The sequence below is a fragment of the Triticum urartu genome, chromosome 7, assembly GCF_003073215.2.
Source record: "Triticum urartu cultivar G1812 chromosome 7, Tu2.1, whole genome shotgun sequence".
NCBI classification, from domain to species: domain Eukaryota; kingdom Viridiplantae; phylum Streptophyta; class Magnoliopsida; order Poales; family Poaceae; genus Triticum; species Triticum urartu.
In genome coordinates, this window is record NC_053028.1 from 608,754,127 (window position 1) to 608,826,215 (window position 72,089).

General features: G+C 46.2%; 1 protein-coding gene, 1 long non-coding RNA gene, 1 other non-coding gene and 2 pseudogenes across 3 annotated transcripts; 2 read left to right on the forward strand and 3 right to left on the reverse strand.

The window, feature by feature from the left end:
- Positions 1-12,791: 12,791 nt before the first annotated feature.
- LOC125519159 lies at positions 12,792-15,818 on the reverse strand (annotated as a pseudogene).
- A 19,048-nt stretch (positions 15,819-34,866) lies between these two features.
- On the forward strand, positions 34,867-35,442 carry LOC125519160 (probable kinase CHARK). Its single transcript, XM_048684042.1, has one exon. It carries the CDS (start codon positions 34,867-34,869, stop codon positions 35,440-35,442), a length of 576 nt encoding a protein of 191 aa, XP_048539999.1.
- A 7,821-nt stretch (positions 35,443-43,263) lies between these two features.
- LOC125521073 lies at positions 43,264-45,175 on the reverse strand. Its single transcript, XR_007289000.1, has 4 exons — positions 44,771-45,175; positions 44,428-44,689; positions 44,262-44,346; positions 43,264-43,528 (listed from the first exon to the last, which is right to left on the reverse strand). It is a non-coding gene; the product is annotated as an uncharacterized LOC125521073 (long non-coding RNA).
- A 142-nt stretch (positions 45,176-45,317) lies between these two features.
- LOC125521072 lies at positions 45,318-48,604 on the reverse strand (annotated as a pseudogene).
- A 1,488-nt stretch (positions 48,605-50,092) lies between these two features.
- Positions 50,093-50,166, forward strand: TRNAD-GUC. Its single transcript has one exon. It is a non-coding gene; the product is annotated as a tRNA-Asp (tRNA).
- The last annotated feature ends 21,923 nt before the right edge of the window (positions 50,167-72,089 follow it).

The window sequence follows — 72,089 nt, forward strand, 5'->3', positions numbered from 1 at the left end:
AGGCTAGCTTCTAGGGTTTAGCCTCTCTGATCTCGTGGTAGATCTACTCTTGTACTACCCATGTCATCAATATTAATCAAGTAGGACTAGGGTTTTACCTCCATCGAGAGGGCCCGAACCTGGGTAAAAACATCGTGTCCCTTGTCTCCTGTTACCATCCGCCTAGACGCACAGTTCGGGACCCCCTACCCGAGATCCACCGGTTTTGACACCGACATTGGTGCTAGTGGGTAGTTGTGGATTGTAGAAATACTTGTGTTGAAGTTTGTGATTCCCGTAGCATGCACGTATGGTGAACCATTATGTGATGAAGTCGGAGCATGATTTATTTATTGATTGTCTTCCTTATGAGTGGTGGTCGGGGACGAGCGATGGTATTTCCCTACCAATCTATCCCCCTAGGAGCATGCGCGTAGTACTTTGTTTCGATGACTAATAGATTTTTGCAATAAATATGTGAGTTCTTTATGACTAATGTTGAGTCCATGGATTATACGCACTCTCATCCTTCCATCATTTCTAGCCTCTATGGTACCGTGCATTGCCCTTTCTCACCTCGAGAGTTGGTGCAAACTTCGCCGGTGCATCCAAACCCCGTGATACGATATGCTCTATCACAGATAAGCCTCCTTATATCTTCCTCAAAATAGCCACTATACCTACCTATCATGGCATTTCCATAGCCATTCCGAGATATATTGCCATGCAACTTCCATCATCATCATATACATGACGTGAGCATTTATGGTCATATTGCTTTGCATTCAGTTTGAGCTTTCATACACTTATAGCTCTAGTGCATCTGTTGCATGGCAATCCCTACTCCTCACATTGACATCAATTGATGGGCATCTCCATAGCCCGTTGATTAGCCACGTCGATGTGAGACTTTCTCCTTTTAGTCTTCTCCACACAACCTCCACCACCATATTCTATTCCACCTATAGTGCTATGTCCATGGCTCACACTCATGTATTGCGTGAAACTTGAAAAGGTTTGAGAACATCAAAAGTACGAAACAATTGCTTGGCTTGTCATCGGGGTTGTGCATGATTTGAATATTTTGTGTGGTGAAGATGGAGCATAGCCAAACTATATGATTTTGTAGGGATAACTTTCTTTGGCCATGTTATTTTGAAAAGACATGATTGCTTTATTAGTATGCTTGAAGTATTATTGTCTTAATGTCAAATGATAGACTGTTGCTTTGAATCACTCGTGTCTTAATATTCATGCCATGATTAGATTACATGATCAAATTATGCTAGGCAGCATTCCACATCAAAAATTATCTTTTTTTATCATTTACCTACTCGAGGACCAGCAGGAATTAAGCTTGGGGATGCTGATACGTCTCCTTCGTATCTATAATTTTTTATTGTTCCATGCCAATATTATACAACTTTCATATACTTTTGGCAACTTTTTATACTATTTTTGGGACTAACATATTGATCCAGTGCCCAGTGCCAGTTCCTGTTTGTTGCATGTTTTATATTTCGCAGAAACCCCATATCAAACGGAGTCCAAACAGGATAAAAACGGACAGAGAATATTTTTGGCATATTTGTGAAATATGAGAAGAAGAATCAACGCGAGACAGTGCCCGAGGGGGCCACGAGGCAGGGGGCGTGCCTGCCCCCCTGGGCACGCCCCTAACCCTCGTGGCCACCTCGTAAGGCGGTTGGTTCCCTTCTTTTGCCACAAGAAGGCTAATATCTGGATAGAGATCGTGTCCAAAATTCAGCCCAATCGGAGTTACGGATCTCCGGGAATTTAAGAAACGGTGAAGGGCCAGAACCTAGAGCGCATAAACAGAGAGAGACAGAGAGACAGATCCAATCTCGGAGGGGCTCTCGCCCCTCCCATGCCATGGAGACCAAGGACCAGAGGGGAAACCCTTCTCCCATCTAGGAAGGAGGTCAAGAAAGAAGAAGAAGAAGAAGAAGAAGAAGGAGGGGGGCTCTCTCCCCCTCGCTTCCGGTGGCACCAGAGTGCCACCGGGGGCCATCATCATCACCGCAATCTTCACCAACAACTTCACCGCCATCATCACCAACTCTTCCCCCCTCTATGCAGCAGTGTAACCCCTCTTTTACCCACTGTAATCTCTACTTAAACATGGTGCTCAATGCTATATATTATTTCCCAATGATGTATGGCTATCCTATGATGTTTGAGTAGATCCGTTTTGTCCTATGGGTTCATTGATGATCGTGATTGGTTTGAGTTGCATGTTTTATTATTGGTGTTGTCCTATGGTGCTCTCCGAGTCGCGCAAGCATGAGGGATTCCCGCTGTAGGGTTTGCAATATGTTCATGATTTTCTTATGGTGGGTGGCATGAGTAGCATAAGCATATACCCGAGTAAGTAGGTTGTTTGCGTATGGGAATAAAGAGGACTTGATACTTTAATGCTATGGTTGGGTTTTACCTTAATGATCTTTAGTAGTTGCGGATGCTTGCTACAGTTCCAATCATAAGTGCATATGATCCAAGTAGAGAAAGTATGTTAGCTTATGCCTCACCCTCAAATAAAATTGCAATAGTGATTACCGGTCTAGTTATCGATTTCCTAGGGACAAATAACTTTCTCGTAACAAAAAGCTCTCTACTAAAACTAATTTAGTTGTGTCTTTATCTAAACAGCCCCTACTCTTTATTTACGCTCTCTTTATTATCTGGCAAACCTATCCAACAACACCTACAAAGTATTTCTAGTTTCATACTTGCTCTAGGTAAAGTGAACGTTAAGCGTGTGTAGAGTTGTATCGGTGGTCAATAGAACTTGAGGGAATATTTGTTCCACCTTTAGCTCCTCGTTGGGTTCGACACTCTTACTTATCGAAAGAGGCTACAATTGATCCCCTTTACTTGTGGGTTATCATCCTTCTAAGAAGAAGAAAAAGAAAAATGATAGGACTTTGCATGCTTCTGGTGAACCTGTTGTTGACACGCCTGGGAATCCCGATGATATTTCTATTTCGGATGCTGAAACACAATCTGGTGATGAACATGAACCTAGTGACAATGTTAATGATGATGTTCATGTTGATGCTCAACCTAGCAATAACAATGATATAGAGATTGAACCTGCTGTTGATCTTGATAACCCACAATCAAAGAATCAACGTTGTGATAAGAGAGATTTTGTTGCTAGGAAGCACGGTAAAGAAAGAGAACTATGGGTTCAAAAACTCATGCCTTTTCCTCCTAAACCATCCAAGAAAAAGGATGATGAGGATTTTGAGCACTTTGCTGAAATGATTAGACCCATCTTTTTGCATATGCATTTGACTGATTGGCTTAAAATGAATCCTTATGTTAAGTATATGAAAGATATTGTTACAAATAAAAGAAAGATTCCGGAAGCTGAAATTTCCACCATGCTTGCTAATTATACTTTTAAATGTGGAATACCTAAGAAACTAGGAGATCCAGGAGTACCAACTATACCACGCTCCATTAAAAGAAACTATGTTAAAACTGCTTTATGTGATCTTGGAGCTGGTGTTAGTGTTATGCCTCTCTCTTTATATCGTAGACTTGATTTAAATAAGTTGACACCTACTGAAATATCTCTGCAGATGGCCGATAAATCAACTGCTATACCTGTCGGTATTTGTTAGGATGTGCCTATTGTGGTTGCAAACGTTACTATTTTAACGGACTTTGTTATTCTTGATATTCCCGTGGATGATAGTATGTCTATTATTCTTGGTAGACCCTTTTTGAATACTGCAGGGTCTGTTATTGATTGCAACAAAGGCAATGTCACTTTTCATGTTAATGGTAAGGAGCATACGGTACACTTTCCGAGAAAACAACCTCAAGTCCACAGTATCAATTTTATTGGAAAAATTCCAACGATTACTATTGGAGGTTTTTGAATTCCCTCTTCCTACTGTCAAGAAGAAATATGATATTCTTATTGTTGGGGATGTGCATATCCCCGTTGAGGTAACCTAGTGTTATTCGAAAATTCTCCGGTTTCATGTTATTCGGAAAGAGTTTGTTAACAATACTTGATCAACCTTGTTAGTGGATTCCTTTTTGATGAGCATGAGATGGATGAGGTTAGAAAGCACAACTTTCTGTACCCTCCTTTTACTTTCTGTTATTTAGATTAAATAAAGCAAAAATAGTATTTTCTGCCTGTTTTCTGAATTTATCCTTGCAATAAAAAAATACCCCGAAAATAAAAGTTCTCCAAATGTCCCGAAAATAAAATGTGATTTTTTGTAGAATATTTAAGGATATCTGGCACTGAGAACACACCAGGGGGGCCCACCATATGGCCACGAGGGTCCAGGGCGTGCCCCCTGCCTCGTGGGCCCCACGTGGCCCCCCTCCACTTATTCCTACACCCACTCACTTCGTCTTCCTCCATAAAAAATCCTCCTATAGCTCAAACCTGTGTTCTAGCTCATCTTGCTGCCATTTTTTATCTCCTTGCTCAAAGCTCTATTCACAAAACTGTTTGGGGAGATTGTTCTTCGGTATGTGATTCATCCAATGGTCCAATTAGTTTTTGTTCTAGTGCTTTATTTATTGCAAATTTTTCTGCCTAGGTGACCCTGTTCTTGAGCTTGCATGTCAAATTTATATGGTCCCAAGTAGTTCTAATGCATGATATAGTCTCTAGGCACTTGTGGGAGTAGTTGCTATCAATCTTGTTGAGTTTGGTTCACTTTTATTTGAGTCACTAAAAATTTCAGAAAATTTCAGAGGGAGAATATGTTGAAGAGATTGTTGAGAGACTCCTCAAGCCGGAGTTCGAAGGGAAAGGAGAATGAAGAGAATGAAGCCCAAGTACAACCTTCCTCGCACCGCGGAGGTTCGGCAGTGTGAATGGCCTTGTGATACATTCTTGAAGGCCGCCGGAATTTATGATGATTTTTATTACTTGGCTGAGAATGCAGGCCTCACCGACTTCCTCCACGACCGGTTCGAACAGTATCTCCTACTCACTAATATTTTTGTGCTAAATTTTCATTTCCATGCTTGTAGTAGTAGTAATTAGAAGAAAACCCAAAAAGATTTCTCGTTCTTCTTTTGCTTGTTGGAAGCTTTCCCGTGTAAATAGTTTTACTTTATTTCTTTTCTTTGGGGGTCGAGAGGAGAAGACCATGATGAAAATGTTGAATGGCTCTCATATGCATTGTTGTTGATTTAACCAAGAGCCCATATTACCTTGTCATCTCCCTTGTATTAAATGCTTGCAGATTCCAGCTTAGTCCAATGCACGTGCACTATTATTATTATCCACACCGTTCGGTCGTGCAAGTGAAAGGCAATAATGACGATATATGATGGACTGATTGAGATGAGAGAAGCTGGTATGAACTCGACCTATCTTGTTTTTGTAAATATGATTAGTTCATCGTTCCTGATTCAGCCTATTATGAATGAAACATATTTGCAATGACAATTAGAGATTATAGTTGCGCATGCCATGCTTAATTAGTTAGGAGTTTATAATGGTTTACCTTGCGTGCCAACATGCTATTAAATGGTTGTGATGTGGTATGATAGGGTGGTATCCTCCTTTGAACGATTCGAGTGGCTTGACTTGGCACATGTTCACGCATGTAGTTGAAACAAAATCAACATAGCCTCCACGATATTTATGTTCATGGTGAATTATATCCTACTCATGCTTGCACTCAGTGTTGATTAATTTTAATGCATGTTCATGACTGTTGTCGCTCTCTAGTTGGTCGCTTCCCAATCTCTTTCTAGCCTTCACTTGTACTAAGCGGGAATACTGCTTGTGCATCCACTTCCATAAACCCCAAAGTTATTCCATATAAGTCCACCATACCTTCCTATATGCGGTATCTATCTGGCGTTTCAAGTAAATTTGTATGTGCCAAACTGTAAACCTTCAAATGAAATTTTGTTTTGTATGCTCGAATAGCTCATGTATCAACTAGGGCTTTCTATATCTTCCATGCTAGGTAGGTTATTCTCATGAGGAGTGGACTCCGCTCCTCATTCATGAGAAAATGGCCGGTAACCGGGATGCCCAGTCCCATGCTCAAACCAAATCAAAATAATTGCAAACAAAACTCCCCCAGGACTGTTGTTAGTTGGAGGCACTCGTTGTTTCGGGCAAGCCATGGATTGATGCTTGTTGGTGGTGGGGGAGTATAAACTTTACCATTCTGCTTGGGAACCGCCTATAATGTGTGTAGCATGGAAGATATCGAGATCTCTCGGTTGTTATGTTGACAATGAAAGTATACCACTCAAAATATTATTTATCTCTATTTCAAAACTCGAGCTCTTGCACCTCTACACATCTCTTCTTCCCTCTGCGAAGGGCCTGTCTATTTACTTTTATGTTAAGTCATTATCCTCTTATTAAAAAGCACCAGTTGGAGAGCACCGTTGTCATTTGCATGCATTACTATTAGTTTACATTGAGTATGACTGTGGCTGGATCTCTTTTACCATGAATTACAATGTCTAGTCAGTCCTTGATCTTCAGGGGTGCTCTGCATTTATGTTTTGCGGTCTCAGAAAGGGCTAGCGAGATACCATCTTTGTTATATCATATTATAATTGTTTTGAGAAAGTGTTGTCATCCGAGATTTATTATTATTTCTCGCTAGTTGATTATGCCATTGATATGAGGAAACATGAGACCTAACTGTTATTGTGAATATGGTTAGTTCATAATCTTTGCTGAAAACTTGAATACTGGCTTTACATATTTACAACAGCAAGAGCAAACAGAGTTTGTAAAAGTTTTTCTTTATCACTTTCAGTTTGTCAACTGAATTGCTTGAGGAGGCAAAGGTTTAAACTTGGGGGAGTTGATACATCTCCATCGTATCTACTTTTTCAAACACTTTTGCCCTTGTTTTGGACTCTAACTTGCATGATTTGAATGGAACTAACCCGGACTGACGCTGTTTTCAGCAGAATTGCCATTGTGTTATTTTTGTGCGGAAATAAAAGTTCTCGGAATGACTATTTTTGAAATTAAGAAAAAATAATGGCGAAATAATCAACACCAGGGGGCCCACACACTGTCCACGAGGGTGGAGGGCCCCCTGAGGCTCCACCGACGTCAACTCCAACTCTATATATTCACGTTCGGGGAGAAAAAAACAAAGAGAAGGATTCATCACGTTTTACGATATAGAGCCGCCGCCAAGCCCTAATCTCTCTCGGGAGGGCTGGTCTGGAGTCCGTTCGGGACTCCGGGGAGGGGAATCCGCCGCAGTCGTCATCATCAACCTTCCTCCATCACCAATTTCATGATGCTCACCGCCGTGCATGAATAATTCCATCGTAGGCTTGCTGGACGGTGATGGGTTGGATGAGATTTATCATGTAATCGAGTTAGTTTTGTTAGGGTTTGATCCCTAGTATCCATTATGTGCTGAGATTAACTTTGCTATGCCTAATGCTTGTCACTAGGGCCCGAGTGCCATGATTTCAGATCTGAACCTATTATGTTTTCATGAATATATGTGAGTTCTTAATCCTATCTTGCAAGTCAATAGTCACCTACTATGTGTTATGACCCAGTAACCCCGAAGTAATCGGGACCACTCCCGGTGATGACCGTAGTTTGAGAAGTTCATGTATTCGCTAAGTGTTAATGCTTTGGTCCTGTACTCTATTAAAAGGAGGCCTTAATATCCCTTAGTTTCCAATAGGACCCCGCTGCCACAGGAGGGTAGGACAAAATATGTCATGCAAGTTCTTTTCCATAAGCACATATGACTATATTCGGAATAAATGCCTACATTACATTGATGAACTGGAGCTAGTTCTGTGTCACCCTATGTTATAACTGTTGCATGAAGAATCGCATCTGACATAATTATCCATCACTGATCCAATGCCTACAAGCTTTTCACATATTGATCTTTGCTTAGTTACTTTTCCATTGCTACTGTTACAATTACTACAAAAACTGCTACTGTTACTTTTGCCACCATTACCGTTACTTCCGTACTACTTTGCTACTAAATACTTTGCTGCAGATATTAAGTTTTCTAGGTGTGATTGAATTGACAACTCAACTGCTAATACTTGAGAATATTCTTTGGCTCCCCTTGTGTCGAATCAATAAATTTGGGTTGAATACTCTACCCTCAAAAACTGTTGGGGTCTCCTATACTTGTGGGTTATCATATGTACATGCATGACAGAAAACATGACCTACTGTGATAAACACGTATTATCACGAAAGTGTATTTTTTTGTAGTGATCCACTTGCAACAAAACGAATCCACGGATCAAATTCTACAAAACATCATCAAACCAACAGCACAAAAAAATTGGTGAGGCTATTTTTGTGGGGATTTTCGAAATTGGACAAAAACACACAAAATTAGGCTAAAAACGGGTGTAGGGAGTCCAAATTCGTGATCAACCATGGCTCATGATACCAAGATGATGTAGGGCGGAACCCTAGGGGCCGATATTTCCCGATTTGGAGGGGGGTTCCCGACGAACACATGAGGGAAAACACGAGGGGAAACGAGAGGAAACACTCAAATCAACGAGATTCGATTACACATGTGCTAGATCCACATACACATAACGAGACACACGATCCAAAGTCAACACAAGAGGATACAAAGGGTAGTTCTTCCCGATCCGTGAGGAGACGGGTTCTTGAATCCACGGGGGGATCTTCCCTTGACGGGATCTTGAATCCACTTGGGAGATCTTCTCTGCGAAGGCCTTGGTCTCCAATGAAGTAGGGGTACAAGTGGCTGAGCAATGCTCTAATCTCGAAAATGAGTTATCACGATGCTACCCTAAAACGTGGGCGGAGTTGGAGTATATATAGGCTATGGGGGCGAAGAGGTACATGGGCTTCGGCCAAAGTCACACACGCAGGCAGGGTCCGGATGATCCGGATGGTGGTCCGAATGATCCTGGCGACCTTCCGGATCGTCCGGAGGTGTCGTAGGCGCTGCCGGGGGTCCGGTCGTCCGGATCCTGGTCCGGATGTCCGGCTTCGTCCGGATGATCCGCGCTGGGGTCCGGATGATCCGACTTCACGGGAAGGCCTCCTGTACTCTTCGAGCTATGTAGCCGGATCATCCGGGCTGGGTCCGGATCGTCCGGGCAAGTCCTGACTTGTCCGTTTTCTTCTCCGTCTTCGCGATTGCTTCTCTTCTTCGCTTGTACTTGCTCTTTAGTTTCTCCATGGCTAACTCCTTGGTACCTGAGTATACAAAGTGTCTCCGCTTGAGGTAGTAGCCATGTCTCGTAGGTTTCGAAGAGGGATTGCGAGAGGAGAGATGTCATCTTGGTCTCGAGAGCTCTTGCACGTGCATGTGTCATCGGTTCACTTGGTGCTTGGGTAGACGAAGGTAAGTCCATGAAGATGACCTTGAGATACTCCGCATCACTTCATGCACAGTCGCGCAATCTGCGATCGCCATCATCATAGAATCGGGCATAGACTAGGAGAGCGCGGCTAACGCATCGTCGTCCTTGTCATGATCAAACTCTGTGTTTCCCTCAAGGTTAACCACACGCCAAGCAATCAGAGAAACACCCTTATCTTCACGGCCCATAGGTCGTAGTTGTAGTCGCTCACATCGGGTACTAAATCGGGACCCGGCTGGCCCTCGCCGGCATGCGCGTCACGAACGCCCCTGCTGCAGTCGTACCTACATCATCGATCCTCTTAGGCGGCTGCGTGTACTTTTCGCCGCTGCCGTTTTATTTTTTTTAGAATTTTATCATTCATATCACGAATCAGTATAAAGAAATTGACTCTTACAAGCACACTGAAACGCAAACACAAAGGACCATGAAGATCTCTAGAGCCCTGTGTCATCATCCCTGAATCTTGAGAGAAGACCCCCGCAGCAGAAGGATCTGCAACCAGTCACAAGCAGGTCATTATCTTCGACCTCGGTACAATTGCCGCCACGCTGCTTCCTTCTTTCTTGACACCAGCGCTGAGAGGGCATAGACATCAATCCAACATACCTGCAACAGCCGTCGTCTTCTTTGGCTTTGAGTACCGTGAAAAGTGTCCCTTTCGGAAGGAAGAAAACTCAAGTCATCCGACCGATCCAGCACCGCGGCCGGGCCATCCGCCCGGGCAAAGCAGGATCTCCCACCAGCATCAACACAGAGGATCTCCCACGTAGACAGTAAAGTTTCGGTGAGCGAACGCGAACCCAGAGACGAGTCGCATAAAATTTACGTCTTTTCTGTTTCTTTCTTCGAAATATGTATTTGGCAACCCTGTGCCCGATTGCAAAATCGCCACACCACCTGGATGCCGTCCAAACGACTCCTCAGCCACGTGATCCCGATCGCTTGCACCACCTCCCTTTGCTCGCTCGCAAAACTGCATCTCCCGCACTTGTTTTTCCTGCTTCTGCTTCTTACTTCCTGCGCTGCCGCTCGCTGAGATCCCCCTCTCTACACGGCCCTGAGCCCCTGACCTAAACAATGTGGCTCGCCGGCAGTGTCTCCTTCCCCGAGCTCACTCATGGGGAGATGGATGGGAAGTGGGCCTGACCCGTGGGGGTGGAGGCGGCATGCAGTGGTTGCCGGAGGTTGCTGAGCCAGCGACGTGGTTGTGGGGCACAACAGGGCGGATGCATCTCAGCAAATAAATTACGCTCTGATGGATCGACGAATTTTCTCACGTTCCGTTGATCGCCTGTCATCCAAGCCTTGCAGAAATCGATGACACATATAGCTACCTATCTGACAACAATGCATCTATATATCATATGTATGCATGTGTGTTTGTGCACTTGCAGCAAGCCATGCGTACATGCAGAGGATTTGATTCCCTCCAAAAATGCAAACAATGGCGCACTAGCTATGATCGAGTTTTTCTTCAGACAACATGCATCAGTTAGTCTGAAGTTTTCCTTCAGACAACAGCAGCTGGTGCAACACGTGGATTTCTTTCTTCCATTTGTAGATGTTCATACTACTCCACTTACTAGGCCATCTTGATGGATGTCTCAAGCCGCTGCAACAGCAGTGCCAATAGTAGATTTTACATCATGGCCAGGAAAAAAATGTTTAAAAATTTACCCCGGTAACTTTTATGTAAATACCTTGATAATATGCACAGTACCGATATGATAATTTGCACACAAACACCTTGGTAACATTTTCGCCCCGAAGAAAAAAAATATCGAAAATATACTCCCAATAATTTCTATGTAAATAGGATGATTATATACACATTGTATGCCTAGTAACTTACTTAGCCTACGTATAACTTTTGGCTCTGGAAAAAAATTGTTCAAGAACCCACACCTTAGTAAATTTCGTGTTAATACCTTGATAATATACACACAACAGATATGATAACTTGCACACAAACACCTTGGTAACCTTTTGACCCGAGATTTTTTTGGACAATATAACCCCGCTAACTTGTGTTTAAATAACATGATAATATATGCACGGTAGGCGTGGTAACATACTTGGCGTAGGCGTGTAAACTTTTGGCCAGGGAAAAAAGTTGTTTAAAAACATATCACGGTAACTTATCTGTAAATACATTGATAATATGCACACCACATATACGATAACTTGCGCATGAACACCCTGATAACTTTTTAACCCTAGAGGGAAAATTGTTTGAAAACATACCTCCATAATTTCTGTGTAAATTGCATTCTAATATACGCATCGCAGACTCGATAACTTACGGATAAACACAATGGTAATGTTTTTGACCGAGAAAAAGTAGTTGAAAACATACCTCATAACTTATGTGAAAATAGCACGATGATATACGAAACACATACTCGATAACTTACATATAAACACCACAGTAACTTTTTTTGATAGGGAGAAAAACTTGTTGAATAATATAACCTCAGTAACTTACATGATAACTTAGTACAAACACTGCGATAACTTTTTAGACCGGGAGAAATAAAAGTTGTTGAAAACGTTTACCCCAGATAACTTATGTGAAAATAACACGATAATATACGAACTGCATGCTCGATAACTTATGTATAACAATGCGGTAATTTTGACCAAAGGGAAAAAAGTTGTTGAAAAACATACCCCATTCCTCATGGTAACTTATGTGAAAATAGCTAGGTAATATGTGAACCGTATACCCGACAACTTACGAGAAACACCACGGTAATTTTTTGATCGGGAGAAAGGTTGTTCAAAACATACCCCGGTAACTTATGTGAAAAATAGCATGGTAATATATGAACCACGTACCTACTAAATTATGTATCAAACACCCGCGGTAACTTTTGACCCATGGGGGAGGGGGGGGGGGGGGGGGGGGGGGGGGGGTTGCTGAAAAATATAACCCCGGTAACTTATGTGGAAATAGCACTGTAAGTTGCATACCACAGGCTTGGTAACTTATGTAGCCGAGGCATGGTAACTTTTGACCTGAAAAAAAGATTCGTCGAAACAAACTAACATGGGATCTAGTTTCGAAAATCTCATCGCGGCGAATATTTTATGTGAAAACGATTTTTGCATCGGATCAACAGTTTAAGCTATAAAACATTTTGAATTTTTAAAATAGGAGAGAATCTAATATGACATCAGCTTTTCTGTCCTCTAGTGCATGTATGTAATTAGAGAGAGGGATGGACGTGGAAGAGAGTTAATCACAGAGTGTGATAGTTTTGCTATCGACCACACATGTGCTAAATATCACGGTCCTTCTTTCTTTTATATTCCTTCTGATCCTACTAAGACGGTCTTGATCCGTTTTACCCGCGCCATCCTTTGGACGTGATCGTGGCCGACGATTACACGATATACACATGGAAAAGTAAGCACTGGCCCTATTCAGCCGCAGCACGAACACAGCGTGCCTCTGGCGTTATATTCAGAAAATTCAGAAAACAGAACACTAGCGTTACAGGTTCAGGTTCATTGAGATTAACACAACAGCTGCCGTTCGCCATGGACGGGTACAGCAGCTCCTCCACCTCCGCCCGAAACTCCCGCTCCACCAGGGCACATGTGGCCGTTGAGCTTCTTCACTGCGAGCCTCGCGCCGCCTTCTAGCTCCGCCAGGAACACCAGGCCGTAGCGACCCGACCTGATGATCAGCCGGGCTGAAGTTGTTCGTCGCCTTCAGGATGTCCAAGAACGTGACGCTTTTCCTCGCCGGGTCGCCGCCGCCCGCCTTCTCCAACATGAGCAAGATCGTGTCCTTGGACTCATCCAGTGCAGATCCGACATGGAGTAGTCGAACAGGGCCGCACTTTCCGCCGTCTCTGACGGATCCGTTCGATTTCGACATGAACATTCTGATGGCGATCACGGCGAGTCCGAGGCTCCGAGCAAGACGACGATGGCATCCACACCGAAGCAGGCACCAAGAACGATGGCCACGAGGATTCTTTTGCCCACGGTCTTGGACAACGAAGCCTTGCCTGTCGCCGCCCATGTTTTCTTGCCGCAGCGGACCGAGAATCCGGGATCGCCTCGCCGCAAAGCTTCAGATTCCCCGCCGGGAACGCATTGAACTGCCCAGAGAGGTTGTTGTAGCTGAGGTCAAGCACCTGCAGCGTCTTCATCTGCCAGACCTCTCGCTGGATCGCGCCGGAGATGTCGTTGTCGCTCAGGTTGAGCGTGGCGGCGATGTTGGGCAATAAGCCAAGGCGGGCTCGGACGCGTGCGCGTGTGTGTGCGCGCGCTGGGCACGTCGGGTCCGGCCCGTGGCAGGCGCGGGAGCGTGCGTGCGTGTCCGTGGGTGCGTGCGTGTGTGCGCGAGTTAGTTGGCGCAATGTGCGGGTGTAGTGACCGCGTCGGGCGTGAGTTGCGGCCGCGGCGATCGCGTGCGTGCGCGAGCCGGAGCGCGCGGGACGTGGCGAGTGGGTGAGTGGGTGCGTATGAGCGCGGGATGGCGTGTCTGCGCACGCAGGTATAAAGCCCCCATCCCACCTGTGCATTTTTCCGTGGTGAGCGAGATCGAGCTCGAGGTGAAAAACAGAAAACGCCGTTCGTGCGGCAGGTGTTTGTGCGCCACCAAAGTTTCTGTGTGTGTCTTCTTCCTCTCCGATCGTGTCTACGGTGATCGCCGGCGGGTGCGGACGGAGCTGCGCCAACACCTGGTAGTACACGCGTCCCTGCATGACCGACGCCCCATTCGGCGTCACGGTGAACACGAGAGGCAGATAGCCCGGATTGAACTCCGACATGGCCATCGCCGACGTAAGCAGCTGCACCTCCATCAGCGACGGCGATATCTCCCTGGCGAAGTGGTTGCCGGACAAGTCCACGTAGTAGAGCCTCTTCATGGCACCGAGGCAGCTCGGGCTCGGGCCGGTGAGACGATTCCCGGCGAGGTTCAGGACGTTGAGGCCGTCAGTCTGTACTTCCATGACGATCAGCCGGATGCTGCTGACGTTGTCGCCGACGCAGCCGGCGTTCAGCAGGGTCTCGCGCGCCGAGGTTGCACGACCCGAGCAGCGCGGCGAGGTCCTTCACGTCCTTGCAACCCCGGAGGTTCCAGAACATGCCGCTCATGTGCTAGTAAAAGCGTAAACGATCAACGAGAGGAAGTGCAGCTCTCGCATGTTGCCGATCTCCGGCGCCAGCTACCCGGTGATCTATCTCGTTGTTAGCCACGCGCAGGGCCGTCATCGATGTACAGGAGTAGATGCTGGAGAGATCATTAGGAAAGGGCCTGTAAAACTCCTGTAAGAGGCCCGTACGTTTAGCATTTTTGGGCATAGTGACGGTGAGGTTGTTGGAGGCCAGGTTCAAGACAGCCCCGTAAGTTCCTTCCGTAATTCCAGCCCCGTAAGTGTAGCATTTTTGGGTTCAAGACGGTGAGATTGGCGAGGCGGGAGAAGTCAAAGGCTCCGAGGTCACCGCCGAAGCAGTTCGACCGAAGGTCCAGGTACCGGAGGCTGGTCCTGTTGCCGAGCGCCGGCAGGATCGTGCTGGTGAGGTTGTTCTTCCTGAGCCGGAACTCCTCCAGCATGTGTGAGCTCGCCCGTGAGCGCATTGTAGCTTGTAGCCTTGTAGGTGAGGTCGAGCTTGCGAGATTGGTGAGCATGGCGGTTCACAGGCGATCGAGCATCCCCTGTATTTGAACGGGAGCGCCAGCTGCTCCAGAGACGTCACGTGAGCTTGTTGAGGTTGGCGCAGCCGCGAGCAGTTCCCGAACCCGGGCCGGGGGGACGGGTGCATGGCCCCGCCGAACGCGTTGGCGGAGACGTCGAGCACGGCGAGTGCCGGGCGGATCACGCACTGGGAGGGAAACTTTGCTGGCATTGAGCAACACGAGGGCTCGGGAACGTGGATTTTCGCACGAGGGCTCGGGGTCAACTGCCAGACAGACAACGGACGGGAACCGCCCGGACAAATAGTTGCTCTAGCGCGAGGCGAGCGCACCGCCCGACGACCGGCACGTCCGGGTGCGCGCCGGAGAGGCGGTTGTAGCTGACGTCGCCGACGGAGGCATTGTGCAGGGAGAGCAGCTCCGCGGGGATAGAGCCGGCGGGGCCGTTGCTGGAAAGGTTGAGGTGCGTGAGCGCGGCGAGCCTAGCCACCGCCGGCGAGATCGTCCCGCCGAGCCCACGGCCGGCGAGCGAGACACGCGTGACTGCGCCGCAGTCCACGCCCTCCCACTCGCGGCAGTCCGGCGAGCCCCGCCATGAAACAGCGATGTCGTCGCCAGGCCGCGGCGACGATGACGGCCACCATCACCATGGCTCCCACCCAAATGACGACCCGCCGTCCCCGCCACGTACTCCTTCACGCAGCGCCCCATTTGGATGCGGTTGCACCCGGAGGAGGGAGGACCTTGACTTGCCGGAGAGGCGGCGCAGCGACCGCTCGAGGAGGAGCTCCATGTCAGCCTAGTACTCCTGGTCCATCGCGGCGGCCACCGCGAGGAGGTGCGGGTGTTGCTGTGGCTCCTGCTCCTCCTCATCATCGTCCAAGAGAATGATCTCCTATTTCACGGAGGAGCCAGGTGACGGGGAGGATGATAGCCCCGGAGAGCGACGATGGCGGCGCCACAATCCTGATCTGGTCATGTCCGCGCTGGAGCGGCTTGACCGGCATCGATGCGCAGTAACCGTTGCACGCCAGAAACGCTTTTGGGTTTGGCCTGGCGGTCACGCACATGCCCACAAACCTCCCCTTGATTTGCATCTGGTTTGCCGAAAAAAGGATGGGCAAACGTGTTCGTGGACGAATAGGGATCTGCGTAGGATGACAAAGTGTCCTGCCGTTTTGATGGTCCGGCCTTGTAGATACCCAAAGAGTAGCATCCATGCATGTGGACCATTTATGATAGTGAAATCCCCAAATCTTCTGAAGGCTCCTCCAAAATGTCCATTCGCTTCTTTTAAACTGTCCAGATTAAAGCTAGATAACAAAGACGTTGGGGCATTTTTAACCAGTAAAAACCCAGATATTATTTACCATAATAGCCTTCTAAACATTCAATTTGCTTCTTTTGCTTTGATTGATTATTTTATGTCTAGATGTGCTTTAGCAAAACTGTTATTTTATTTGCGACAGTATAAGAATACCAAAGATTTTCATTTTTCTTCTATACTCCCTCCGTAAAGAAATATCAGAGTGTTTAGATCACTATTTTAATTATCTAAATGCTCTTATACTTCTTTACAGAGGGATTATCTTTCAAGAAGTATAATGCCATTGTAGAGTAGTAAGGAAGGCAGCAGATTTAAACTTTATAAACCATACAGCTCAGTGTTATTTCATGAAGAAAAGGAAATGTACAGCATATCTCACAGTTACACTTAAAAGATGCCAGCCACTTATAAGACAACAAATACATTCACGTTATAACATCCATACTAGATTTATATGAGATACCAAAACCACTATCACACTCTGGTTGTAGGCGCCCCAGATGATTGAGCAATCATCACCAAGGAGCAGCGTCAAAAGCCATCCTGCATATGCCAAATGTCACATCACCACGGAGTCCCATTTCTAAGCATGTGATCCTGTTGGGTGTCATAGAATCATGCATTGATCTTGAGGCAATGAACTTCAGTTGCTGCAAAGCATTCTACAGAATCTTGCCCGTGTTCCACTCCTCTAATAGAGCATAAGGATACTCTACCTCCTTCCCACTAGGATCAGGCGGACACTCTTTTGGCAGTGCCAATAGTGAGTCGTCTGCTTTGTGTGCAAATACACCCTTGTTGTGCACTTCCCGGGATAATATCCTGATCTGTTTCAAGATATCATCCAGTGATGTTATCTGATAATCATCCTTACTAATAATGCTATATTTCCCATTCTTGGTCAGTTGCGCGTCGATTGCTTCCTTAGCTTCATTTGAATAATGTCCGTAAGTCGCAATCCAATAAGATGGTGGAGGAGCTGGTGATGAAGCAACAGGAGCAGCCTCAGTAGCGCTCGAAGGTGGAGAAGCGGCTGGCGAAACTGCAGCCTCAGTCTCACTTGAAGGAGCAGCCTCAGCCTCACTTGAAGGAGCAGACTCAGCCTCAGCCTCTGGCTCACTAGATGGTGCACAGGTAGGTTGTGAATTAGGCTCATCTAGATGAGTCCTTTCACCAGTAATTGATTCGCAAACTGCATCAAGAACGCATTGGATGCGTGCAGCTTCAGCTATATGAATTATGAAGATCTTGATAGCTTGCTTCAATAAATCTGTAGACCTTCCGTTGCACTTGGATATGACATGAAATGCGTGTCTAAGAGCTTGAGTTCCTATCCATGTGTCCCCGACACTATGCCGACCAAGGCCAGCAGAGGTATAACTACCCGTAAAGTCAAGCACAATGTAATCCTCATCACATTTAAAATCCTCCTCATCTTTGAATACAAACATACCGTGACCATTTCTGAAGGCTCTGAAATATAGCTTGTTTGCCAAAATTGGAAAGCTGATGGATCTTTCGCAGTGTAAGACCTCAAGATGGAATGTACCAACTCCTGGTGGAGTATATACCTCGCTCCCAGGTCCATAGATAGATGAGACATCAACACGCTCCCCATGGTCATAGCAAAACTGCCGCAACTGTGCAATTACTTTTCTCGGGCTTGATTTCACTTCAGCACTGGTACCATCCAAACATAAAACGCTGGAGTTCTTTGCCTTCAAAATGATTTCTTCCTGAAACTTTCTCTGCAAAAACATCAAAAAGTACGTTCACGATTTACATGATGACAATGAAAAAAAAAGAATGCAGGAATTTAACTCGTTAGTGTAACCGATAATCCATGCTTGCCTAAGCTATAACCAATAACCATGATAAAGCCCTTGAATAGAGATTCTCCTACACATTTAATAAACAAACCTGATAAAGAATACCCATGATTATACCCTTGGACTTAAGGAGATTAATTTAATTACATACATTTTTTACTTCCAGACTTTTTCTCTATTAACCATTAGTGGTTGCTGCTTTTCCTTCATTGTTCATTCGCCATTTTTTGTTTCAGAGTTATCATATCTTCATGTTCTGAATGAGCTGCCAGGGAAGGAATATTGGTTTTACAGTTCTCTCTGTCAGAGGCCAGCTGAGTCATGCTTACTTTATTAACTTTGCTATTAGACAGATGGAACTATTTGATTTTCCCATTCAATTAAGCAATCTTTTGAGGAGCTTGAAATAAGCTTGAAATAAATAATATTTCCCCACCTAAAAACATTTCTCTTTATCAGAAGACTAGATACTTTAAACAAGTTTAAAGCAAAAGATTTCAACATCATGATTCGCACCGACGTGGCAAGCCTTGGTATTGACAATTAAAGAGTTTGCCCACCTAATGCCAAACAGCATGGAACAAAAATGGTGTAGCAGAACCAAATAGCAATGGCAATGGCGTGCACAGTGCTGAAACAAAGGAAGATGACAACAGAATTCTGGGAGGGGGAGGCAATGAGCATTGTCGACTTCTTGCTCAACTGTGATCCCACCAAATCCCTCGCTGGTAAAATGCCTTAGAAAGTGTGGAACGGCTACAAGCCAGTGATCCACTACTTGCGCACCTTGGGGTTGTTAGCACACGTAGGAGTAGGGCAATCTCCACAAGCTCGCTGATCGCAGCTTTCCATGCCATCTTTATCGGCTACGACAAAGGAATGAAGGCATACCGGCATCTAGACTCTATAAAAACACATGCCCTCATCGCTGGTAACAACACAGATTTCTATGTTCTTCTATGATCGCCACGTAAAAGACATGTTTCTCAAATGAAAATAAAATCACGATCAAATTTCAGAACTACAGTACTACAATGTTTTTATTTTTTGTTTCCGGAGCATTACAATTATCTAAAAATTATAGTGTGTATAGGTACACCGCAGCTCAGACATCACTCTATCTGAAAATTATTTTACAAGAATTAAAGAATAATATAAGTTCAGCAATTTGATACCTTTCTTCGGGAAAAAAATCTGCGCATTTGAGGAAAAATATGATATGAAGAAGACAGCGTTGGCAACATTTCTCTCCGGCGTATTAGAGGGAGGTACAAATAAGCGTGCACCTGTAGAATTATCATCCAGGTCAGAAACATTTATGTTACAATGTGGATGTGTGTAGGAGTCTGGCCCAAGTGGCCCGTGTGTGCTTTCATATATAATGATCTATCATCTAAGTATAACAAAATGTAATAATTGATGTACCAAAACCAAAAACATAAAGATCCTCATAATATCAAAACACTAGAATTTAGAAGATCCAACACAAGATCGTATACGAGGGCAAAGTATATAATCCTGGTAATCCCAACAGAAAGAAGTGACCCATATAAATTAATATGAACATTAAAAACTACTCCCTCCGTCCCATAATGTAAGACATTTTCACAAGCTAAGATGGCTTGTAAAAACATCTCATATTGTGGGACGGAGGGAGTACCATCTTGGAATAAAAAGTTTAAATGGAACCAAGTTACAACTATGGCAGATTATGTGCCAATGTGGGGGTGGATAAGAGGAAGTTTAAGTTACAGCAAGAACAAGAGCCTTAACAGCAAATCTGTAATGCCCATAAATAATAATGATAAATCTCATGCAAATTTTCGAACCAATATTGTTAATAACAAGTCCTTCATAAATGTGTTGCCCACATGGCAGATTATGTGTCATGTCCCGGCGCCGATGGAGACTATTTCCCATTATATTTTCATAAACTTTTATGAAGTTCACACAGAAAGGTCACAGTAAAATGTCATTTTAAAAACAAACAGAATTCATATATAATATAAGAACACACCCATAACAAATCCGCAGTAAATACAAATAAAAGTTGAGTTAGTAACTTCTTTTATCATTGTTTTTCCATAAGTGCTGTCCGGCTCATTTATGCAAGTACATGCATCAGCAAACAGACCAAGCAGCAGTGGCAACTGGAATGAGGAAGGAAACATTTTGAAAAAATTAAAGACTTAACAGATGAACTAAAGCACGCATAAGATGTAAAGCAATTACAGAAGAAAGGAAAAGTGGACAGAACAATTCTTTGCTGAGCAAAATCTAAAGGTCCAGCTTATTAAATCGGTATACATCAATTAACATATGAAAGAAGCTTCAGTAAACAACAAGAGCAAAAAAAATGCCTTAGCATCATGTACATTGGGAAGAACAGTTCAATTAATCAGAATAAAGAAGTGGTATCTAGCTATTTCAGAAAGGACTACCTCAACACATATCAAGCCTCTTTCAAAATTAGAGTCAATTGCACCAGCAGCTTGTGCGGCTTTACTCAGATATCTGATCTGCCACCACTTCACCTGAAAAAAGAATTCAAGCTTGTAATAAATAGGATTATCAAAAAAATATGGCACTTCGATCCATATTACATTATTACTTATCGCTCAAATGGATGTAGACGTATTTCAGTGCTAGATACTCCCTCCGTTCGGAAAACTTGTCCCTCAAATGGATGTATCTAGCACCAAGTTAGTGCTAGATACATCCATTTGAGGGACAAGCCTACAAGCCATTTCGGACGGAGGGAGGTATTTTTTTTAAATACTTGTTATTTTTTTTAAATCCACTAAAGAGAGGTATTTTAAATCCGTGTTCTTACTTGCTACTTAGACAGGAAATAAAGAGAGGTATTTTTTTTAAAATGAACTGGCTACCTGTTATTTTTAACAAAAGCAGATTTGATGAATTACCAATTGATCAGTTATCCACTAAACTTTTCAAAAAAAGAGGGGTTTCGGAACAGCAATGCAGATCGAAGAAAACACATGTGAACATCATGAGTGAGGAAAAGGAGACTAAAATCTGGTTGTTCTTGATCTACAAGTGTTATTGTCAACACACTCTGAGAGCTAAGGTGCACCGAAACTGGCAATTCTGTGCAAAAAAATTGCGGTGATATACCTCAAGTTGCTTGATTTTCATCTTCACATAACTAATGATCCCATCACCGCTCCAATTTGCCACAATTGAAATGGGTGAGCTTAATGGATAGACAATCTCAACATCTTCCCTTGCACCATACTCAGCAGCCCACTTGAGGAACGACGAAAGCTTTAAATAAGCAATAGTCAATATTAAGAAAGAAGCAACATTCTAGACATGATCATAAATGCAAACCATGTTGATTCGCAACAATCATAGTAGGTCGACATAGTGCTGGTGTGTCACAATATATACCGGACCAAATTAAAGAAATACATGGCCCAAGCTGGACAATGCTAAACAGTAATAACATACATATGCAGAACTCATGTGCATATTCTTTTATCAACATGTAACATACAAGTGTGGCTACAAGTGTTGTATATCTGTGTAAGACAAGTCTACTGAAACAATCTAGGCAAGCATACAGAAAGCTTGACAACAACAGCATTTATCTCACCGTGTCAGGAACAATTTGGTCTGCACCCGTCTTCAACATGTAGCACTTAATAGCTTCAGTTAGACCATCATCTTCAGGCTTTATCAAGGGATAATCATTGTCACGGACATTTGCTTCACCCTATAAGATGCAGAAATACAGACTCAGTCTACTAAGACACCACTGACATTGGTAAATCAAGTGCTTTATGTATGCATGAAATGAACGCATCCAAACAAAGATCAAAGATAGCCCCTTACCTGCTCTACAAGCGCGAGCGGTTGTGCCGATGCGAACCGATTGTGCATCGCCATGTCCCCGGGACCGTGTGCATCATCACCTGGACTCGGCACCGCAAGATCGCTCGGATCCGCCTTTGAACCCTTCAGTAGATCCTTGGGGGTAGCCGAGAAGAAGCGCGACGGAGCGTGCGCCTGAACCCAGCTCGCCCCGTGGTACCGGCTCCTCCTCTTCCACCACTCCTCCGTGTTGATGCTAGGCGCCAGATCCATGGTTCCCAGCATGTGTGAGATCGCGTGCCGCTGCACGGCGAGATGGCGGCGCCCCGACGCATCGGGGACCTCTGCTGCCCTGGCGAGGTAGAGACTGGGAGGGGGCGCCGCGGTGTAGGGGGAGCGGCCACATCTCGACAAGCCTCGCCATAAGCCGCGCCAGGCCGGCGACCCCATAACCGTGCTCTGCGCCGGCAACTAATTGCTAACCCTCGCGAAGGAGTCAGAGGAGGCGGCGGGGAGGGGGAGGGGAGAGGAGAGAGAGAGCTGAAGAGGCGGCGGGGAGGGGGAGGGGAGAGGAGAGAGAGAGCTGAAGAGGCGTGGATGGAATGGGGGGGAGAATATCGGGTGATACGGGACCTCAGGTGATACAATGCTCCAATGGATCCTGGACCGTTTGATCATGTTTGAAGGGACATGATGAACGCACACGTGCTGAGCAACTCTTCCACAGAAAATATACAAAAGCACCCTGGATCATGTTATTAATCAAGCGTGAGTCCCTTTTCCTACTAGTACTAGACTAGTAGTCTATCTGCTTTAGTTTCACTCTTGTTAAAAAAGGCTTTAGTTTCAGTGAGTGACAGAAAAAAAAAGGCCGACTTTCATTGTGCAAACAAACAAACTAAAACTTGGTGTTCCTCTCGAGTCTTGCTATAATGCAATCTCCGTATGAAATTGCGCCATCTCCATATTTTTTATACTGCTAAAGTTCAACAAAATAAATCTAGCAATTTTTTGGTTACTTTGTCCATGAATACTAATAGACTGGTTTGGTTATGTTTAATCCATAAATTTCATATAAATTTTAATTCTGACAATGCATAAAAAGTACTATTAGAATCAAACTTTTTCCGCAGTTGGTCTTCGCATATCCATGTCAATTCTAGTTTCTACAATCTGAAATTCTCGTGCAATTGGACAACAGTTCTATATATGTTATATTTGCTTTCACCAACGCTAACTGAGTTTTTGTAGAGAACATACAAGCAGACATTTGCTTCTGTCTTGAAAGGAACTGAACCTTGTTGAGTGAATGTTGTGGTCAATTAAAAGGCATGACTGTATTTTTCGAGTTAACTTTTACAGTTTTAGAATGTATGTAAGCTTATTAACAGTACAAGTGCATTGCACATTCGTCTTGTCATAAACAGATTTCATGCACTATTTCACGCATATGCTGCTGCTGAATAAACATGGGCAGAACTGAGGGAATCCGAACATTCTTATCTTCTCATTCTTTCAAGCCTTGTGCTCAATTAAGAACATAACCCAGGGTGTTTTTGTATATTTTCCTGTGGAGAAGTTGTTCATCACGTGTGCATTCATCATGTCCCTTCAAACATGATCAAACGGTCTATGATTCATTGGAGCATTGTATTACCTGAAGTGCCGTATCACCAGATATTCTCCCTGGAATGGGGAGAGGAGAGAGGAGAGAGAGATGAAGAGGCGGTGTGGGGGCGGAGATTTCCGAGGACCTGCTTTTTTGATAGACTTGGTGTATGGAACGTAGGTTTTCTAAACCGTCAGATTAGAAATAAGCGTTTTTGATTGTAGAATGCTGTCTGTCCCTTGGTTTCGCTGGATCAGGTCTACAAGCTTCCCGCGCGGGTGTACACCCACTTTTCTGACACCTTTTGTGCTAGCTATTCGTAGACGCGGTGCATGGGCCGAGAGTCGGGATAGAGGTCCAACAACAGACTACTTCTTCTCATGGGAGCAGTGTACCGGTGTATATCTCTTTGTTTTGCCTCCTTCGCCATAGCTCTACCTTTTTTTCAAAATGAAAAGTGCTTGGCTCCTTGGGTCACGGCCGGTCTCACGGGTCAGCCATACCTCTAGCCCCTGCGACTTGTACAGCTACGAAGTACGGGTGCGTGCACGCAGAACCACCCAGACACGCATAACCTATCATATTTTTATACAAGAGGAGAACCAGTTTTACAGGACTGACAAAGTACAACAACAAATTGATTGGATTGAATGGTAAATGGACACCACACCAGAATACATAGGCTACTCCCAACAGTCTTCATGCAAAGCTTGAAATCAGCGATCAGTTGCCTCACTAACCTTGCCTCGTTTGACTTGCTGAGGAGTGTTAGAAAAATCACGGTCATTCCTTTGCTTCTATTATCAAGCTAACAAATGTGGGATTGGAGGACCGAAGGAAACCCTCGTCTCGCTCCCACGACGCGCCCCGCGCGTGCGGCATGGAAGGCCAGATCCCCGGGCGGCCCTCTAGCTCTCCTCGTCCCAGCACCCTCCTCGCCGCCGCCGGAGGGCATCCGCCGGGCAAAGCCCGTGCGCGATGTTGGCGGCGGCTCGCCTAGGCCTGGTCGGCGGCGGTGGATGGTGTGCCCTTGGTCAACGACTTGTGGCCCCAGGGGACTCCGGCGGTGGCTGTGCCACCACTGTTGCGAGAGCAGTGTGGGGGCCGACCAGCGGCGGCGGATCTCGGGCCCCCGACCCAAATCTGTTCTTCCTCCGAGCGGTGTGGGCTCGAGCGTCGGCTAGCGGCCCTGAGCAATGGTGGACGTGCGCCTAGGTGGCTCCCTTCACCAGCATGGTTGGGGGTGGCCGTAGGTGTTGGTGTGGTGTTGGCCTTGTCCGACAGTCGGCGCGCACGGCGGTGGGATTCTGGTAGGCTGAGCCCTGCTGTGGATCCCGGATGCCAGAGCGGCGGTGCTGGGCAACAGTCCGACCAAACTTTGCCTCGGTACGGCGAGGACGACCGGTTGTGGTCAACATTGGTGGCGAGGAGGCCGGCAACGTCCAATGTCACCTCTCTGCATCATGGGTGGACGAGCATGTCCTTCCTTCCTATAGCGGGGGACTCACCCGCCAATCGGCTCCCTTGTCTTGTCTTTAGTGGTTTGGCTTCTGGTCTTGGGTCGGGTGAAAGCTTCGCATGGCTTGCTGATGCATCAGCGATGACGCATGCGGGTGTCGTATCCCTCTGAGGGGCGCTGCCATGGTCCGGATCATGTCCCTCCTCGAACGCCGGGGAAACCCTTGTTCCGGTTCTCTAGAATAGGCGGCGGTACAGCGTCGTTTCTTCATGAAGGCGCTGCCTTAGCAATTCGAGGAGTCCTTGGAGCTGGAGTTTGGGGCGTCTCGCTCTTGGTGTGGGTTGCCCCTTAGGACATGGGCCCTCAGGGCGCCATGTATGCCATCGCCGACGCATCCTACATGCCTTCTTCTTCAGGTCCGGCTAGGTCCTGCCACCCACTTGCCGACTCCTCTAGACGTTGTGTGGTGGGGGTACGTTGATCTAGTCAGTTCTGTAGCCGTCATTGTGGCTTGGATGTTGCCTGCAACGGTAGTGGCGCGACCTGTTGGCTTTGTGACCTGTCTTCCTTGCCTTCTTGGCTGAAGATTGGGCGAGGCGGGTTCTCTCGTTCTCGATTGTAGCAGGTGTGGTTATAATCCTAGGGAGTAGTGTGGTGTGGTGTGCCATTTGTGTATGGGTCTCTTCACCCTTTATTCTCCTTCTTCTTCTTCTTCAAATACTTGTCATGTGGTTCTTCACCCTTTATTCTATTAATATATGATACACATGCTTATGCGTATTTGAGAATTTTTTTTGTTAAACTAACTACAAAATCGTTTCTTCCCAAGAAAGAAAGAAGCCCTTTCTTCCGAGTAAAATGCATGGTTCATACCTAAACTTGATGGTGATGTCCACAACGGTCCTCAAATTAAGAAATTGCTTCAATATGATCCTAAAACTTGAGAATATTGTCTCAATACGATCCTTGAACTTGGAGACTGATCCTTTCGATACGTAATACAATCCTTGAACTTGGAGACTGATCCTTTGAAATGTCTCGCATGCGTTCTGAAACGTGCCCTACGAATCTTTGTGGGACCCACATGTCAGGGACGCGAGAAAGATGGCCAAATGATAAAACTAGAGGCGTGGCGGTTGAAGGGCCTGAAACTATACATCATTGCAACCCTTTCTCTAGCTAGAGGCGTGGCGGTCATTCAAAAAGCAACAATGACATAGCAGGTCATGGACATCTACAGCGTACTCCTATTCGTGTGCAGCACAACACATTACGCATACACCACAAACAGCACAACTTGACATAGCCTGCACGGCCATCTCGTACGTCGTGGAGTTCGCCGGCGACTTCAACTTGACCGCCTTCTCCGCCACCAAACTTGGCTTGATAAGCGTCTTCGTCGCCGATGCTCGTTCCTGCTGTTCGGAGATGCGACAAGGATTGCCGGAGAGGTCCATCATGCTGACGAGGTGGTTCACCATCGGCACCGAGAGGAGGTTCACCGAGGCCGAGGAGGTCCTTGTCGAGCTCATATCATTATGCACCAACGCCGTATGCTTGTCGACGTCTGATGCCCTCCCTAGCATGCGCCTGGGGTGGACGAAGGACTAAGGGAACATGTGCCGAGCAGCCTGCCATAGTTGTCCTCGTCTACGTATAGTATTGAATTTTTCTTCATCGCGGGAGGGCTTTTGGAGCCTGAAGGTTTTTGGGCGGCCCGGAGTGTTGTAAGGGTGGCAGTGGTCCGGATCGTCTGCAAAGTCCCCTGATTTGTCTCTGTTTTGCGAGAAACGGACGTCCGGACTGATCCGTGGACTGATGATGTACCGTGTAGGATGGCAAAATACGTCTGTGTTGTCCAGGCGATTGCGGCCCGGTGTTGGAGATGCCCTAAATTGCATGTAGATAATTGACTAGTACATCTTAACATGATTCGTCAGCGGAAACTTGTTTGCTGTGTCGATGTACTGAGCTATGTGAACAATAACCAGCAAAATGCAACATTTTTTTATAAAGTGTATATTTTATTTAATCCATAATAACGCATCAAGAGAATACAAACATAATAAATACACCCGGCCTCTACATAACTAGCATGCACACAGCCAACGCTAACACACACACAAAAAAAACCACCCCGTCAAAAAACAAAGTCATAGAAGACCGAAGCTATGCCTAGACGGAGAGAGAAAAAAAAAGAAAAAAAAAGAGCAAAGCAATCAAGACAACGATCGACAATATACAACAACGACCGTGAGGACCAACTACCCTTTGACACAAAAGGATTGCGTGAAAGGTTCTTCAAAAGCAATACTTCCAGAAAGGAAACGACGCGCAAGCGACACCATTGCCGGATCCAACCACTGAAGGCCAGGTCGTGGGTTTTCACCCAGAAGATCAAATCCAAGCAAACTCCAAACAATACCTTCAACAAGGTAATGACGCAACGACGCAGCCATTGCTAGGTATAACTAACTAGGGTCAAACCTCAAAGCTCGAGACTTGGTGCTCGAGAAGCACCACCAAATCGAAGTCATCCTATGTCATCTCCTTCACTTGCCACAATCCTAGTAGTAGCTTACACGCATTGTCCTGGATGGCAAAAAAGGCATAGAATTGAGGAATCTCATTGTTTGTCACGACAAAATCTTTGACGAGAAAGAAAGATCACGAGCATCGCCAAAATCCTGTGTTCAGGACGCTCTGGCATTCTCGGTCCATCCTCAAAAGTGGCAGCTAATGGTTGATCGGCATCAGACGACACCACCATGCACCGTCACTAGCTCCGTCGTCCTTACCTCTGCCAGCAGATCATCCTGAAGGGAGGACACGACCGCCACCGTCCACCGCCCATAGCCCTCTAACTATTGTCATCCAGTCGATGTCGCGTCCATGAGGAAACTAGCTACCCGCGGCGGACATCGCCAAACAACGTGTTGGCTAGATCCATGGCGCACCTGGACTCCCAATAAGAGAGGAGAACACATGAATATGGCCTTGGATGTTGCCTCTCCACCACTGCCATCGTCCCGGAGGCCGCGAGGAGGGTGGCGGCGGAATTTGCCACAGTGCCACCATCATATCCCGCCGCGCTCTGATGCTGAAGAGGCACCGCATGAGCAGCATCGGCCCCTGGCTTGAGAGGGGATTGGATCTTTTGCCCCACTTTATATGAAGTTTAATTATTTGTCCCAACACTGTCTCAGTGGCTAGTGGCCCGGCCCCGCACATCAATCTCGGGCCGGAGGGGGAAGGGGCAAATTATCAAAGTTAGCAATTCCCTATACTCTCCTCTGCTTGATGCATCCGTTGGTGAACGCAAGGTGCAGCCGGTGCATGGCAATCAGCAAGGAAAGAAGAAGGCGCACCGTCGACGTGCTGCCGCTTCAGTGCTCCGTCCAGTGCCCCAAGTCGCCGTCGAACGTTGCCAAACGCCGCCCTATCAGCCACATGAACGGATCCCCGCTGCCGCCGTCAGCCGCGCGGGCAAGCCCGGCGGCGGCGAGGCCCGGAAAAGCGGATCGAGGAAGCCGCCCGTGTCGCGCGAGACCGGGGCTGGTTAGCAAAATGCAACATAAATATCATTCTATCGTGTGCCTCGTTCATGTCATGTCTACAGTTATCAAACATCACCGCATCAACTCATCGGCAGCATAGGTCTCGAGAACCTCCACAGCTGCATAGTGAGCTGCAATCTTGAAACCTACCAAGGGCCCTTGCATGGTGGTGTTCACTTGTGCCCTTAATATAAACTTGAGAACTGCACATTTATGATGGAACTTATCCATATAGATTTGTCTCACAGAAATACATGCACAACTTGAGTCAGGATGGGTCCAAATCAGATTTATGCTGCTAATAAAGCAGTCTGACCTAGAACAAACTTTGAGAAGATGGTGAACTTTTCAAATTTGAAGAAAAATAAAATTTTCAGTGATTTTGGGGCATCTCCAACGCTATGCATCAAACGGACGCCCCCAAGTGTATGCGGACATTCTGCCTAGCGCCGGTCATTCAACACAATATCTCAAAAAGTTCCTCATTTCAAACACTTTAAACATGAAATTCAGAAAAAATTTAACCAAGTTCAATATATTACATGCAGTCCTAGGGACTGCTCCGCTTGGGGCGATGACATGTGGTTCAGCCATGGTGCCTCGTCCGTAGGGAGTGAGGAATATGTTGATCCTATGTGCTCGGAGGCTACTCTTCTGTCGCCACACCATGGAGGCTCCTCCTCATCTTCTGTGGTGAACTCCCTTGTACGTCTGATGCCGAGTCCAGAGGAGCCGCTCGGTTTCAACGCGCCTGGTGTTCTGGTTGAGCCTATGGATGAGGTGTGCAATGTTGTTGCGAAGGTGGCGGCGCAAACTAAAGCGGCACCACTATCTCTGGAGGATTTTCTTAGCAAGGTTACTTGTTCGCTCCCACAACCTCTGCTTGGGACCCCAGTGCCTTCGCATGGGGAGAAGAATGGCGGGCGACGGAGCGGGCGTCTGGATAAGAAGAACAAGGCGTGCAACATCCCGACATCCAAGCGTGCAGAGTATAGAATGTTGGACGCTTTTGATGAGTTGCCGGAGGTCAGCAAAGCAGAGGGGCCAGAGCAAAAGATGCAAGCATACCTGGACATGTACAAAAAACCGCTCTCACCGCAAGTGATCGAGGCGTTGAGCTCTTTGGCGAGAATCGCTGGGAAGTCAAAGTTGGACATGTCAGAATGTTTTCCACATGATAATGTTAGCACATGATTCTTTGAGGCCGAGTCAGAAGAGTCTTTCGGTATGGACAATTTCCCTTCGGCGAGTGGCAGTTATTTTGGTTGCACTTGAGCCTCGCCTAACTGCCTCACTTTAGCTAGATTTCAGTCAGCTGACTTTTAGGTTTGTTGTCAATCAATTTTCTGGTCATTGATTGTGCTTTAAGATTTGTGTAGTTTTTTCTTTTTTCTGTCATGTTTGCTGTTGTACTGGGCTGTTTGGATTAGACTGACCCCCTATTTTGGGCCAGTCAGTTTCCTTCTTGGGCTGGATTTTCATGTGTGCATACTTTTTTTCATGAGTTTGCTTTTATTTTTCTATTTTTCTGTTGAGTTTTGTTTTTTTCTTTACATGTATTTCCGGATGTTGAGTGTGTTTAAATGTATACATGTTCAAATTACATTAGAGTACGGAGACGTCACTCTTATATATTTATTCTATATATTATAAAAAGTGCATTTTTGTGCTAATTGTGTGGAAAATTTTGTTTTTTTAATTTTCTTTATTCTTTAAGGTAATAACAATGCTAATTTTTTGCTAATTAAATACAGTTTTCTATTATTATGTGTATGTATGCATGAAATTACTATACAATATTTGTGTATATTATACTAGACTGCAAAATGTTGCATTATTAACTGTGTATTCACTACATATTATAAAAAGTGCAATTTCACTGCAAAGTTATGTGCAAGTTTCATTGTATTTTCTTTCTTCTTAAGAGTAATACCAATGTCACTAATTTACTCTTTCTTATAAAAAATTATTTGTTTTATTATGTAGTTTTAATTCGTTTCCTGTTTTGAAGGACGATACCACTGCCACTAATTCATTCCTTGTTTAGATCTTTATTTTTATGTAAAATTCACTATTATATGTTTATTCTTACATAACTAAAAAACGTGTAATTTATGTTCAAATTGTATCATTATTATTTTTACTTTCTTTCTTCTTAAAGGGTGGTACCAATGCCACTATACTTGATTTCTTCTTAGAAAGTTTTGTTTTGATTTTTGTTTTTGTAAGTAAGTATACACGGAAGTATGATAACCCATGTATGTAAATTATAATAGAGAGCAAAAATTGCACTATATATGCTTGTTTATTGCATATTACAAAGTGCAATTTCAGGGCATACTTGTGTGCAAGTTATTTTTTAATTTTCTTTCTTCTTAAAGGGTTTCATTTTCCCCTAGAAAACTTCATTATTTTGCTTTTATTTTATTGTTTATATTTTCTTTCTTCTTAAAGGGTTTCATTCTTACACAGAAAAGTTCATTATTTAGTTTTAGTTTTAGTTTCAGTTTTTTTCTTCAAGGGTTTCATTATTCCATAGAAAACATCATTATTTTGTTTTTGTTTTTGTTTTTTATTTTCTTTCTTCTTAAAGGGTTTCATTCTTCCCTAGAAAATTTTATTATTTCATTTTTTATTTTCCTTCTTCTTAAACGGTTTCATTATTTTGTTTTTATAATATTTCATTAGTGACATTTACATTCATTTTATTTATTTTCAAGGGTAATACCAATTCCACTAATTCATCGCTTCTTGGGAAACTTCTATTTTGTGTAAATTCCACAATTATATGCTTATTCATGCATATTATAAAAGGCGCAATTTTTGCGTAAATTGTGTGCAAATTTTTACATTTGTTGTTTTAGATTATCTTTTATTTATAAAGGGTAATAAAAATGTCACTAATTCATTCTTCATTTTTTTGTTTATTTCACTTTCTTTCTTCTTAAAAGGCAGTAGCATTGTCACTTATTCATTCTTTCACATTTCATTATTTTGATTTAGTTTTAGTTTTTTATTTTCTTTCTTCTTCAATGGTAATAGCGCCACTAATTCATTCATGTTCAGAAAACTTCTTCTTTTTGGCAAACTTTTACTATTATATGCTTATTCTTGCAAATTATAAAAAAGTGCAATTTATGTGTAAATGATATGCAAATTTTGTCTTTACCGGACTAGTTTTATATATTTTGTTTTTTTCTGAAGGGTAATACCAATCCCACTCATTCATTTTTTTTGAATTTTTTTGTTGTGGGACAGAAATACTTTGTTTTGCCGCATTTGAACCACGGTCAAAAAAGAAGATTACCTCACGCTCTGACTCCCTCTCTTATTATATTTCTCTGCCATGCATGCATTCTCTCTTTATCATTTTTTTCACATGCAGGCGCACAAGACAGATATCTCTCAGTAGCTCTCTCTCTCTCTCTCAGAGACATGCATGCATGTCAGCACCGTTGTGGCCGGCCTTATTAGGCTTTTTTTTTTCTGCTGCTGCGCATGTTCACACCTACACAAAAAAGTGACTGACCGAATACAATTTTCAGTCGATTGACACCTAGCCGGTCCCTAACTGCCTTGTGTTTGGGTGCTTTGGTGTCTGGCTTTGATGATGTCCCTTGATGCTGCAGTTGTCTTGTCCCTGTCCCCAAGTTCTAGTGCCTTTTTTCTCGTTTTTTTCTTTCTTTTTGGGTTTTCATTCGGTTTTCCCTGATTAGCCAAGAATGTTAGGTTTTCGGGTCCGGTTTTCCTTATAAACTGGACCAACTCTCTTCTTCTCAATGAAATGCAGGAACCCCCTGCCCCTTTCGAGGTGTTCTCGAAAAAAAATATTACATGCAAACTAACGAAATTTAATGAGCCCGTGCGAAATTAAACTAAACTAAACAGTAGACAACAAACTTCGTAGGCATGGCCTCCAAGGCACCTCGGCCCGCCACCGTCCTCTGAGCCTAGATACCAGCTGCGTTGGACGTGGCCCACTCCGGACCACGTTCTTTCTTTCCTCCTTCTTCCTTTCATCATTTTAGTGGGCCGCAAACTAACTCCACCAATCACATGTATGTGTCCAAACAATTTGAGACGTGCGGCTGCATGTGCGGGCAAATAAGATTTCCTATTCGTGCATACCGTTCTGACATGTCCGCAGATATATGAGGGGTGAAATTAGCTCAATCTAATTAGGCCAACTCCAACGCATGACCCCATTTCGTCTGTGTGTGTTTGTTTGTGTCCAAACTAACAAAACAACGGCCCATCGGCATACCCATCTCATTTTTCCCTGTTTTGTGCATGTCTGGACCCATTTCCGGACCATAATTGCTCGTGATTTGGGTCCAAAGTGGACATAAAACAAACGTTTTCTGCACCCCGGTTGTCCGGCAGTTTCCGCTGCACTCCCCGCCTACCACACCTGTGTCATACGCCATACACCCACCCACCTCCCGCCTCTCTCTCAATGGTGTCCGGACCAACAATGACTACTTCATATTGAAGAATAATGGGTCCAAACCAGAGTTGCACAACTGCATTGATAATATTTGCGTATGGCACGACTACAAATTTGTGGGACGAGTACCTCCGTGTGTCCAAAACCATATGTCTCGAAGCCATGGAATCACATTTGTAGAAGTCGTGACAAGCAGTTTAAAATCAAAGCTCCAAAATGCATTGGAAGTATCATTTTCAGAGCATCGATTTTTGTTTTCGCCATGACTTCTATGATTTGTGATTTCATGATAAAACTTTGCAAGCTCCTCAAGCATTCCTTCATCTTTGCCACAAAATAAAAAAATGCTTATTTTGAATGGTTTGTACCTTAAAAAAACTGTTCACATCCGAGAGCATATGAGGACGTTGCACCATCAAAAGCATTAATCGCCGTAATCAAATGCGGGATTGTGGGACACGATGATACACACGGGAAATAATGCTGGTCGTAGTGGGGAGTATCATATAGTAGTATCATGCACATGATATTGGTGTATGATACTACTTCGGTAATGCATGACAATAAATAACGCAACCTAAGATACTAACTTATGGTACTACTTATGCATATGATATGATACTAGTATCATGCATTTTCTTTATGACTGTTAGAAGGAAGTATATATAGGAGTATAATAATCAACTTAAAGTAGAAGACAAGGCATGACCAAATTGTAAACAATTCTAATCTATCCATCCCCGCAGTCACAACGATAGCGATGTAGACGGTGAGACGGTGAAACATATAATTTACATTGTTGTACATCATAATTTGTTCTCCCATTAAAACGCACAGGCACATGTTGAAAATATAATTTACATTGTTGTGCACGATAATTTGTTCTCCCATTAAAACGCACACATGTGCTAGTCTTTTTCTTTAATTAAGTTGAGCAATGATCAATTTTTAGTGACTAAAACTTCTAGCACACAGTTGTACCATGTGTTTAATCCATTCTATCTATATTCTATTCTAACAGGTTGACCATGACCGAGGACCGAGTCTATTAACGCTCGTCCGGCTGTGGTATCCACGAAAAATCCACTCTCGTTTTAGATCTCACACAAGCGAGGAGCTCCTGCCTCCCTGCCCTGTTCCTGCTGTTCTGCTTCTACTTCGGTTCCACTTCATCAATCCATGCCCATTCCGCTGTCTCGCCGTCCTTTGATCTCGACTTCTCCCACCCCACCCCACCGCAATCCCAATCCTCATCTTGCCCGAGCCTGCATCCATCACTGCGAGTGCGAGTGCATACATGATCCATCACAGCACCGGCCGCCGGGTGTCGTACGCCAAGAGAGTGCCGCCATGGGAAAGCCCCACGGGCGAGATGGTAAGCTTCGCCACCAATTTCTCCTTTCAAATTATTCCGGGCCTGCACAGCCACAGCTCGTCGTGTGCCGGCGATGCGATGATGCCCTTCTGTTTCACTCCGACGACGCCCCATGGCCACGGGCAGAACCTCGGCTTCCTCCTGTCCCAAGAATTCCACCACGGAGGCACGGACTGGTGCTGGTATAGGGGCCACCGCCTTGCCTGCTTCAGCCCGGAGACTGAGGATCGCAGCAGCAAGCTCATCGCCATCGACGTGAGGTCTACGGAGGACACGGAGACGACTTGGCCGAGCAACCAAAGTGCAGGTACAAGATCGCGCTGGGGCTGGGCTCCGCGCTGCGGTACCTCCACACGGAGTGCGAGCAGCGCGTCGTGCACGGGGACATCAAGCCTGCAAACGTGATGCTCGACGCGTCGGGCGACGCCAAGCTCGGCGACTTCGGGCTGGCGAGGCTCGTCGACCACGGCGCCGAGCCGCGGACGACGCAGGTGGTGGCGGGCACCGTCGGGTACATCGACCCGGAGCTCGTCAACGGCCGCAGGCCGAGCGCCGAGTCCGACGTGTACAGCTTCGGCGTCGTGCTCCTGGAGATCGCCTGCGGCAGGCGGCCGACGTCGAGGGGGCCGGGTCAGGCCTCGGCGGCGCTGCTGGCGTCGGTGCGGGAGATGTACCGCCGGAACCAGATCCTTGACGCGGCAGACAGGAGGCTGGGCGGCGGGTTCGACAGGCCGCAGATGGAGCGTCTGCTCGTGACGGGGCTTTGGTGCGCGCACCACGATCCGATGCAGCGGCCGTCGGTGACGCAGGCTGTCGATGTGCTACGATCTGAGGACACGAAGCTGCCGGTGCTTGAAGCGGTGCGCGGTTCTGGGGAGGGCGAGATTCACTCCTTGGAGGGACATGCTTATGGTGATCTGCCCGCCGAGGACTCTTCTCGTTTGCATGAAACTGCGTACCCTACTTCTTCCGAGGACTGAGCTTATCTATTCCCGGCAGATATGTGAACATATTGAGCGGTGTATTTTCAGCGCCACGCATGTTGATTTTTTTTCATGGTAATACGTATTTCATTTATATCATAAAGATCATAGTACAAGCCACGTACATACCGACCTGACAAATCTGAAAAGACAGCAGAACGCTAGCCTTTGCACACAGGAATACCAGCCAAGAAGTAAAATTACAAACAAGACTGAAGAATCCTCTGAGCTTGACACCAACGTCCGTCACCTGCCTCTGGCACCACCATAGCAGCCATCAAAAGAGAAAATGACGGATCACCTCCACACCCGAGCTCGACGCGGCTATGCAGCTTTGCGGACCTCCAAGGTGGCTCGCCAATAAAGGCGAAACCATTGCCGTTAAACGAATCAGACCGGGGCAACACCCCGGAAACGCCATCGAACTCCAGATCTGGCACCCCAGCACAACTAAGACGTTGGTGGAGGAAACCATACCTGCCTTCCACGAACCACGAACCCAGATCCACCATCTTCCAGATGCCGTCGATGCAGACCACAATCTGCATCCGCTCCTGGACTACCTCCCAAGCTCCACGCCGACGCTGGAGCAAACGTCGTCGCAACGGCGGAGCCCGAGGACACAGGTCCACCACGAGGATGTCGCCGCCGCCACACCATCCTTGCTTGAACAGTCTGGTTTCCAAATCCACGCCAAAAGTGGATCGCCTCGTTGGGAAAGGATCTGAAGATTTATTAGTCGGCGCCGCCATCGCCACCGCCACCGCCGAAGCCATGACGATGAACAACCCAAAAACCTAAGAAACTAATGCCTAAAACAATCCACACGCGTGGATTCGGCGACTCCCCTCACCGCCGACGACCGAGGTCGTCCACGGAGGGGAGCCGCCGGAGGACGGCGGCGGAGAAAGACGCCCTGGCGGCGGGGGCGTGATCGCCTGTCTTTCTTCTCCTGGAAGAAAGAAAGCGGCACGAGCTCTACGTCCGCCACGCATGTTGATTGATTATAGTAGATACTAGCATACCCGCGCGGGCGGCATGCCGCGCCCCGTCGATACGTTGTGTTTATACATGTTATCTTGGTCTTTGCTGTATACAATGAATTTCACTTTGAAGTTAAATAACTATGTGGCTAAGGGCATCTCCAGCCGTTGGCCCCTCAGGAGGGGCAAAAAATCGCCCCTTGGAGGCGCACCGGCGCTAAACCGTGCACTGGGAGCGTGATGCCCCCCAGTCGCGGCCCCCACGGGTTTTTAAAAAGTTCGAAATCGGCGCAAACACGACGCAAACACGGGCTAGTTCGTTCAAATTTAAACATATTTTACAAAAAAAAGAAAAAACTACCGCGGGCTACCCCCGCCGTCCCCCTCGCCGCCCGCCCACGCGGTTCTACATGCCGAGGAGGTGTAGAACCGCGTGTAGTCACCGCCGCCGCCGTCGTCGTCGTCGTCGCCCCCGCCGACGCCTCCGCCGTCCCTGCTGCATCCCTCCCCCGGTTGGCGCGGCGGGTTGGACGGTCCGGGGGCGTCGTCGTCGTCGTCGTCGCTGTCGAGGACCACGACGCCGTGCTCGTCCTCGCGCCCACGCTTGCGGGCGGCGATCTCCCCCAGGGCCCGGCGCTGCCGGACCATCTCGTCGCGGAGGTAGTCGTCCCGCGCCCACCGCAGGGCGTCCTCGTCGGAGAAGCCGCGCCGGGCTATCTCCTCGTACTCCGCGGGGAGGCCGGGCTCCGGCTTGGGCTCGACGAGGACGAAGCGGCCGGTGGGGGAGGCGTTGTCGCCGATGCGGACGCCGGAGCTGCGGGTGCGCACGCAGACAGGCATGCCCTGGGGCTCCGGCTTGACGGGGCGGAGGTGGAGGCAGGGAGAGCCGCCGGACGAGGAGGAGGACCCCCCGGTCTCCATGCGCCTCGGGGTCCAGAAGCTTCCCCGGCGGCGTGAGAAGGACGGGGGAGCGGGGTACTCGAGGCGCGGCGTGTTGCCGCCCTCGATGTACTCGAGCAAGGCCTCCAACATGCGCCCGGGCACGCCCCACCACCGACGCCGTCCGGTGGCGTTGAGCCTGCCGGAGGGCACGAAGCCGTTGGTGGCCTCGAGCTGCCGGGCGTGACAGCGGCGGAAATAAGGCTCCCAGAGCGGGGAGTCGGGGACGTACCGTGGCCCCTCCCTCGCCTCACGCGGCAGGGACGAGCGGATGCGTGCGATCTCCGCACGCCGCGCCGCGCCGGTGGGTACCGGGGGCACCGGCACGCCGCCGGCGCTGATCCTCCACTCCCCAGGCACCCGCATGTCCGGCGGGACCGGGTACTCGGCCTCGAAAAGGAGGTGAGTCTCGTCCTCGTGAAGATGGCGGCGGCCGAAGCCGTTCGCCGCCGCGCTGTCGCCTGGGAAGCGCTCGGCCATGGGTGTGATGAACTGGAGACGGCGAGAGAGAGGAGAGAGAGGAACGACGACGGCGAGAGAGTGTGAGATCGCCGAGCTCGCTGGGGCGCGTCTTATATAGACCGAGGCGCCGCCCGTACGCGTGCCCGCCGTGTGTACACGTGGCGGGCGAGGGACGCGCGTCATCCGACCTTCACTGCGCCGCCCGTGAGGCATCAATGGCGCAGGCTGACCGGCGCGGCAGCGCGGCAGCTTTGGCATTGATTCGCCGCGGGAAACGAGGCGATGGGACGACGAAGGGCCGAGAAGAGAGCCGTGTCGGCGCCGGGCGCCCCCCAGCGCGTCGGGTTCGGTCTGGGTCCGCCGGCGCTGTTTTCGGCCCAGGCCGGCGAAAATCGGCCTCCTGGGGACGTGACTGGGCCGATTTTTCGGCGCTGGCGCAAAAAAAACGCCTGGAAAGGCCTTCCTGGGGCGCGGCTGGAGATACCCTAAGGTTGTAGGCACAATAAAGGAAGTCATGCTTAGAAGCAACCAAAAATTAGACATTTATATTCATCATGTGTGGTACTCCCTCCGTCCGGAAATACTTGTCTAAGGAATGAATGTATTTAGATGTATTTTAGTTCTAGATACATCCATTTGTATCCAATTTTTACGACAAGTATTTCCGAACGGAAAAAGTACATATTAGGGAACATAAAGCACATACTGATACATTTCTAATAAGATTAAACACAGTACATTCACTTCTGGTCTACAATATTCTGGTGGAGCTCCCTGCCTAATTGGTTCGAAGTGGTAAAGGGCCTTTGTAAATTGTTGTTGAGACATCATGTGAATTTTTTTATGACTACTTTAAATTAAGTGCAGGTATTCCAAGGCAGCTTGGGCAACATCGCCTTGCTGGTGCATTTCGATGATCTTTTTTAGTGCAGACTGAGCAACATCAAGCCAAATTAGACAGCAAAAATAGTACTGCCAACATGCACCTCCTCTTGAGTAAAATTGATAAGCTGAATGCTATGTCCTACCGATGGCAGTGCTAACATAAGCAAATGCTTCATGAAGCAAATATGGCATTTTAATAAGCTTGGTCAGTACTGCATGAAGGCTGACAACTAATATTTTACAATTGTTCCCTCCATTCAAACATAAACATTACTACCAATGACTGAAAATAAAATAGATGGCGGTGTCTCCTTTTCCCCATCCCCTCTCCACTGAGAGGTCAGCCACGATCATAGCTGATTCAAAGTGATGATATACATTTCCCATATGAACATGTTATGCGGAGAAGAAACTGCAGAAATTTCTCAAAAATGAAGGCGAATCCACATATGAATGTTACGCGGAGAAGAAACTGCAGAAATTTCTCAAAAATGAAAGCGAATCCACGTATGCTCTGTATTTATGCAGTGGTTTAGTGGTATGACTCTGCTTGAGAATGTGCATGCTGACGCAAACTATTATTTATGCATGCATCATGCCCAAATAGATCTCATTTTGCTAGCCTAACTAATCCATTCATGTTGCAAAAAGAAAAAAAAAAGGAAGAAAGAAAGTTCAAGAAGATGGATATGTTCACAACTGGATATAACAGGTTCAGCTTAACATAAATAATAAAAAATGGTAAAACCCAAGTAGATAAAATAATCCACTGTTCTGTCTGTTGACATTGGTAACTTGCCATAATATGGAATCACTTCACAGTGCCACTCACCTACATCAAGTATAGTTTATAGCAAGCATGCAAGTATTGGCAGTGTTAGTTACAGAAAAGGATTGGGAGCAACACTATGCACCTTCAGTTTGAGAGCTTGTTCAAAAACCGTCGAAGGGAAGCTCTATTTCAGTACGGCCTCTTGGCCACTGCTCTTGGCCGTAACGTGGTCACCTATGTATGTATTGTTGAGAGGCATGTCCAGCAACATTGCTATGTCATCTGAAATAGAATAATTTACAAAATTATGTAGCAAGGGAGATACCTAATTACCTTTTCCTGATAACACAATCTTAATCAAGGTCAAAGAAAGAGAGAACATCCAATTATTAATCTTGATTGCACTTCATGTCAATTCATGTCTAGATTTACTCCATTGACATTAGACTTTAGAAGTGCAATTGTTAACCAAAGACTGACATTATAGCTTTATCAAGTTACTCATGATGGACACATACAGAGTCAGGCTATAGCGATTAATCAGGCGTGTAACTGAACCGAATTATAGCAAAACGAATTCGCGCGGTGGATCTTGTAGCGAAATTGTTCTCCGGCCTCTCCTTCGTCATGTTGCTCAACGTCTCTGCCAACAAACACATAGGAGAAATACCGCAGCACGGGTAGATCAACACGCTGCCGGGGAGCCAGTACGCCAACGACACTGACCTATGCTACGTATCGGTGCTGCCATGCAGCAAGCCAGCGACCGGCTGCCAAGAGCTAGCATGTCTGGCCTCTTGGACGCTGCTCCTGGCCGTGGTGGTCACCACCGGGCTAGCATTTGCTGCGTCGATCTGGGCGGATGCAGGGTGGAAGGCACGGATACTGAGCAACCTGCAGGACAACACCGACAAGGCAACGCACGGATACTTGATTACTGAGCGTCCGAGGCGACGCAGCCTACGGCGCCGGTTCCGGCGAGTGACAAGAACAGCATGGCCACGGCGGCTGATCGCGGGCACGGCTGGGCGGCGTGCTTTCCCGCGCCCGAGATGGTTGCGTACAGGCGGGCGCTACATGACGCGACTCCGGCGTCATGGAAACGACCAAGAGCCCTGGAATGGCGAGGCGGCGCATGAGCATGGGCACATATATAGTACCTCTGGCTCTGGTCGCCTCACGAACGACGAGGCTTGCAGTGTCACAGTTCCCTCCGTCCGCACTCAGGATCCACCCATCATCGAAGTGGGGGGCCATGGGGGGCGGTCGCAGCCAGCATGAAGGGGCCATAGGAGTCAAGGGCCATGGTGCTGACGCTTTTTTGTTACCGAAGCGTGAGGCGGAGGACGACACCCGACGGCCGTGCTGCAGGTCTTCGAAGCGTCCGCGGCGAAGATGACGCGCCACAACCTCTCGTCCGCACCGCCATGTCCCTGCACCCAGTCCTTCTGCTTCTACCGGCAGAAACCGAAGGGCCGGAGGTCATCAGGTTGTGTTCATGTGCTGCAAGCCTTCCGAAGATTGTCGACGCCGGTGGTGTCCGGCAACAACGGCCCGCTGGAACTCACGTGCCCACACACCATTGTCGCGTTCATGACCGCCGCCATAGTCTACAATTCTGCATGCACCTCCCTCCAGGCACCTTCCTGTGGGCGGCGCTGCCGCCGACGGCACGGACGTCGCCGGGGTTGCCGACCATGATCTTCCGGAGATCGTCGACCACCGTGAAGACCATGTCGGAGGTAGCGGCGATGGAGGCCGCCGTGTCCGCTAGGCACACTCCAGCGGCGATCAGGGCCTCTGCCCTAGCCGGCGTGCGCACATATGCCATCACCGTGTACCCGACGGCCTCGCTAGCTGAGACTCCGCGACACCTCTGATCGGTGAAGCAGGGATTGAAAGGGCCAAACAAGCTTCAGGTTAGGTGACGTGCTGTGTTAGGAATTATTTGAGTCGGTTCAGTATACGTACGAGGTTAGGTCGTATTAGGAAAGGTTTGTAAACCGGCGTTGTACCGGATCGCGTCGTGTTGGACCTGTGCCGTGTTGGACGTGATTTGTATCCCTATATAATGCAATGAAAAGGACCATGAAAAGCAGCTCGTATTGCTGCACCAAATTATCTTCTTTCTTGTTCGTAAGTTTAGGGTTTGCTTAGCTTGAAATTGAGTTCTTCAGATCAGATTTTTGCCCTGTGATCCATCATAGAGGAAAGAGGGTCAAGGTGAAGACGGCTAACTCGAGGTCGATCGCAGCAGCCGCGAGCTTGAAGCGCAGACGGGTTGGATGGGCTACCGCCACTCCACGGCGGACTGAGGAATGGCGATGCTGGGAGTTAACGGCAGGGCAGATTTTATAGGTTCACTAGTAGACTGCCCGTGCGTTGCCACGGGCTCTTGAAATATTTTGCAAGAGTTACAGGTTAACTTTTTAAGGTCTCGCCCCGCCGTAGATCCAGACCCCCGCCATTGATTCCACCCCGCCTAGGCCGTTGCCTGCCACCACGCTGCACCATCGTGTTCGCCTCCGCTCCGCTCCGGCCACCCTGACCCCGCCCGCCTCCTCTCCGGCCGCCTCCGCCTCCGGTCCATCCTACGCCCCGCGCCGCATGTCGCCGCCCCGCTCGGCCCCCGCCCGCTCCCCGAAGACGCCGAAGGGAAAGTCTGGTTTCTTCGGCATGAGGGCGAACCCTTCCGGGAACTTCGGACTGGAGTTCTCCGACGCCGGGCAGCGTTGGTGGCTCAGCACGTATCCCACCGCCGATGAGGCCGCTCGTGCCTACGACGTGGCGGTGTGGCGTGCCGGACGACCGAAGACAGGCCTAAACTTCCCGGAGGTCGAGTCCCAGGCGATGGCGGTGTGACTTGTGCTGCAGGGCATCCGGATGAAGGAGACGCCGGCTAAGAAGGCGAAGAAGAGACCGGCAGTTGTTGTCGCTCCCGGCGAGAGTGACGAGGTGGCAATGGCTTGGTTTGCGCGATTTGCAATTTTCTGCAAAGCCATCTCTAATGAAATGCTATTTGCTATATTTTTAAATAGGAAAATTATTCCGATCAGCCAGCCATAACTCAGCGGACCAATCTCTATTTGCTATAATTTTTAAATAGAAAAATTATTCCGATCAGCCAGCCATAACTCAACAAACCAATCCAAACCCATATTTTCTAAAGTAAATAAATTATTTCCCTTGATAGATCAAGATGCCAAAGTGTCGTTTGCCCGACTGCTATGTTCCTACACACGCAGAGCAAATTATTTTTCAAATCAAGGAATTAAGAAAAGGAATAATATCACGATGTTCGTGGCACTTGCCAGGTCTGCCATGCTACCATGGCATCGTCTTTTTAGTCTCTACCCACATGCCGAGTTGAGAAATAATATACCCACTGCTAATACACTCACGTACATAATGGCCCTTGGCTGATTGATTTGGCTGGCTGTTAACACAAGAACACAACACACAAAATCAGTCAATGGCCACACGTATGCATTGTTTACTTTATTCCAATTGTGATGCAATCGTGACACCTACTCGCCCGTCACGGTAATTTCCTACTCGCCGCTGGTGCCAACCGCTCGACCTCACCACCGCCGCTCACCACTCAGTCTCCACCGGCTGCCCATTGACTCTTGCACCACCCGCTCGCTTGCTCGGCCCAATGTTGTTGATTGGAATGTGGGACTAAAGGTAATCCATGGACAGGTTTTAGTTCTGCTTGGCATCAATCTTTGGTACTTGTTAATCCATCTAAGGCTCAAAAAAATCGACTCTCAGACAGAAAAGTGATCTAACTCTATTGATGAGCACAACAGTACATACCATCCCATCATGATGTTGCCATCGCTCACACTTGATGATTACATCTTGTTATTTCTAACATGTACACCATCGGGCGATTGCTTTATTAGAAATATATTTACACAATATGATCAGAGCAACATCAAGGAGTCGGATGCTGGTGCACAAATTCTCCTCAAATTCCACATGCAACCCTTGTAGAGAAGAACGGCATATTTTTCTTAGGTGATTTTTGACCGAGCTCCTATAGAAAAATTCAAAGAAATCATGAGGAGCATGGAGCCAAGCAAACTAATCAGAGTAAATCATGAGAGGAGAAGCCTCTCAACCTACCACAGGGAATCGAGTCAACATTAATTCGTGTAAGAATTAAACCATAATGTAGATCAACAACCCAATAGTTGATAAAATAACCCTGACACAACCCATTAATACAATATATGGTCACAGGAAGTAGATTGAGATTATGCAGATATCATGATCTACGAACCATATCTACGAATATTGATTGCAAAGTCACAAACAGAACCTCCTCACATCACAAAACAAATGTTTCATCAACAGAAACTCTAGCGAATGCCAATTGGATAAGTAAGATAAAGACATCGAAAAAAAGAAAAGATAATTCATTCTATTTTCTTACTTGACATCATAGAGAATGCAAGTCAAAGATATTGCGATACATCTTACCCTTCTATAAATTGACTGCAAGGCACAATCCCCAGCAAAATATACAGAATGAATTGCTCCTATGGTCCAAGTATTGCATAAATAGTTATATATAGACTATTCGACAGTGAGCATAAACATGGCATGCACTACCAAAATCCCTTTGCTATGGAGCTTAGTCTGCATGTCTATTCGTCTTTCCGTAAATCAGTTGTGGCCAAGATGTGCTGACAGCTCACCAGCCTCTTCCCGTTTACCAATAAAATCAAAGCAGCTCAAAGCAAAAAAAAGAACATAGATATATCTACCTGATGTAATTGCTTGTAACTCCAGAGTGTTGGTAGAGTCGAGAAGAGAACACCCAGCCAATGTTACAGCAAATCGATCTGCAGTCTTTTTTAGGGACGGCACCATCATTAGAGGTCCCAATTTTAAATCAATCTGCAAGAGATGGAGATGCGACTGGAAGCTTACGGATTTGATGCATCAGAACAGCCATGGCCCATGGGCAGAGGAGAAGTGCCGGCAGCTGGGGATCTGACGTGTCACAGACAACATGGGTAGAGGAGAGGCGGCGGCAGATCAAGCCTTGGGCGTGGCAGGCGGAAGCACACTCACCCCTACTGCACCCTTCTTACTTCCCCGTCCTTCTTCTCCTACCTCTCCTCCCTGGATCCTCCTCTGTCTCTCTTTTGTACAAGAAAAATCGAAGCCCCGCCATGACCTTGAGCTCCCCCTGCCAACCATAGAAATTAGATATTTCCTAATTGTTTGCATAACAAAAAACATACTGGCTCCAAGAGAATGAAAGACTAACCTATTGATGAGCACAACAGTACATACCATCCCATCATGATGTTGCCATCTATCACACTTGATGATTACATCTTGTTATTTCTAACATGTACACCATCGGGCGATTGCTTTATTACAAATATATTTACACAATATGATCAGAGCAACATCAAGGAGTCGGATGCTGGTGCACAGATTCTCCTCAAATTCCACAAGTTGTAATTGAAGAGAAAACTGAAAGAAAGCTATTAGTAATACCAATTTGACCAGACACACCACACCACTAATGATAAAATAAAAATTTAGAAGTTCCTAAAGAGACCTTATATATAAGAAGTGCAAGATACTGATGAAACTACCAAAGCCACCAGATCTTAGTACAGATTAGTTAAGTAGACACTACTATTTTGTAAGGATGAACTATATTATGGATTTTATTGGAACAAGAAAATATCCTATAATAGCATATTATACAAAGGCACATAAAACAATAAAGAGAAGTAAAAGTGGTAGCGATGAACTTATAATAATAATAATAATAATAATAATAATAATAATAATAGTAATAATAATAATAAATGGATAGCACATGACTCTTTTTATACGACTCATCAGCAGAAGCAGTGAGCCACGATGGAGTTTTCTTGGGCTCAGGCTTTCTGCACACTGCCATATAGACCAAGTCAAACATGGGTGGGCGGCCAAGAATGTTGGGTTATAGTTTTACAGATAAAGAGAGGAGAAATCACTTTGGCCTATGAGCACATCATAAGAGAAGGCAACATCACACACACATAAGTACTTGTAACTGAATTTAAGGAGGGCACAATATGTTGACATAGGTGTGCCTACCAAAAAGAAATGTCTAAATGAAAAAAATCAATTGTTTAGTAATATAATACTACAATGATGGTGCAAACTAAAGTCTAAATCATCAATGGCAAATCCACGGCACACAAAAATTCTTCTCCATAATCGATTTGCTCTCTTCGTCCAAATGCCCAAACTCATAACATAGCAGAATAGCCTGAATGGAATAAACCATATCTGAACCATCATATGCAATACATGAACCATGTATTGAACTTAATTGATGTTTTACTACCGAACATAGCAGATTAGTCTCTATGTGCATGTATTACTAATTTACAGCTGAGCAGCCACTCTAATGTAATGAACTTAAGAACTGTTTGTTCCTCTTAAGCAACCCTGCAGTTTTCATGAAAACTTTGGCTGTAGTGGTCCTAAAATCACAGATACATGTACCTCTACATCCACTTGGAGCTTCTTTGCAGCTTCCTCTCTATGTTGCCGGACCAATCTGTAGATAAAAAGAATAAGGTAAATAATTGTTGTTTTGTTTGCCAATAATCAAACAATTATGATATAGTAAGAAAAAAGTTAGTGGAGGTATAGGAAGGACAAGTAGTTCTACTACACACAGATGATTAGGGGTCAGAGGGAATTCAAGATGAACCAAGACAAACTTCAAAATTCAGTCCTACAGTTGAACATCAAATTCAAAGCAAACGGGGAAGAATCAATGGGTTAGGGGTAAGGATGCAAGTGTGTGTGTTTGCGTGTGTGTGGGTGGGGGGAGGGGGAGGGGGAGCCCACTAAGCCGCTGCGCTGTCCTGTGAAGAAAACCCGCAAAACGGCGTCGGGCCAACCACATCATGTCAAGCGGTCTCAAATAGTCCGACCGCTTTGTCGAGCAGACGTCGCACCGTCTCACGTATCCTGCGAAAGGGAGAAAACTCTCCTGAGAATTTCTGTCCTTCTCGACGCGATAGAGGTGCACGACTGTATTGTATAACAGGCTCATCCCACACAGCGTGCGCTCCTCAATTTGTGCCCCAGCGACAACATCAGGCATGCCATGGAGCTCATGATGACCCAGTTGTACAGTTAAACATCAAATTCAAAGCAAACAAATTCAAAGCAAACAGGGAAGAATCAATGGGTCAGGAGTAAGGATGCAAGTGTGTGTGTTTGCGTGTGTGTGGGTGGGGGAGGGGGGGACAGCCCACTAAGCCGCTGCGCCGTCCCGTGAAGAAAACCCGCAAAACGGCGCCGGGCCAACCACATCATGTCAAGCGGTCTCAAATAGTCCGACCGCTTTGTCCAGTAGACGTCGCACCGTCTCGCGTATCCTGTGAAAGGGAGAAAACTCTCCTGAGAATTCCTGTCCTTCTCGACGCGATAGAGGTGCACGACTGTATTGTATAACAGGCTCATCCCACACAGTGTGCGCTCCTCAATTTGTGCCCCAGCAACAACACCAGGCATGCCACGGAGCTGATGATGACCCAGTTGTACAGTTAAACATCAAATTCAAAGCAAACAAATTCAAAGCAAACAGGGAAGAATCAATGGGTCAGGAGTAAGGATGCAAGTGTGTGTGTTTGCGTGTGTGTGGGTGGGGGAGGGGGGGACAGCCCACTAAGCCGCTGCGCCGTCCCGTGAAGAAAACCCGCAAAACGGCGCCGGGCCAACCACATCATGTCAAGCGGTCTCAAATAGTCCGACCGCTTTGTCGAGCAGACGTCGCACCGTCTCACGTATCCTGCGAAAGGGAGAAAACTCTCCTGAGAATTTCTGTCCTTCTCGACGCGATAGAGGTGCACGACTGTATTGTATAACAGGCTCATCCCACACAGTGTGCGCTCCTCAATTTGTGCCCCAGCAACAACACCAGGCATGCCACGGAGCTGATGATGACCCAGTTGGTCCGGCTGTGCGCATCAGCTGAGGGCGGGTGGTTGTGGTGGCGCACCCGGTGGCAAAGAGTGTGATGCGGCAATGAGTGTGCAGCGTGTCCACGGCGGGCGGCGAGGCGGCGCTGCTGGAGTAGGTGCTGGAGATTGTTCATGTGCGTGCAATAGGGAACCTGATCAGGACCTGAATAATATGGCAAAGGATACACTCTCGCCGGTGTGTGTGGTGCAAGTCAGCTTGTACCAATGCCTACCTGCTCTGTATTTAGCCATCCGTCACAGTTGCATAGCGCATCTTGTGTAGGTTAGCTATACTCCGTAGGACGACGAACACCCGCGTTAGCCAGTGCGGGCTGGTCGCTGCTCGCTCCACTTGCATCCAGAGTCAGGGGTAGGGATTGAAGGGAGAAACAGTTGGGAGAAAGCCACCGCCGCTGGCACCATCAGGAGGACGCGCAATCTCCGGGTGCGCACCACCATCAGGAAAAACGGGCCTCTACTCAGACCGGAGAGGGCAGGACCGCCGCGTGCAACTACTGGGAGGATGAACGAATCAATGTGGCAGCCATCGGTGACCGGCTCGTGGGGCGAACAAAGGACGGCATATCTACGTTGTGTGGGCTGCTACCACTCGTTGGCGGCGGAGAAGATCTACAGGGGCGAGGGGAGCGGGCCATCAAGTGGGGGCGAATCGAGATCTGAAGGGAGGGGTACTCACTGACATGGCCAGTGTCGCAAGATCGCCAAGACGGGGGCTGCCGAGTTCGATTGGCCGGAGTCTCGGGCTTGGGCTTTGGCGATGCCTTGGCGCGCCTCGGACGGACCCAGCTCATTCGAGACCGGTGCCCGGATCCGTCTGGTTGGTGCTTGCGCACGACGACCCTGACAGGATGATGACCAGAAACCGCCGCCACCACCACCATTCGTCGTGCGTATGACTGCCTGCTGCTGCCGCCGCCGCCACCGCTCCGACCTTGCAGGGCATGAAAACCCTTACGGGCAGTGCCTGCGCGGACGAAAATAAACCAACGAGAGAGACGGTGGTGGGATATGACGCGAAAAAAAACCGACGAAAATAAATCGAACGAAAATAAACCGGACGAAAATAAACCTGGAAGCGAGACTACCAACTGCTTCATTAGAAGTAGAGATATGGCGGTGAAGCTGTGGTTCAACCGTGCACGATATTTGCCTTCGAGACAGACGTGGGTAGATGGGGAGAAAAGTGCTAAAATATTTACAGCATCATACAACGTGGCAGCGCCAGGTATAACCAACAACACATGGAAGGGAAAAAAGCTGCACCTGCCCACACTAATCCGCGATGGCCGAGACAATTCTGGACATGCAAATGCAACCAATAGGCAGGCGCTGCATACACAAACTGCCAAAAATGCTAGTCAGCAAGATCCATTTGATCTATGTAGTCAAATCGGATACATGCACTCAAGCACAAACTCACAATACAACAAAAAGAATGTCTCAATCCCATGTAAAATCATTGGGCACACCCAAGATCCTACCCAGCCAGATCCCTCACTAAATAAGGTGTCGCCTCCCCACTGGCCCGATTTTTACTGGTAGGAAAAAGTCAAGAAAACAAGGAAAAGGAAACCTGGCCAGGTTTAGTATATGTACTAGCTTATCACCGCGCGGCGGCACACCGCGCCCGTCGTTACTGTACGGTTATATGGATTATGTTTCTTCTTTGTAATAAGTGTTGTTATTTTAGGATGCCAGATGATCGCATGAAAACTATGGATGTAGGGAAAAAATGGGAGGATGACACATCTCTAGTAGGGATAATTTATTTTGCCGAACGTGGCGCGGGTCATTGCCAGATTAGATGGCCTGGTGTAGCCTCCCATTGGATTAGCTCCTATGATGAAGTAGTTAAGAGAAACAAATAGTCGGAATTATATATACATGGTATGTAGTTAATAATTTTTTCTTCTTTCATGCATTTTTTTTGCATAAGCAAAGTATTTTTATTTAACATGCGCCTAAAACAAAAACAAAAACAAACTAATGTGACCAAGTACATTCAGCCCATGAAAGGGAACGCCCGTCGCCAAGTTGGCGACATGTATGGATCATGCAAGGAGGGAAGAGTATGGATCATCGACCATAGCTTAGTCACGGGCGCGCATCACTGGTGTGACCACGTGCATAGTCTGTGCAGGAAGGACGTGCGTGGTCAAGGTGACCACGTATATGGATCATGCGATGAACGACCCATGCACGCAGCTACGCGGAATTAAAGTAATGGAAAAGGCTCCTTCACGTGTAAAGTAACATATTATTAGGCAGGATAAAATATCACAACATGACTAAGATAGTTTATCATGCAGATTTTATTCTCATCTAAATGAGTGTCAGTCACACCCTTTATCATATGGTCCTTCAAATTCAGTGGTGCTCATCATGAACTGCAGAGTGACCAGGATGCTTGTTCAAAATATCTTTTGAAATCAATTAAAATACTATAAATTAAAATGTGAGTAGGATCACTTAGCCATGCTTCATAATTGGAAAAACAGGCGCCATGAAAGTACATGCCACTCAACCAAAGAAAGATAATGGAAAGTTGCCCGAAATGAGCACTAAAGGTATGCCATACACCCCGGGGGATTGTAGTTCAATTGGTCAGAGCACCGCCCTGTCAAGGCGGAAGCTGCGGGTTCGAGCCCCGTCAGTCCCGAACTAGGGTTCAATGAATGAAGAAATTGATATTTCCTTTTTCCATGAAAAAAAGGGGCAGGGAGCAAGATCAAATACCCACAGGGCACCCTTACTTCACTTTTTTATTTTGCATCTCTCATTAAAGAGGGAGGGAAGGCATATAGGAATTCTTTTTCACTACTCGTTGTTGAGACAATTGAAAATTGTGTTTACTTGTTCTGGAATCCTTTATCTTTGATTTGTGAAATCCTTGGGTTTAGACATTACTTCGGGAATTCCTATTTTTTTCTTTCAAAAGAGTAGCAACATACTATAAATTAAATCAATTAACCATGCATTGCTGAAATAACCATTCCCCAAAGTCTTTCACTCTAATATTTTTCATTCTTCTCCGTTGTTGTATGCATCCATCACCAACTATCCAAAATAATGTATCACCACACACACAAAAGAACACCTAATGCTGATGCTACTGCTACCGCCTCCTACTTCTAACTAAGATCTACCTAGCGCTAACGATCAATTAAATATAGTGATCCATGGAAACCAGGGGAGACAGTGGATGCTTGGTCGCAGAGAAGAGAGCAATATGCATCTCAATACGTCCACTCGTGCGGGAGATTGACCTTGCAGGCCACGGCGAGTGGCCTGGAATGCGCAGCGGTGGTATTGACATAGTGCTCGCATTCCTGGCTTGCCTGCATCGCGTTGCTCCGTTGGACCAGTGCGTCTGTGAGACAAAAGGAATTCGAAATATGGCTATTCATAACCACAAAGAAAGGTATCATTGACATTGCTAGTGTGTAATGAGAAGGAATTAATTACCATAATCAAGAAGGAAGGCCCCGGGATAGCAAGGACTGAAGGACGGGCACCGAGGTCCTCGACATTGAGATTTAGAGCCTGCACGACGGAATCATGGAGGAGCCTGAGGTCAAGCAGAACCACGGATTTTAACTAAAATTACTTTCGAGGGCAGGCAAAAGAAATGGGGGCCGACAAGGGGACTGGTTTCTTCTTGGGCCAGCTCGGCGCACAGGGTAAACACGTCGGTGCCGGTGCACTCGCGCTGGGCTCCAGGAAGGGTGATGAACACGACGCGCTTCCCGGCCGCAGATGGAGCATGGTGCGACGACTTCTGCAGTGGCGGCCAGGCCGAGGGGTTCAGCCTGAGCGGTGGCCCGACATCGGTGGAGCCATGGCCCTGCACGCGCGTGATCCTCCTCCCACACTTCCTCGTTGCGGCAGCGTTCTCGGCATCGTCCACCTCGTGCTCCCTCGCTCACCGCGTGGGATCATGGTGTAGGCCACCGCCAGCATCACCGCCTGCGCAAAGAACATGGCAAGCAGCATCGCCCTTTCCAAGAGCACCATAGCGATCTAATCCCTCTTGTCCCTCACCCACGTGAAAGAGTGCGAGGCTGCGGCCACGACCGAGGAGCATGGCGTAAGCGGCAAGTGTGTGGTGGCCGCGACGGCCACATGACAACAGAGGCAGCGGCGGGCGATGTGGGTGTAAAGGGACGCCAGCCGGAGAGAGGCCAGAGGCGCAGCTTGTTGATGATGTTCATGGTGCCGCTAAGCTCGCGCCCATTCAGCCTGCCGACAGAATGGCGTCCCGCCGTCCCGTGTTGTTCAACCGTACTCATGATGGACGCCGCGAGCCGGCTCTCTCGTCGACCTCCTGCCCACCCAGATCATCGGCGCATCGCCATCGCATGCCACCGGAGCCCTACGCCCGACGTCATAGGGAGTTGTCACCTCTGTTGATCTGGCATTAAAGCTACGAAGTTTGCGAGCATGGAGAGAAGCGCGCCATGGTCGTGCCTCCGATGGGGTAGACGTAATCCACCAGCAGACACCAGACCTCCTTCATATGTCCACTGCCGCACATGTTGGCTGCCGTCAAGACCGGCGTCGGTGCCGATAGCCGTACAGACACGTCGTGCTGACATCGCACATCCTCGTCCACGTCGCCGTGCTTCTGCAGTCTGCATGCACTCTGGCCGTCGCATCCCACGTAACGCCAGCAACGGTACACACCAGCCAAGCTGCGTTACGACGCCAACAACCCTAGAAAGGAGGTGGCGATGGACGCGACGGCGCAAGATAGAAGAGAAATTGGTAGACAGAAGATGGGGGACAGTGCCCGAGGAGCGGGTGGGAGCCTAACGGCGAGGAGTGTCGGCCTACGGCCAGGCGTGGGCGACGGCGAGGAGATGTAGACGCTACTGGGATTGGAGTGAAGCATGCAGAGACACCAGGTGAGCTCGAGCGACGACCAACCACAACACCATTATGGCTGGAGGAAGAACCAACCATGCAATCAATGCAAACGAAGAGGAAGAAACAAAGCTTACAGAACAACTGAGATACAACAAGAAGAAGTCCTATTTATAACCCACGACAAGATGGGAAAAAGGAAACCAAAACAAACACGAAAGGTATAACAGTGGCGTGTCTAGATTAATCGATGAGCGGCAGCCGTTTAGAAACAGTGGGACGTCTAGATCAAACAATCATCTGAACCAAAATTGCTGAAGACACCCCAAGTGCACACGAGAAAATGCGAATCAGTTAACAAAATTTTCACGAAAGGCCTACAATCATCACATAAATGTACACCGCAACATCCCAATTTAATCCACGTGTCTGCACTTGATAGGCTCTCACGTCGCTATCAAACACGTGGTGAAACCTGAGAAGGTAAACTTCCCTAGATTTAGAGGCTTGGGTATTTCCTGGTTGTTGCAGTGATTTTGAGTATGCATTTGCAACTCTGACTTTTATTTGATGATGCATATGTGGGCATAAATTATCTATTTTTCTAAACACAACACACACGCATATACTCACGCTTACACTCAACTCTATAAACACATACACGCACATACTACGCGTATGATCCATCTACTCATCGATCACTGATATGTGCACATAAATGTAGACATGTCTCCCTTATTAAGGCCCCTCTTATTTTTTGTACTACTACCTCCCTCCCGATTTGTTAGGGCTCGTCATATTTTTATCAAACTTTGACCATTTATTTGAGTAACAAAATGTAAAATATATGCTGCAAAAAGTATATTATTGAATTTGTATTCAAAAAAGTTTCCAACAATATAATAATCTGAAAAAAATTTGTTTTGTATTTGGAAAAAATGGTTAACATATATAAATAAAGTTCCAGATGTGCACATAAAAGGTACGATCTATATGGAAATAATGCAGACATTTGTTTAAAAAATAAACATTAAAACGTATATTTAAAAAATGCTAATCATGTATTTTAAAAATACGAAACATGTATTAAAACTGTACGGTGTTTATGAAAAAAAATGTCAACATTCGTTGAAGAGAAAAGGAATAAATCAACATATATTTGAAAAGGTGTTCAAAACATGTATTTGAGAAGAAAAAGTAGTACATCGTTACTTGAAAAATGTTCGACGTGTATGAGAAAAATGTTCCACGTACACACTAAAAATCATGTCGACCACCATGGACTACATCGCACAATACGCGCGCGCATCGTTTCCTAGCCCAACTCGGTCGACCACATCGCATGTATAGGTGATATTTTTAGGAATGTTTTGCTATCTTATTTGCATTCTTCTGAGTTCATATGAATTTGTTATGAATTTTTAAAGTTTCGATGAAACAACTGTGGCCAGCTGGAAGGGCATTCTCATGACCTAAAATACTTTTTAGGGGCAAATTTGAGCACATCAAAAAGTTAACGGTAATTCTGAGAGTGGACGCAAATTAGTGGCATAAATATAAATGTCCCATGAAATTTTGTTTTGAGCCAAACATTTGCATAACGTTACTTGCACTAACCGATCAAAGATAGTATGAATTTTTTACAACTATAAGGCACGGCGCAGGCCGTCTGATTGGACCGGACAAACGAGAACCATGCGGGAATGCTGTCGGGCCTTCAGTCGCAGAACGGACCAATTTCACCTTCGGGCTGCGGCCCAGATTGACTCTATATCTATGGTCGCAGAAAAATGGTTTTTGTTTTGGATGAATTTATCTGCTGGGCAGTAAGTTAATATGCCACCAATAGGTTTTGGGGCAAGTTATGAAAATGTTTTTCAGTGTATTTCTTCTATATTATGAAATTGTAAATTATTTATGTACTGTTGAAATGAGAAATATGGGCCAAATTTTTTTTGAAAATTACTTTAAAGATGAGATAATTTAATGTTTTTCCGTGGGTTATGATGGACCTAAGTATGGTACCAGTCATTTTATTTATCTTCAGTGCCTTTTAAGTTGTTTCTGTAATTTTTATATATTTATGCACTGAAAATAAATTTGGTTGTCTGATATTATGCTGAAATAATGTTTGAATTTCCTGAATACAATTGAACCAATTGGAAATTGTATTTAAAAAATTCATGTGGCATTAATGTTAAATGTCATTTCATGGCACATTTTTAATGAAGATCACCTTTTAGCATCATTTTAATGCCAAAATTCATCTTGTAAAATAATACATTATTCACCATTATTACTCACTCACTAAATTTTCCAAAAGTTATTATTTGGAAAAATTATTTTAGTGTGGTGTTTATGTTGATGCCATACTTGTGGAGTTGTGGTCTTTTTTAATGATGTGATCATTATCAACGAGCACATGCCACCTTAAGGAAATCTTGATTTCCGCGTGGTTTGGTTTTCCACACCGCACTATTCAGCACAACAATGTTTGGCCAACATGCCTAACGGGCAAAAATAATGTTTTATGATTGCGCATTTTATCTTATTTAATGCACTATAGAATAAGTATAATGTCCTAAAGTGGTGTTGACAAAATTATGGTTTATTCTCTAAACTAGCTCGCTCCAGAATAAGTATAATAGAGCATGACTCGCTCTATTACTCAAATAAACTAACTACAGTTGGTAATTTCTTTCTTGAGTGATTAGAGATAAGTTTATGAGGCGAATATTCTTTCCCTGGTTACAATGTCATCGAAAAGAGAACTGACCTCGACACAAGAAGCTGGTCTATAAAAGTTACCGTCTCAAATGTAAGCAGTCCAACACTGAACAAACACTTAATGAAGAGATCCCATGAGAAAAACGGTGCGGCAAGGCGGGCAACTGCTTCTAGTAAGTACACTATCCTTCAAGGCAAATGTGCGAAATTTCAACCGAACTTTAGTCAATCTTTTGAACATGGAACACAAACGACGAAATCCACATGGCTTTTACAACCCCTGCGACCTTTCTGTGTTCCATCCAAACTCAAACATGTAAGAGAAAAACAAGAAGCAATCAAAAGATCCGCAATTTCTTACCAAAAGTTGTTATACAACTATTGCAGCAGATAAAAAATCTCTTAATTTTATTAAACAAAAGTCAGCTGATGTACAAAGCATGCAAACAATGTAATCTGCAGAAACTAGTATTCTTGTAGTGTTATATGGGATCAAACCTGAATTTTGTTCACATTTTATTCAGAGGATTTGCGACATGTGCTAAACCAAATATACTCCAGGCGCGCAGCAAAATGCAGCAAGTCGCCTGCATTTTCATTTTCTTAGCAAACATAGGTGCATTAGCATCGCCATATTCAGAATTATACTGTAGGTGCCAATGAAAATGACTGAAACTTATAGGCAGAGTGTCCGGGCGCGGTGCATCAGCATCGCCAGGTTCAGAATTCAACCTTTGGTAAAACACAAATTCATTTCTTGCTGATGGACTGAAACTTTCAGCGGAGTAACGAAACTCAAGTGCTCAACTCACTGCAAGAACCACCACATTTGTGTCCCTGTCAACACCAGATTCTTCATCTAAGAGAAATGCAGGTAGCAACGGTTAAATAGTGCCCATTGTCAACACACTACAGACTAATGTCTCCATACCACTGATCAAACAGTTTCTGAATATTAGAACCGTGATGCCAACGCAAATAGGTTTCTTATATACTGCCTGAAGAACAAACCAAAGTTTAGCTAGCAGAAACACATTAAATGTTGGGTTTTCCTGAACCCATATCTCAACGGAAGGAACTGGGTTCTAATGTCATCGTATCCGAGGCGGCGACGCTTTTGAAGGCGACTTCTAGCTAGGGGCCCTGTCTCTGGCATCTCTCTACTCTGCATCGACATCCGCATACCGCAGCGCCGCATGGGCTGAATTAGCAGAAAAATAGTTAAGCAGTTAAGCATGAGGTTTCAAAGGTACTGCGACAAGTTTAAATAAGAAGATCAAAAGGAAAGCTGAAGTACGAAACCTCAAAACAATGTAATGTGTTGTGGAACAGAACCTGAATTTTGCCCAGGCGTTACGGTTACAGTAGGCTAAAAACAGAAATGATCTTCTCTATGAAGCTGAACTAGGCAGACCGAACTGATTTGGGTTTTCAACTTCAGAAAGTTTTCCACTAGCGGCCTATGGTATTAAATTGGAGAACTGAATCATCTGAATCAAAGCACAATAGTTGCCATATCAAGGTTCAGTGTGGCATCAGACAACCTTCAGTTGACTTATGAAATGATTTTCACCCCAACAAACAACTGGCTTCAGACAACCTTCAGACAAGCATAATGTGGTGCCTGTTGAGCACCTACTGACTTGATTCAGCAACTTTTACTGATGTCTAGTACAATCCTACAGCAGTAGATTCCTAACTGAAACAGCAGCAAAGGTTTTTCAGACTGTTTTCCAAGCACGGGCAGATGAGCGCTCAACTTAAATGAAACCCCCAAAAAAACATCCGGACAAGATCAAGACTAGTGCAAATAAGAGTTTCTTGCCAAAGGAGAAGAGCGGGAAGGGACTCTCACTGGGCGTCTCGGTGATGGCGATGGCGACGTGGAGGCTCTGGCGGCTGTTGGGCAGGTCGACGACGAGCGGGAAAAGCCGGGCCTCACATGTGGGGAGGCACATGACGATGTCGTCGGCGCCCAAGTTTGCAAGGAGGCCCACGCCCAGGCCTAGCTGCCCGGCCAGCTCCTCCCTTAGGTGGAACACGGATCTCCCCCTGAACATGATCGTGCCGCTGGCGAGGAGGTCCCCGTGGTAGCTCCTCCACGCGTACGTGATCACCCGCGACGGCACCATGGCGGCGGGGAAGGGAAGCTGCAATACGAATTTGAGATCAGGAAGCCAAAGAAGACGCAAATTCGGCAAGAACAGAGCCAAGAATTTGCGATCTCTGCGGCTGAAATTAAGTCAGGGAGAATCAATCAAGAAGCGGGCATGGTGATGGCGGGCTCACTCACCCCGGTCGGAGGTGGAAGGGGAGGCATGGCCTCCCTGGCGGGGACGTGCTCCATGGCCCAGTGCATCATCGTGCTGACTCGGTGGATGTCGCTGATGTAGTCGACGCTGGCGCCGTCGTTCCAGGGGAGGTACCTCCCGTTGGCGCGGAGGAAGCGGCCGTTGAAGTGCTGGAGCAGGACCTCGTCCCCGGAGTCCGACAGGACGGCCAGCCAAACGAGCGCGGTCTCATCCGTGTGGTTGTAGTTCCGCTGCTCGATGCGGAGCCCGCGGTGGCCGAGCGGCGCCGGCGCGGTCGTGGAGGCGAGGTAGCGGCCGTAGGCGGCGCTGTGGAGGTGCAGGTAATGCGCGTCGTCATCCTCGACCAGATGGACCGCCCAGGCCACGTTCATCGAATCCCGGCGGTGGTGGAGGGAGACGCCGTGGCCGTCCTCGTCGGCGTGCAGGTACGCGCCGCGCACGGGGTTGCGCAGCCGCACGTGGTGGCTGTGATGGAACTGATCCATCGGTCGCAGGCCGGTGCCGCTGGGGAGCAGAGGCGCGCGGTGGAGAGGGAAACCGAGCAGGGAAGGCGAGGTGGGGATGGTGACGGTGGGTTCTTGGTTTCTTGGCGCTCCGGCGAGTCGGCGACGGGGAGGATGAGAAGCGAAAGTTGTTGGTTGGTTGAGACGGTTACGTTCGGGCGCCAAGGCGGTTCAAGAAGCCGTCAACAGGTGGGTTTGCGGGCTTTTGGGCATAGGAATTCCATCCAGCGGCCCGCATGCCAAGATCAACTTCCAACAAGAGTGTCGCCCATCATGAATCGATGGCCACGCGGCTCTGTCTCGAACACCCCTAATAAAACAAAAAAGGCTCTGTCTCAAACAGAAAAAACCCTGTGTTTTTTCTACAGATGAAATTTTTTTAGATTCTTTTTGAAAAAATCATGGAGTTGAAAAAGATCACGAATTTTAAGAAAAAAAGTTCATGAAATTTAGAAAGTTCACCAATTTCGCCTCCAGGCTACGGCCTGGTTTGACTCTATATCTATGGTAGTAGAAAATGGTTTTCCTTTTGGGTGAATTTATTTGTTGGGCCAGTTAAGTTAATATATAACACTGATAGGTTTTGGGCTGAGTTATGAAAATGTTTTTTAGTGTATTTTATGTTATATTATGAAAATGTAAATTATTTATGCACTATTCAAATGAGAAATATGAGCCCAAATTTATGTTGAAAGTTACTTTAATGATGAGAGAATTTTGTAATGTTTTTCCGTGGGTTATAATGGGCCTAATTATGGTATCAGTCATTTTATTTATCTTTAGTGCTTTCTAAATTGTTTCAGTTTTTTCTGTGTTTATGCATTGAAAATAAATCTAGTTGTCTGATAGTATTATGCTAAAATCATGTTTGTATTTTTGAGTACGGTCGAACCAATTGGAAAATGTATTAAAAATTCAAGTGGCATTAATGTTAAATGTCATTTCATGGCAATTTTTTTAATGATGATCACCTTTTAGCATCATTTTAATGTCAAAATTCATCTTGTAAAATGATATATATTCACCATTATTACTCACTCTCTAAATTTTCCAAAAAAATATTATTTGGAAAATTTAGTTTAGTGTGGTGTTTATGTTGATGCCATCATTGTGGTATTTTTTTAATGATGTGATCATTATCAACGAGCACATGTCACCTTAAGGAAATGTTGATTTTCGTTTGGTTTGGTTTTCCACACCGCAGGGATGGCAATGGGTACCCATTACCTGGGTACCCTGCGGGTAAAAACCCTATTAGGGTAAGGGTATGGGACATAAATTTACCCATGGGTACTTAAATGGGAAAATATGATACACATTGGGTAGAGAGGGTACGGGTATGGGATCATATAACCAATGCCCGTGTACCCATGTACCCATTTAAAATGTTGACAAGTGTTTTTTTTAATATCCTAACATATTAACTTTCCCCCCTAAACGTGCTAGGTAAAAACCTCTAATGTGCAGTCAAATTATCTCTATATTTTCATGATTTTGTGAACTTAAATTGTATGACCATGTGTTGTTATTTATGATTATGTGTTGTTTAACATTTTTATGTGGTTCTTTATAGGCAAGTATTTTTTTGTTTATGAGAATGTGTTGTTGTACATTGTTGTTTAAAATGTATTGCTATTAATAATTTATGATTATATGTTGATTTCTACAACTATTTTCTGTTAAATTTGATGTGTTGTAAATGTGGGTATTTTTACCCACGGGTACCCATATACCCTGTCGGGTGATGTGTATGGGAAAAAGTTTTACCCTTGACAGGTATGGGTATGGGTGATAGGTAAGTTTAGGGTGAACGAGTAAGGTTATGGGGTGGCTCCACCCGTACCCATACCCTGCGGGTGCCATCCCCTATGCACCATGCGGCACAATATGTTTGGCCGACATGCCTAAGGGGCAAAATTAATGTTTTCTGATGGTGCATTTTATCTTATTGAATGTACTGTAGAACTAGAATGGCGTTGACAAAATTATGGTCGATTCTCTAAACTAGCTTGCTCCAGAATAAGTATAATAGAGCGTGACTCGCTTCTATTACTGAATACTCCCTCCGTCCTAAAATAAGTGTCTCAACTTGATTATAACTTTGTACTAAGGTTAGTATAAAGTTTAGACACTTATTTTGGGATGGAGGGAGTATAAACTAGCTACAGTTGGTAAGTTCTTTGTCGAGTGATTAGAGATAAGTTTACGAGGCGAATATTCTTTTCCCTGGTTAAAATGTCATCACAAAGGGAGCTGACATCGACACAAGAAGCCGGTCCATAGAAGTTACAGTCTTGAATGTAAGCAGTCCAATACTGAACAAACACTTGTTCCAAAAACAGCGTGGCAAGGCGCGCAACCGCTTCTAGTAAGTACACTATCTTTCAACTGTCCAAATTCAACCAAACTGTAGCCAATCTGTTGAAAATGGAACACAAAACTTGACGACGAAATCCACACGACTTTTACAACCCCTGCGACCTTTCTAGGTTCCATCCAAACTCAAACATGTGGGAGAAAAACAAGAAGCAAGCAAAAGATGCTCCGCAATTGCTTACCGGAAGTTGTTATACAACTATTGCAGCAGATAAAGAATTTCTTAATTTTATTAAACAAAAGTCAGCTGATGTACAAAGCATGCGAACAATGTAATCTGCAGAAACTAGCATTCTTATAGTGCTATGGGATAAAACCTAAATTTCGTTCACATGTTATTCAGAAGATTTACAACATGCTAAACCAAATATACAATGCAAGGAACACCAGGTGCGCAGCAAAAGGCAGCAAGCGCCGGCATTTTCAATTTTTGCTTTCAGTGGAGTAAATATAGGTGGATTAACATATGACTGAAACTTGAGGCAGAGTGTCCGGGCGATCAGCATCGCCATCTTCAGAATTCGATCTTTGACAAAACACAAAATTCATTTTCTGCTGATGGACTGAAACTTTCAGCAGCATAACGGAACTCAAGTGCTGAAGTAACTGCAAGAACCACCACATTTGTGTCTCTGTCAACACCACATGCTTCATCTAAGAGAAATGCAGGTAGCAACATTAAACTAGTGGCCATTGACAACACATTACAGACTAATGTCGCCGCATCATTGTTCAAACAGTTTCTGAATATTAGAACCGTGATGCCAACGCAAATATGTTTCTTATATACTGTCTGGAGAACAAACCAAAGTTTAGCTAGCAGAAACAACAACAAATGCGGGATTTTCCTGAACCCATATCTCAACGGAAGGAACTGGGTTCTAATGTCATCGTATCCGAGGCGGCTACGCTTTTGAAGGCGACTTCTAGCTAGGGGTCCCGGCTCTGGTATCTCTCTACTCTGCATCGACATCCGCGAACCGCAGCGCCGCGTGGGCTGAATTAGCAGAAAAACAGTTAAGCAGTTAGGCATGAAGTGTCACAGGTACTGCGACAAGTTTAAATAAGAAGATAGAAAAAGAAAAGCTGATGTACAAAACCTCAAAACAAGCTGATGTCACAGGTACTCGAAACAGATACAGTGGGCTAAAAACAGAAATCATTATCTTCTCTGTGAAGCTGAACTAGGCAGACCGAACTGATTTGGGTTTTCAAGTTCAGAAGTTTTCCACTAACGGCATATATGGTATTAAATTGAAGAAATGAATCATCTGAATTAAAGCACAATAGTTTTCCATATCAAGGTTCAGTGTGGATTTTTAAATTATGAAATGATTTTCACCCCAACAAACAACCTTCTTTCTAGTATAATGTCGTGCCTGTTGGGCACCTACTAGTTTGATTCAGCAACTTTTACTGATGTCTATAATCCTACATCAGTTTAGATTAGCAGCAAAAGTTTTTTCAGACTCTGTTTTCCAAGCACTCAGCTGAAATTAAAATCCGGACAAGATCAAGACTGCTATGGGAAATAAGAGTTTCTTGCGAAATTAAAGGAGAAGAACAGGAATACGTGAGAATGGAATCTCTCTCAAGGGAATAAAACTCCGGTTTCTGTCACCTGGGAGGCCGGGATTAACCCGGGGTAATCAGCCGTAATGGCTACCAGGGTATTGTCCTTGCTTAGCTGATGGAACACCCTGTCGATAAGCTCCACTAATATATCTGGATCCTTTTCGGAGTCCGGATCGAGGGACCGTTCTGGGTCCTCGGGCTGTGGGGGGCGGCTGCTTATATCCTTTACCTCCTGCCGCAGTTCCTGCATTGAAGTCGTTAGACTACATATCTAACCGTGGGAGTATAAAACAAACGGGCAAGCGCAATTGCTCACTTACCCAACTTGGAGGATCGTACATAGTAAATCCGGCCCGCGGGTTGACGCGGAGGAATTCCTCCTTTTCTCCCTTGTACAAAGAGGACAAGATCTTTAGTAGGGCGGCGGCCAAGGCCGGCCCCTTACGACCATAACGCGTGGCGTCATCCTCCCCGTTGAAATCCCACATGGGGTGGCCTCTATATTGAAGCGGCTGCACCCCCCGCATAATGCATGCGGCCATGACTCCAATCATGGTTAGTCCGGAATGAGCTAACAGTCTTATCCGGCCCATCAGGTAAAGGACGTCTCTGTCGCTTTCTCTCTGAGAGCTCCGCGGACGCCAGCTCAAGCGTTTCTTCAATGGAGCACTGTTGAACCCAGGAAGACCGACCCGGATAGGGTCCGGTAGCGGGACGTCATCTATGTAAAACCATTCCGAAGGCCAGTCCTCGGACGCCTTCTTTGGGGTTCCGGATAGGTATCCGGTCCCGGCGATGCGCCATATTTCGGCTCCGCCCACTTGATATATAGACCCCTCTTGGGAACGGGGCACCAGGCAGAACAACATCTTCCACAGCGCGAAATGAGCCTCAACGCCTAAAAATAGCTCGCAAAGGGCGACGAAACCCGCAATGTGCAATACGGAGGCGGGCGTGAGATTATGCAGCTGGAGGCCGTAGAACTCCAGGAGCCCGCGGAGAAATGGATGAATTGGAAATCCCAGTCCCCTTATTAGATAGGGGACGAGGCACACCCGCTCTCCTTTAGAGGGATTGGGGGTGCTCTCCGCTTGTTTTCCGCCATTGTAGGTGGCGAGACCGGCTCGGACCGGGACCATGTATGCCTGAGGGAGAAATCCCTTGGCCTGAAGCGACACTAACTCGCTACGCGGGATGGTGCAACTCTCCCAGCCCCCGGGTTTAGGACCGGAGGGGCGAGGGGAGGAGCTGCGACGGCTGGCCATGTTGGAATGGACCTTTGCTGGGAGTGCTCTGATGATAACTCGCGGAGAGGAGAGGATGTGGTTCGGATCTAAATCCCCGTCCCATTAAATAGGCGGCTCCTTTGTACGGCTAGGGGTGGGAATGTAAAAACACCCCAGCTTTTCGCATTCGTTTGACACGTGGAAGACAACCATTATTGGGCGTGGAAGCCGAGGAGCGCTACATTACAAAAATCGGACATTGTTCCTATAGGTACACATGATTTGGAGAAGAACCCGCCTTGCAATGCCGAACAATCTGCGCGCCGGACTCGTCGTCATTGAAGCCTGGTTCGGGGCCTACTGAGGGAGTCCTGGATTAGGGGGTGTTCGGGTGGCCGGACTATACCTTCAGCCGGACTCCTGGACTATGAGAATACAAGATTGAAGACTTCGTCCCGTGTCCGGATGGGACTTTCCTTGGCGTGGAAGGCAAGCTTGGCGATGCGGATATTCAAGATCTCCTACCATTGTAACCGACTCTGTGTAACCCTAACCCTATCCGGTGTCTATATAAACTGGAGGGTTGTAGTCCGTAGGACAATCAACTCCATACACAACAATCATACCATAGGCTAGTTTCTAGGGTTTAGCCTCCTTGATCTCGTGGTAGATCTACTCTTTTACTACCCATATCATCAATATTAATCAAGCAGGAGTAGGGTATTACCTCCATCGAGAGGGCCCGAACCTGGGTAAAAACATCGTGTCCCTTGTCTCCTGTTACCATCCGGCCTTGACGCACAGTACGGGACCCCCTACCCAAGATCCGCCGGTTTTGACACCGACAACATCCTATCCCTATTTAATGAAAAGGGCCTGATAATGAAAACTAGCAGCCATACAAATCAAAACCTAATCTTACCCCTCAATTCGTACAACCAACAAAACAAACTTAAAAAGAACCCTCAAATAAATCGTACAATAAAAAACTAATCACCTACTCAAAACACAAAAAAGAACCTACACCAACTTCTACTGAATCTAGCAACAAAAAAAGATCAATTTGTGCTGAAAAAAAACACAAAACCTATCATTGCACTGAATTATCTGAACACACAAGCTACACAGCCGGCCAACTGGGATTTCGCTACTTCAAACATCAAAACTGCCGTTGTGCAGCGACCAAAACAGTAGTAAGCAACACAAACATTACACAAAGACATACAGTAGTAAGCAACAAAACATTATAATTGGATGCAGCAAAAAACTAGTCAATTAAAATGCACATCTGATTTCGTTGATGCAAATAGATATGGATGACTCATGTTTTCAGACTACCTTCAGCATCACCTAACAGAAAAAGGAAAAACAGAGGATGATATGATCATCAAACTGTCGAAACTATGGTGCGCTGTGCAAAAGCATCAAGCAAAGTCACTTTCAGAAAAATAAAAATGGAACTATTTCTTACAGATTTCAGCAATCCACTTTAACTGAAGAAAAATCACTCGACAGAGGAGCAAACATAATGAAACATATCACTACTGTACAAAAAATCATAACATTAAAAAACTGTCTATAGAATGATGAGTATGCCAGAACATAAAAAACTGTCTATAGTTCATCATTCAAACCCCCAACACTAAAAATCACCCAAAAACTACAAAAAAAACACCAACCATCTACTTTGAATCCCCCTTCCCATATCTGGATACATTTGAGGAACAAAACCGCCAACCCACCCTAGATAGATGGAACATCTGATGAACCCTACCCCACAATCGGGAGATTGGACAGGGCAAAACCCTAAATCGATGGACAAACAAAGAAGAAACAAAGAAGATGGATGGTGCTAAACGAATCCTACCCACATTTGGGGACATTGAGGAGCAAACCCTAGAGAGATGCTGCTAAATCAGTGAGCAAAGAAACACAAAAACGCATGGACACTAAAAAAAAGAGGAACAAGGGAGAAGAACAGGCAACTCACTATCGACAGCGTCTCCCTCTCCAGAAATCGCTGTGCCTCAACCACCAATTGCCAAGAGCAATGGGGAACAGCAGAAGAGGAATGGGGAATGGCAGAAGTGAATGCTTCTGGAGACAAAGTGGGGAAAATGAACGCCGGCCCCTCCTCTCCAAAACCTGCTCTCAGACAAACAGCCCCCAGCCCAACAAGCTGTTGGGTTTCGTAGTAATTTCAAAAAATTTCCTACGCACACGCAAGATCATGTGATGCATAGCAACGAGAGGGGAGAGTGTTGTCTACGTACCCACGCAGACCGACTGCGCAAGCGTTGACGCAACGTAGAGGAAGTAGTCGTTCGTCTTCACGATCCAACCGATCAAGTACCGAAACTATGGCACCTCCGAGTTCGAGCACACGTTCAGCTCGATGACGATCCCCGGACTCCGATCCAGCAAAGTGTCGGGGAAGAGTTCCGTTAGCACGACGGCGTGGTGACGATCTTGATGCACTACAGCAGCAGGGCTTCGCCTAAACTCCGCTACAGTATTATCGAGGAATATGGTGGCTGGGGGCACCGCACACGGCTAAGGAATAGATCACCTGGATCAACTTGTTGTGTCTTTGGTGCTAGCCCTGCCCCTCTATTTATATGTTGAGCCCCGGGGTCGAAACTTGGAGCAAAAGCCTCCTCAAAGTCGGTTTTGCCCGAAAGGCAAGAGTCCCACTCGGACTCCAGGACCAAACGCCACAATCCTTGGCGTCTGGCCCAGGGCCAGACGCTAGGGTCTCCGGCGTTTGGCCCCCTGGCCTCCGCAAAACTCCTTTTGCACCGACCTAAAGCCTCATGGGCTTGACCCCTTAGCCTAACCATATCATCCAATATATGAATCTTTACGTCTCGACCATTTCGAGACTCCTCGTCATGTCCCCGATCTTATCCGGGACTCCGAACTCCTTCGGTACATCAAAACATGTAAACTCATAATATAACTGTCATCGTAACCTTAAGCGTGCAGCCCCTACAGGTTCGAGAACAATGTAGACATGACCGAGACACGTCTCCGGTCAATGACCAATAGCGGGACCTGGATGCCCATATTGGCTCCTACATATTCTACGAAGATCTTTATCGGTCAGACCGCATAACAACATACGTTGTTCCCTTTGTCATCGGTATGTTACTTGCCCGAGATTCGATCGTCGGTATCCAATACCTAGTTCAATCTCGTTACCGGCAAGTCTCTTTACTCGTTCCGTAATACATCATCTCACAACTAACATATTAGTTGTAATGCTTGCAAGGCTTATGTGATGTGCATTACCGAGAGGGCCCAGAGATACCTCTCCGACAATCGGAGTGACAAATCCTAATCTCGAAATACGCCAACCCAACATCTCCCTTTGGAGACACCTGTAATGCTCCTTTATAATCACCCAGTTACGTTGTGATGTTTGGTAGCACCCAAAGTGTTCCTCCGGCAAACGGGAGTTGCATAATCTCATAGTCATAGGAACATGTATAAGTCATGAAGAAAGCAATAACAACATACTAAACGATCAGGGGCTAAGCTAATGGAATGGGTCATGTCAATCAGATCATTCAACTAATGATGTGACCTCGTTAATCAAATAACAACACTTTGTTCATGGTTAGGAAACATAACCATCTTTGATTAACGAGCTAGTCAAGTAGAGGCATACTAGTGACACTCTGGTTGTCTATGTATTCACACATGTATTATGTTTCCGGTTAATACAATTCTAGCATGAATAATAAACATTCATCATGAAATAAGGAAATAAGGAAATAAATAATAACTTTATTATTGCCTCTAGGGCATATTTCCTTCACAAGCAACACGGCCCGCTACAGGTAAAACAACACAACCTGCTATAGATGGGCCGCGCGCACAGACAAAGCAACGAGAGCTACGCGAGCGAAACGCACGACCAGGACAGAAAAAACAAATTGCGCGAATCTTAAATACAAGACGAGATCCAACGGCTGTGGAGTTAGATGTGAGATAGCTATCTCACATCTAGATGTGAAATAGCAAAGGGCAGCGATAGGCGCCGGCGCACCGGCCCAAATTTGGGCCGGTCAACTGCGGGCCGTCCGATGCCACTTGTTCTGCACCGTCAGATTAAAATAACGTTTCGCTCGTCCTTCTTCCCTCGCTCAGTACTTTTCCCATCTCGGGCATCTCGCGCATCTCCACCCCAAGCGAAGCACCATTCAGGTGTGTCTCGCCGGTCGTCGTCCTCGACGCCAATCATCGCATGGTCGCCGTGTTGCACGCCCCTGACGACAATCTCAGCAAGTCGCTTGTCGATGACCCCGTAAAAAGGATGTAGCAAAAATCACAAATGGTGGTAGCAAAAATTAATACGATGGTAGCAAAAATTAATACAATGGTAGCAAAAAAATAATCTGCTTCCAGCAAAATCAAAAGACGCTGGTAGCAAAAATCACAGCCAGTTGCAGCAAAAATTCCAAAAAAATAGGTTTGATGTACCAAAAGGAATTAACCGGTTCCAGCAAAAATTTACGTTGGTTCCAGCAAAATAAATCCCATGATTGTAGCAAAAACAAGTCGCCCCCATCGGTCACAACAAAAGTCCCTCACATGTCCTCGCAACAAAAAATCTAGCAGGTTCCAGCAAAAAAACTTGCCGGTTCCAGCAAAAACGAGCTCGACACCGTCCTGATCCAGCACCGATGAAAAGTGGTTGCAACTTTCTGGCGCCCAGTTCCAGCAAATAAAATATGTGGTTGCAGCACCAAAAGCCATCGTCTTCGCCGCCGGCAGCTGCTGGTTGCAGCACCGGTGCCCTCCTCGCCGTTGGAGGCAGCTTCCTCCGCGCGAGGTGTCGACCTTGCAGCACATCCACCAGCTGGTTCCAGCAAAACGAGGCATCGGTTCCAGCAAAAAAATAAAAAATTCATTAAAATCGAAAAGGGGATGGTAGCAAAAAAAGAAAGGGGTTGTAGCAAAAATAACAGGGTGGATCCAGCAAAACGGACCTGGTTCCAGCACAAGTTCATCGCCGGCGTGGTCGATTGTAACTTGGCCGCGGCGGCTAGACGACGAGCATGGCCCTGACTGCGGGAGATGGGGAAGGAGATGTGGTAGGATGTGGATGGGGACGAGGACGAGCGCTGCTCCCTGATTGCAGCAGGATGTGGATGGATCCAACTGCCAGCGGCCTTGCGACGAGTGGATCCAGCTGCCGGCGGCCATGGCGATGAGCGCCGCTCCTTGGTAGCGGGTGGGGAGGGAGATGCGTGAAGGATGTGGATGGGGATGAGCCGCCGAGCACATATGTGAAGAGATAAGGAAGGCTGGACGGTGCGTGGGGTCCACTAGCCACGTGCTGTTGTTTTGAAGACCGCATGATCGACAGTAGATCGCACGGGCGTGGTGAGACCGGCGCCCCGGCCACAAACATTACCCAATAGCAAACCTGAAATAATATATATATATATATATATATATATATATATATATATATATATATATATAAACTTCAGAAGTTATTTAACAGAATATATGGAGAAAAGTGGATTTTGCTTTCTTGCAGTGGTAAGCACCACAAATGGGCTATCTGAAAGTGTCTGTTGTTTTCCTTGTAAAATGAATTTCGTACTGTAATAGTGTGCTTTACACAAGAAAGCAGAGTCCCTGACCAAGCTGATGTTTATTATGGAACCTACAGAAAATATGTCAGAACAAGCTGACATGGCAATAGCGATAGGAGAAGACATACTGCTTGGAGATTCATCTTTGCGGGAAGAAGATGAGAGAGTGGCAATACCATCTGGAGTAGGCATATCGCTTGGAGATTCGTTGTAGTCTCATTTGCAAGAGACCAGTGTCAACCATGGTAACTACCATTTCTCGTTGATATGTTATCGTTGTTATTTTCCCCATGTATAATACAAAACTCGATTTATGTGCTAGTTTTCATAGTTTTGTCAATTCCGGACGCACCTATACCGAATAGGGCTACCTATATACCTTTGGTGCTCTGCTCCCTTGTTTTCATTTTACTTTAATCGTTTACATGCCCAGCGTGCTTTGCTTCAAAAGACAAAAATGCTAAAAGAGACGGATTTTCTATTTCCAGGGGCAGTGTGCAGCGTCTTCATGGTACAGTGATTGGTCAACAAGTGGTTAGGCTTTCATGGGGCAGAAAACCTGCCAATAAGCAGGTATATCAGATTAAAATTCTGGTGACATAAACCTCCAATAAATTTCTATTTCTTGAACGTGAGATATGCAGTAATCTCTCAAATTCAGGTTTTCTGAAATCCACTGAAAGCAAGCTTGTTAATTTGGGGGTTTGCATATGAGCATCCTAAAGAAGAATTTTGTTGATTATTAACTGTTTGAATAGATAACAGTCCGATCCACATTATATTGTTCTGTTCTTAGCCTAATAGATGAAGGGTTAGTTTATTTGATAATTGTTTCTTGTGTTTTTACCTATTGCGGTCTCTTCAAATTGAGGTTAATAATTACATGTACTCCAGTAGCACTCATACTTAATTTTTAAATTCTCTATTTGGTTTGTCCTTTATTTATGGGTTAATAATTATTCTCTATTTTTAAATTGCTGCCTAGCATTGAATTTTTCTTTGGTCATTTTAAGTTATATCAGCATCAAAGTTGGGGGCTTAGGCGTTGTCGATTACTTTGGCCATGTACAAGAATTATGATCCAGGCTCCTGCATTTTCGTATAACTTCGTACCATTCTGCCTGATTCCAGTGCTGGACACGACTGCTGGAGTTTGGTGTGACACAAACTCAGTTGTCACAACTCCCCGGACAGGAAGATATAGTCTGGATGCAGCAGGAGGCGATGCTGATGTTAAACTTACATGACGATGTAGGCATGCAGCAGCTGCTGTTGGTGACTTAATATTCATTTATGGAGGTTTATGAAGAGGTAAAACATGCATTTTCTTTCATGCAGTTCTATGAATCCAATTTTCCTAGTTCCCCACTTTTGCTTTCCCTACTTGCTAGGAAACTGTTGGTGACTTAATTTCCCTAGAAAGCGCAATATCTCTTTGTAATGGACCTTTTTTTTCTTCAGACCTTGATGACAATCTCTACCCGGTGGCCTCCGGCATTGACCTTGACGTCATGATCCAATTCTAAGGTACTTATATAAACCAAACTCTGCTTGTTCAATTAAATATCTATAATAGTATCAGTCAGTTTGCGGGGAGAGATGAATAGCTGGGTTTCTATGTTTGTTGTTAATGTGCTCATCTTGTCGTTTGATTCGGTGTGGATTAGATTATACGGACGAGAAGCTGGGCGTCTACAAGAATGGAGTTGTGCATCCTCTTCTACAAGCAGTACAGAACCATCATGTCCAGGCTGCTGAGCAGTGTTGTTGCCGAGTATGCCTTTTGGCCACCATGGCGGAGAGACGACGGCGTCCGGCACGAGTTTGGCCAGCGAAGCAGCTCTGCTTGTGCTGGCGACGCCTTGGGTGTCTGCTTCTTCTTCCACTCCGGCATAGGTAAGACACTTCGATTCCTCTTCCCTGTTTTTACTTATACGGCCATTGGTATATGGTAGCAGCTCGTCATTGATTCAGTCCTGCGACCATATAAGTCGCACACTACACGCTGATTAGCGCAACACTAGAATTGAGTTAATGCTCAGTATTTTACTACACTTGACACTTGTTTGTTTATATGACTAAATGAAATGGTAACATGGAAATTAATAATTGCATGTTTTGAGCGTTTCTAATAATAGGTTATTAATTTCTGCTATTTTGATGATTAGATATCGAACTATCTTAACAAGCTTCCTCTTAGTCTATCATGTATCAGGGTGGACACGGTCCGGGCCGGTCCGGGCCCTGACCGAGCCGCCGTCTGGACCGGCCGCCGGCGGACCGGACCGGACCGGACCGAGCAGTGCTGCGGTCCGCTTTTCAAGGACCGGACCGGTGGTGGTAAAGCTCGGGCCGGACCGCGAGGACCGCCCGTGGCGTCGTCCGGCGACGGCGAGCGGCGGCGCATGGGACTGTGAGCTCCTGCAGAGATTACGGGGCATGGGGAGGAGAGGAAGGGGAGAGACACAGCCGCTTGCCCATCATGAGCACGTTTAAGAGGCCAGATACATGACGACGGCCATGAAAGGAGGTGTTGCCGTGGAGGTGGCGGCGTTGCAGGAGGCGGGGAGGTCACCTCGATGCCTCGACCTGGTGCTGGAGTTCTTCATCTGGGAGGCCCCCGAGCGAATGATTTCCAAGGGCGGGCCTGTTCCTGGCGACACGTGATTAATCTCGTTGCCTCGTTGTTTCCAGTTTTCATTTTTCTTAAGGGTGTTTCCTATTTTTTCTCACGTTAATACTGTTTTTTTTTGAAAGTATCACGTTAAATCTGTTGAGTCCATAGGAGTCCACATGGTAGGCTCGTTGCATGTGGCACAACTATCCTTTTTACAATTTGCATGTTGCAAATAAATAGGGCCTGTAACGTGTGTGCCCACGTACAAATGTACATTCAGTCCTACAAATTCTGATCTGGCACAGGTTAATGGGATCGTGGGGAGGTGTAGATGGAAGGTACACATCGGATCGAGCCCACCTTTCTCCTTCTTTCTATTTCTGCTCCGTTGAATAAAAGGAAAACTCCAACGTTTTAGGCAATAGAATTCCTATTTCTATGAAGTAAATCGTGGAGATAATGTCTATCCAATATTGTGGAGTGAATCGTGGAGATAACTGTCTCTCAAATAATGGAGTAAATCATGGAGATAACTCTCTTCTACCTCGAGCCAAAGAACCCATCGTGTAGTTCATTCGTGCGTAAGAAACAGCCGAGCTCGTTCGGTCCAGTCGAGTTAACTGAGCTAAGACCGGACCGGACCGGTCGACTTTCGGGCCGAAATTCCCGGCTCGGACCGGCCTATATTCCCAGCGGGCCAGGACCGATCGGTCCGGTCCAGGTCGGTCCACGAGCGGGCCAAAAAGCCCGCTCGGTACGTCCAGCCTGAATCAT

Coding starts and splice junctions, on each gene's coding strand:
- LOC125519160 (XM_048684042.1), top strand. CDS start 34,867: ATGCTCGACGCGTCGGGCGACGCCAAGCTCGGCGACTTCGGGCTGGCG.